Source organism: Podarcis filfolensis (genome assembly GCF_964270895.1).
Source record: "Podarcis filfolensis genome assembly, chromosome: 5".
In the NCBI taxonomy this organism is placed as follows: Eukaryota; Metazoa; Chordata; class Lepidosauria; order Squamata; family Lacertidae; genus Podarcis; species Podarcis filfolensis.
The window spans coordinates 54,633,267-54,694,214 of NC_139608.1; the positions used below are offsets into that span (position 1 = coordinate 54,633,267).

At 42.9% G+C, this 60,948-nt stretch overlaps 1 protein-coding gene across 1 annotated transcript; it reads left to right on the forward strand.

Annotated features, from left to right (window-relative positions):
• Nucleotides 1–17,433: 17,433 nt before the first annotated feature.
• Nucleotides 17,434–48,027, forward strand: GPR26 (G protein-coupled receptor 26). Its single transcript, XM_083615023.1, has 3 exons — nucleotides 17,434–18,539; nucleotides 30,311–30,424; nucleotides 42,908–48,027. The coding sequence occupies exons 1-3, from the start codon at nucleotides 17,821–17,823 to the stop codon at nucleotides 43,137–43,139; spliced, it is 1,065 nt and encodes a 354-aa protein (XP_083471149.1). The 5' UTR covers nucleotides 17,434–17,820; the 3' UTR covers nucleotides 43,140–48,027.
• Nucleotides 48,028–60,948: the final 12,921 nt, after the last annotated feature.

A 60,948-nucleotide genomic window follows, 5' to 3' on the forward strand; every position in this document is an offset into this window, starting at 1 on the left:
TACCCTTAAAGGGGAGGGCCACAGCCTCCCCTCCCATCAACCAAGCTTTTCCAATGCCTAACTGCCACACAAGCCAAATGGCTCACCACCCAATAGCCTCACAACTGCAGCCAACACCTAATGCCCTCAATAACATCGGCCAGCCAAACATCATTTCCACGATTGGAAAGATGAACACCATAATCACGGAACAAATTCTCCATACAAAATGTGATGTCAGGGTGCGCAATCACATGGCCATTTAGCATTAGCACTTTCCGTGCCACCACTCGATTCACAAGCTTCCTCGCCTTGTCGATGGCAGCTGGGCGGAGACTGCCACGCCATACACATCTCTCCAGTAGAGATGACCAAATCAAAGTAATGTTAGGGTATGAGGTCACCAACTTATCCAAGTCCTTATTTATATTCCATGTCAAGTCCAAGCCTTTCCCAAAGGCCAAGTCATTCTCCCCCAGCTGCATGACCAGAGGGTTGGTAGGGCCAAGCAAAGCTGCTCTAGCTTTCAATTATTCCCATCGCATTCCACGCCTAGAGATCCAGGAAACTATGACGTCTTCAGGCAATCCTAGCCTACATCCCAAACCGCTGATAATGGCACACACACAAGCCCAGTGGACAATGCTGTGGCCACAGATCCAAATGCAAACCCCAAAAGCGCCTAAAAGTAAATAAGTAACAACAAGTGGTTAGAAGGCAACAATGGCCAATTACATATTCTTGTGTAAAATAGAGACACTTGGAGATTCTGGAATCACAGAATTGTAGAGTTGGAAGGGACCTTGAGTTCATCTAGTCCAGCCCCCTACAATGCATGGATATGCAGCTGTCCCAAATGGGGATTGAACCTGCAACCTTGGCGTTATCAGCACCGCGGGAGGGTGCAAGGCCGGCCCTCAATCCTTCCCTCCTGTGAAGGAGACCAGCTTTGCAGAAACTTCTGGCTCCAACCTGTCTTCCACTACTGTGACCCACATTGGGGAAATTTTGTTTTTGCAACTCATATTTTGCTGGTTAAGTTCCAAACATATTTCAAGAATTCATTCATTACAGAAGGGCAAAAGTCACTGGATCCTTTACAGAAATTTCAAACCATGTTGGCTGTAGCAACTGTTTGCAGAGCAGTTCTGTTGGCCTTCAAAGCACCTCCTGTGGCAGCTGGTCTCTTTCTGTCCCTTGAGTGATTGTTTAGGATAGTAAATGCCAACAGTATTAAAAGCTGAATTTGTGATATATCACTTTTCTCCACTTCATGTTTTCATTTGCCTTCAGTATTTCTGTCAATTAATACAATACCATCCAGGGGAAAAGTTATTTTCTAGAGTTTCTGTTCCTTATCTCTGTCTTCAAAGCACAACTCTGTCAGGAGAAGAAGAAAATAACAATGAGTGAATTAAAAAAAAACAGAGAGCACTGACATTTGTCAAGATAGCTAGGGAAAGTTTTCTTAGACCATTGTAAAGTTTGGGCATACTAAAGGAACAGGCTGTCTGCTGTGAATAATGGTACTAGCAGACAATAGTTAATCATTCTTTGCAGAGAAGTAGATGTTTTAGAATATGTGCAGAAACCAATGTCTGTCTTTTTGAAACTATGAAATACAGATTCCTAGTCCCAGTCCTAAGCAAACTGACTGAAATTCAGACCTAAAACAAGCCCTTAAGGTGGGAGCTTGGTTCTTTGAATTGAAACTCGATGGACTGAAAGTGTCTTCACACTCTGAAAGTCAAGTAATGTTTCCCATGTACAGCCCATCTTCATAGCTACATTTCCATACATTCCCAACATTTGGTATCCATCTTGCTACTCCAGCATAATTTTTGTCATGCATAATTTTTGCCAACTGTCAATTTTGTCACCTAACTAGAGAAACAATATGGTGTGTGTCATAAGGCTAATCATTTTTGTGGTAAGAGTCAATGAACTAGTTCAGATGTACAGTAATAAACAATGGTTTGCTTGACCAGAAATAAGCTATTTTTCTGCATGCTTCTTCCTTCCCCATCTTTGGAATGATTTTCCCTTTCCCCCCTTTTCTAATTCATTTTCTCATATCCCTTAACACAATACTTCCAGGTTTGTTAAACCACCGTGTTCTGGCACATCCAATCAGGCAGCTGTGATTTGAACAATTCCTACAAATCAAGATATCAAACCATGGTTTGATCCTGGTTTGATATCCTAGTTAGTAGGGTGGGATTCAACTCATCAGCCCCATCAGCAAAAACTCTGCACAAGGATTTCTGCTTGTGCAATGGGACCTTCCACTCTCTTAACCCTCTTCCCACAAACTCCCAAAAATCGACTGGGAGGGGTGTCAGGATAATTCCTAGAACAGTGCACGGGGAATGGAGAGGAGAGATCTTCCATTTGGCAAGCTGAATTGAACTAGGCTGCTATTTGGTGAATTGTCCTCACAATGTTCAAGTGGCCAAATGTTATTCTTGTAAAAGAAATCCAGAGTAAGTTACAGACAAATTACCGCAGTCTAAAAAATCCTTCCAATTTATATCCAGTCTCCTTCTACCAATATCTTCAGGACCGTAGTTCAGTGGGAGAAGAATGGGTATTGAAGGGCTGTTGTGCAGTGACAGAGCATCTGTTTTGCCTGCAGAAGGCTCCAAGTTCAACATTTCCAGGTAGGGCTGGAAGAGACCCTGGAGATTTGTTGCCAGTGCCAATAATACTAGCTAGATGCACCTTTGGTATAAGGCAGCTACTCATGTTCCAGTGCAGTATACCGCTGTGATTCTCTAATCTAACCCCACTCCAGTCCAACTCCTGACTCTTCATAATTGTGCATGTGTAAGAGGAGAATCTTCTTGAAGGAGCATCTCCACCCCCATCATTCAGCCCTACACTGAGGTCCAGCTCTGAGGGCCTTCTGGCAGTTCCCTCACTGCGAGAAGCGAAGTTACAGGGAACCAGGCAGAGGGCCTTCTCGGTAGTGGCGCCCGCCCTGTGGAACACCCTCCCATCAGATGTCAAGGAAATAAACAACTATCTGACTTTTAGAAGACATCTGAAGGCAGCCCTGTTTAGGGAAGTTTTTAATGTTTGATGTTTTATTGTGTTTTTAGTATCCTCTTGGAAGCCGCCCAGAGTGGCTGGGGAGACCCAGCCAGATGGGCGGGGTATAAGTAATTATTATTATTATTATTATAAATTATAATTTCATTTTAACAACTCTCTGAGGACTCAGCTATACAGCTGCAAATAGAACATTTTAAGTGTGTTTTATGTGCCACATATAATGTGACACTAGGTGGCGATGGTGAGCCTTATGGAAAATTCAATATATTTTAAAAAACGCTTTAAAAGAAAGCAGTTTCAGAATGGTTTTTATATGGGTGTAGATTCCACCTGAGAAGAAATGACAACTGTAGTAAATGTTCTTAAGAGGGGATTAAAAGCTCAGTTTAGCTAATTTCAAGATATGCACTCTTCTGTTCATCTAAACAATATCCAATACAGCTTCCAGCAGTGAAAGTCATTGACACGACACTCAGGAAAGTCTCACAGCAAGTAATCTTTCTTATTCATTAATGGATGAAATGATAAAGGTAGGATTGCCAAGGAGTTAAAAGAGAGGGCTTTGCTGAGGACTATATAAGGAAGGGAGACATCATTATGTTCCAGAGGCAGGTACATGTTTGTATCAAAATAAAAATGTGTGTGAAACATATAGGAGCTTCTATTGTTCTGCTCATCCTTTCAGTTGATGCCTAGGCAATACCCATGTTTGTCTACAGGGAACCCACATCTGTAGATCATTGGTACATAGTCTCTGCATTTGGTGGTCTTTTGACAATCAAACAGTTCATTACAATATTTATCACAATCCAGTCTTCCTAATGATTCCTGTCACATCTGCCCATCAAGTAAGGTAAAGGTAAAGGTAAAGGGACGCCTGACTGTTAGGTCCAGTCGCGGATGACTCTGGGTTTGCGTGCTCATCTCGCTCTATAGGCCGAGGGAACTGGCGTACAGCTTCCGGGTCATGTGGCCAGCATGACTAAGCCACTTCTGGCGAACCAGAGCAGCGCACGAAAATGCCATTTACCTTCCCACCGGAGCGGTACCTATTTATCTACTTGCACTTTGACGTGCTTTCGAACTGCTAGGTTGGCAGGAGCAGGGGCCTAGCAATGGGAGCTCACCCCATCATGGGGATTTGAACCACCGACCTTCTGATTGGCAAGCCCTAGGCTCTGTGGTTTAGACCACAGCGCCACCTGCGTCCCTCAAGTAAGGTAGAAGGTCGAGGGGGGGGAGGTCTCTGAAAAGCAGTTACCCCAGTGCAATTATTTGGTTATGCCAGAACAATAGTAAGCCCAAGTGAAAGAACATCATGGTAACTGGTGGTCCAGGTGGCCTTGGTGGCTAGCAGTGTCTATTTCCAGCTTCAGCTGGTTTGCCAGCTCTAGTTCCTTTTGGACAGAGGTGACTGGACCACTGTATTCCATGCTCTAGTAACCTCCAGATTGGATTATTGCAACGCACTTGGAAACTTCCAACAGATGCAAAATGTAGCAGCCAGATTTCTGGATAGAGTTCCATTTAGAACCTACATAACTCTGATTGAAAACAGCTATCTTGGCTGCCAGTTTGTTTCAAGGTGCTCACATTAGCTTCTAAAGTCCTAAAAGACTTAGGTGCTGAATATCTGAAAGACTGTATCCCTCCCCACAGACACTCTGGGGAGTTAATATCAACAGAGGGGAGACCTCTTCTTAGTTCTTAGATCCATTACCCTCCTACATCTGGCGGGGGTGGGGAGGGGTGGAGCAGCTCTGGAGAGGGCATTTTCTGTGGCAGCCCCCAACCTTCATTATGTAGTTTTCATCCCTGGCATCCAACACCTGAGATAAATATATTTAGGACTTGCCCTATTCTCTTGATTGTAATATATTTTAATTGGTTTTAATACTGTGTTTTTAAACTGTTGTAATCTGTCCTGATGAATGGCAGATGAGAAATTTAAATTATCACCATCACTCTTGGGGGGTGATTCCCCCTCCTTTTTAATAGGCTGACATTCAAGCCATGTTACAATGTGAAGGAATTCATTAAGCACCTAGTGGGATTTAAAATATAGCATGGGACACTATATGTTCCCTCCTAGATTACAGGAGTCTGTATGTTATGCAGATCTGCTCTAAAGTAAATACCGTAATGCAGAATCCACTTTGTTTCAGTGATCTTCTCTCCTGTATTTTTCAATCAGATGGTGCTTACAGAATTATCGGGCTATAAAACTGGATGGGCACTTCTTTTTGATGATGCATGCCTTGTTTAAAAACATTATTTTTTCAGGCTGAAACGTGGGACATTGCTTTTTTCAGTCCGTGGAGCGTTTGTGCTCTGTAAAATGTCATTCAAATCAAAACACTGGTTTCAGATGCCTCATAACTCAGTGGAAAAATGTGAACGCAGCCAGGATTCTGAGTTTCTGAAAAATGTTTGCCTTGGATCTGCTTACTGCTAATGGAAGGAGGCTACTTCTAGAATTACACGCTCTATAAGTCGCTGCAGACAGATTCTAGTTTAAATACGGGCAAACTACAGACTCATTTAATCACCACATTTAATCATAATAACATCCTGACGGGCTGATCTGTCCCTCCGCTTTGGATATGGCTTCTGTAACATTTGCAAGGCTAAGTAAACAGATTTCTAAATTCTGTTCTAATGTCCCACGGTCCAACGCCTAGCTACTGCACACACATGCACACACACCAGTTCAAGAATTTAAACTTTGCTACTTGCCTAAAAAAGCAGCAAAACCACAAATATTTTTTTTCCTCCTGGAACAAAGGGTTCTTGAGCTTCCACACAGGACTTTAAAATCATGTCAGCTGTAATTCTCAAGACCGCAGATACAATATAGAATTTTTAGCATTAACTGCTTGGACAGCCATAGACTGGATAGATTGGAGGTAGTATCTTGAAGTAGCAATGCAATCCAAAGGCATGGCAAAAAAAGAGGAAAATTGATTGGCAGGAAGGAGAAAAAAATCAATTACAGATAATAGGTCTTTGTTACAAACTTCTTAAAATGACCAACTAGAATGGAAAGCAATCATGGAGAGGAGAAGCCAAAAGTTGCTGGTCTTCCTGGTGGGCCAGTAATGAGCCTCCTTTCCTTCTGTTCCTGATGTATGGCTTTTGCTAGAGGACAGCTGATCAAGACAGGTCCCTGATGCAACTGAGGGGGGTAGTGGTCTTCCTTAGCTCCTCTCCCAATGGAATGACTGATCCTTCAGGTTTAAGTTAAAAGTTGTGTACATCGCTCCCGAGGATTTTGGCAAATGCGCTAGAGTTCTGTGACGACTCTATAACAAGTGGGTCCTTTTCCATTTCCTTTAAAGTCTGTGGAACCACACACTACAAAATGTGCTCTCACAAAACCATGCAATTTACCTCTCCTGCCTAGGTCAACTCTATCCCTGTGCCACACACAAACTGATAGGCTACTGATGGGAACTGTAGTCTGAAAACATCTGGAAAGCTCCAGGTTGGCTATCTCTATATTTCATCGTACTAAAGCTCTGGAGTGAACTATAGAATCTGGAACGGATTCCTCAACTCTCTCTGGGAATGCACAGGCCTCATTTAGGACAGGTGAGCTTATTAACTAATAGCGTCTCATCTCCCATGGACATTGTTGATGGAATGATAGAACAGAGCATGGCTTTTGCCAGCACACTCTTGTGTAACACTGATAGGAAACTACTAGGGAAAGACCTCAGTGGTAGAACCCCAGCTATAGAATGTCCACTCCATTGAGGCTCACCTGACACCTTCCCTGTGGTCTGTTTGATGCTACGGAATGAACAGGGTGTTTCTCCAGACCTTGGACAGTGCTAAAGGAGAATTAAACAAATTCATGGAGGACAAGGCTACCAATGGCTACTAACCAGGATCACTATGTTCTTCCTCCGCTGTCTGAATACCAGTTGCTGGGGAATACAAGTAGGGAGCCTGGAATCTCATAATGGAAGATATGACAAATTTGTCATGCAAAAGCAAAAGGCAAAATTAGTACATGAGACTGATATGGCAGAAATGACACTTATGGGACCAAACATATAATAGTAAAGGCGTATTAATTGATCTAAAACTGCTGGTCATTTCAGAGGTGAAGCTGAGTCAATGATCTCCCTTCCTGCAATGTTCAGACTGTGGGTTCCTATGTTTATATGGAGCTAGAAGAGGGCGGTTTATCAGCATCCCAAGAATTTCAGAAGTACAACAAATACTTATAAATATATAGAAAGGGGGAGACACCCACCCCCAAAAATAGGGCAATGAGAATTTAGCATGCTCAGTGGAAACTGATTGCTAAGTGGAGGAAGAGGAGAGAAACAGGTATAATGGGTTGTAGGTGGAATGTAGTGGCTGGAACCCTGAGCAGGCAGACTCTACGCAGCAACATTTTGTTGCAGGTGCCCCTTGTAATGGTCTAGACTGAATCACTGCAAGATACATTTAATATTACACGTGTCTTATGCAATGTGTATGTGCTGTTTATTACTGCCACTGCTTTTGTCCTCCTCCCTCACTCTTTCCCTCTTAGTCACAAAGGAAGTCACCGTGTAATGCAAATGATAAATATAGCAACACATAGAAAAGGAGCACAACACAGATTAGTCATTTCCCCCCATTGTGGCTATTTTAAGAATGACTGCGTGGATTGCCTCCCCCATTTTTGTTTTGTTTTGAAATGTATTGCTCTACTCCTGCCCACATTTGTGCCTGCATCAGCTCCATTTCTTTTTGTGAGCTTTATCCATCCATAGCTTTGGGGTGGGAACTGTAGCCTTGGCATGGTCATTTGTGGAGATTTTCAGGCACAATTAAAGTGTTTAGAAGAGCAAAGTTCTCCCTTAGGAGCCCAACAGTTCCACATTTCTACTGTGAACTGTGGCTCTTTGAAGTGCTCTAAGGCTGACCTGTTTGTCCAATTGGCATTTCCTCTTGATCTTTCTATTGCTTTGAAGTAATACACACACACATCCCCACCTCAGTTGTCATTTGGTCTTAATAGAAAAGGACCTAGAGCCAAACCCATTTCTGTCTCACTGCATATTCTGTAATATATGTACAGGCACCAAGCGTTTTAACCATATTCATGCAGAGCATTCCTCTCCTCATTTCACTCGTTAATTTTTTTTAAAAAAAGAAAATAATTATTTTAAATGATCTCTATACTTTGGGAAAACAAAAAAAATACAGAAAACAACGACGACACAGAATTCCAAAATAAATGTGATGGATAGAATATCTCTTCGGTGGCTTTCTGACATCTTGGCTCATAGCCAAGCTCACATGACAGTTTTCATTTCCCATCTAGGCATGTGAAATGGAAAAGATTTAAATTGTTTTCCAGGTGGTGGCTGCAGCTAAGAGTCCAGAATAAATAAAACATGGATGTTAAAATAGGCTGTTTCCAATAGAACACTGGATTCACTATTTTACCTGAATTTAAGCAAGGTATAATGGTCGTTGAGTCACAGGTCAGAACAGCGAAAGGCTGTACATAACACTCAAATGCGGGGGTAGGGACTCTTCAGCCCACAGGCCAAATTTGGCTTGAAATGGGTCCCAATTCAGCCCATGAAGTCATTACCTCCAAACTATGGCTGCCTGTCCCACAGCTGATGTCAGGTGCAGGGCAGAGAGATATGCCTGCATGACAGAGTTTCCTGTGGGAAACCAATCCCATCTGTCCATCCCTGATGGGCATGACTTCAAGCCTGCTGGATTGGCTGTGTGACTGAGTGGGGAAACTTGATTGTGCAGCCGATGCCTGCAAAAAAGAACTTTGTCAGCCCTGTGCTTAGAGCTGGCAGGCTTTGGGCTGGCAAAGCTCTTCTGCTGCAGTTCTCAAGCACCTGGCAACCAGCTGACTTTGGGGCATTTTGGAAGTGCTGCACAAGGGACTTTGACCTGTTTAGGTCGGGTTAAGGGTGGGTGGGGACATACAGGGACCTGGTCCACAGAGCCAAAACATTTCCCCACCCTTGCTTTAATTGTACATATTCATTTCTGGAATAGTGGGAAGAGTAAAAGGAAACACTGTAGCTTCTAGGAAGGAGAGCTGATATATCCTTTGTTGTTGTTGTTTAGTCGTTTAGTCGTGTCCGACTCTTGGTGACCCCATGGACCAGAGCACGCAAAGCACTCCTGTCTTCCACTGCCTCCCGCAGTTTGGTCAAACTCATGCTGGTAGCTTCGAGAACACTGTCCAACCATCTTGTCCTCTGTCGTCCCCTTCTCCTTGTGCCCTCCATCTTTCCCAACATCAGGGTCTTTTCCAGGGAGTCTTCTCTTCTCATGAGGTGGCCAAAGTATTGGAGTCTCAGCTTCAGGATCTGTCCTTCCAGTGAGCACTCAGGGCTGATTTCCTTCAGAATGGATAGGTTTGATCTTCTTGCAGTCCATGGGACTCTCAAGAGTCTCCTCCAGCACCATAATTCAAAAGCACCAATTCTTCAGATCACTGCTTTGCTGTGGTGAAGGGGCTTGAATAACTCAGAGAAGCTATGAACTATGCCATGCAGGGCACCCAAGATGAACAGGTCATAGTGGAGAGTCTTGACCAAATGTGATCCACCTGGAGGAGGAACCGGCAAGCCACTCCAGTATCCCTGCCAAGAAAACTCCATGGACAAAGACAACAGATATATCCTAGTGTATAGTATTTTTCACTGACACCCCACAAGGCCTCACCTCAACTAAATACAGGTACAACATAATTCTCAGGCAGGTCACTGTGCAGTAGGCCTAAGGAACAGAGAGCTTATCCCAGACATTTGTTTTCAGTGCCAGAATGGACCTTGCAGCTAGCAGTGCCCCATAAGGTGTTGTGAATGGGGTACCACTGCTCACAGCTTCCCAACAACATAGGTGGCTGGCACTTACTGAGAGGTAGAAGGGAGGGTCATGGCACATAGAGCTTGGTGTGATACATGGAATGAAGCCAATCAGATGCTCCCTCTACCATGCACCACACCAAGCTCACCATTTCTGGCCCCCACTCCTTTCCCTGGAATAAATCCCATTGAACACAGTGGGACTTACTTCTGAGTCAACATACATCGGATTGCATTACACATGACTCTATGGGGATAATAATTCTGGCCTAACTCACAGAGCTGTTAGCTAAGGATTACTGTGATAATCTTTTGGAAGCTCCGTGAAGACTCAAGAAGGGCTAAATCTTATTATTGCTGTATCATCCTGTCCATTGCAAGCTCTTTTGTTGACTGTAGTGTGTTTAGAATGCTGCATCTTAAAAGTCATCCATGTCTACCTGCTCGCATATCCACAGAGTGTGTCACCTTGAAGAGTCGGTTGGATGCTGCATCCTGCAGTGGTATGTAAATGCACTTGAAGAAATGGTGCTGCTCACCCTTCCTATATCATCGCTATCATGAGCTCTTGGTTCTTGGATCATGGACCATGCATTTGCATAGTGGCTGTTAAACTCCACTCTGTTCATTTGCACAGCTGCTTTATCTGCACTGCTTCTTTGTGACCTTCTTCGCATACAACATTAACTGAAGCTTAGTGCAACCATGCAGGCATGCAGAAAGGAAACCATGACCCTTTGCTCTTCCTGTGGTTATTCTGTTGCTGTGTTATTCTGAGCCAAGCCACAATTTGGCTTAGCATGTCATCTGACCTCAGGCTGGTGGTTCAGCTCTCCCAGACATACCATGAGCTGTGAACCATAGGACTAATTTTTGCTGACGACAGATTTTAATACCTGGGCCTATGTTTTGGGTATTCCCATTTGGAGATGACCAAAATGTTGAGGAAATCCAACAACATTTGTGACTCACAAATTATTATTTTTTATTTTGACCGCAGTGTTTGAAATGTGGACTTTGAAACTGGACTTCTCCTTTAAACTGTGAATGCTATGTGTTTGTCATTGCTGAGGGTGGGTGGGTTTCCTAATAAGTCGAATGAGTAACTGAAATAAGTACATACACAAAAAGGATTTACTGAATAATGAATAAGTTGAATGAATAACTGAAATAAGTACACAAAAAGGTTTTACTGAATGTCATTGCAAGGCAGTTGGCAGGTACTCCGAAATACTGAGTTATGTTGCATGCCAACTCCGTCCACACAAATGCAAATATCTACAATCACTCATATTGTCAGAAAATTCCCATCTTCTGCCCTACCCTTTCCACCTCCATTTTCTTCCCTAAGATCAGGGAGAGCATGCCTTGTGGTTGCCTTTGTGTAGAGGGCGCATGATTTGCTCCTACACCTGAGAAGAGGGGAACTGACATCCTGCTGTCTCTGTGACACTCTTGTCTCTTAGTTCCTGTCCCTTTCCTTATAAGGAGAGTTGGGTTTTACAAGTGCTAGCTCCCTGTGGGCTCAAAATTCCTCTCTTGGGAACTGACTGTATCCAGACAATCATACTGACATTTATTTAGCACAAAAGCAAGAACTTTTTATCATAACCTTGCGCTGCAATTTAAATTCACTTATCTCTATAGTTATAAGGAATATACAGTGTCAGATAACAACTACCCCCATGATCGTCTGGAATGGGAGGGGGATGAGTAAAGGTTAGAAGAGGTAAAATTATAGCACTTTCCAGATACAATGTGTTCAAAAACTTAGATAATTTAGGTGTCAATTTTAAAGGCTCCTTGTCAAAAGCTTCTCTTGTACTTTTCTCTGATTAGAATCATGATTGGTGAATTTCCCTTGGTTCAGTCTAGAATATGAGCTTCATTTGGATCAGACCTAAACTGTTTCATTTTAAGCTCCCTCCCACTCCAATCTCCATGTCATGTAGACTTCCTGATCAACGCTATTTTTCTAGAAAAAGAGGTGCTGGAACCATGAATGCCTCCCTTGTTCTCTTATAATGGCCATGGTGCCCAACTGAGAAGTGCCGGAACTGAGTTCTGGCAGAAAAACCCCCTGCTCCTGATATTATCAGAATTAAGAGGAAAGACAGAGGCTTATCCTGCCTAATCCCTTCATTGGCCCTGGCTGAGTGGGAGCACTTAGGGTCTTTGCAAAAGTGCAGTTGATTAATTAGTAAGAGCAAGCAATCAAAGAAACCATTTCATTGACTAAACTCTCAAGGTACATTGACTAAAATCTTGTGGCATGTTACACATTTGGTCATAGACTAAAATTTCAAGTTACAAGAAAGGAGATTCCAACTAAGCATCGTGACAAACTTTCTGATGGTAAGAGGGGGGATGAACTCATTCGAAAAGTGGTGGACTCTCCTTCATTGGAGGTTTTTAAGCATCTGTCATGCATGCTTTAGTTAAGATTCCTGCATTGCAGGGGTTGGAATATATGACCCCCAGGCTCCTTTCCAACTCTACAATTCCATAAAACAATGCTCCCAATTGATCTGGTAGCCATATATTTTTTTGGGGGGGTGTAATCAATTATTTCTAATGTGTTGACATAAAGGGTTAATTCCAGTTTTGTTGGCAGGCTGCTGACAGAGATAATTACATGGTGATTGATGATAGCTAGTCTTGGTTCAAGTCACTCTGGAAAAAAGAGCAAACACAGGATTAACCTCTGGTGCTCTGAAAAGGCTGTTTTCTGTGTCAAGAGACCAAGAAGCTCTCAGCTCCTAGGAATTCTGATGGAGTTACGGGACTTGTGAATTGAGGAATTAACATCACTCCCAAATACCACATAAGAGCCCTGATGGGCATGGTATCTCCAAAAGCCCCTTTTCCTTAATTATTTCTGAGACAGTTATAATTTATAACTGGGAGAGATTTATCTGTCGGCCGGTGGAAATTTACATTCAGTGCATGAGCTGATTTCTGGCTTCAAGAAGTAGGGAATGGAAGTTGATCATTAAAGGCTTGAAGGCAGAACAAGAAGCATCCTTTAATGGTTTCAGTCAAGAAAGTTTTATATCAACATGGTAGTTCTGTGTGCTAAGAAAATTTATTTTATTTTATTTTTGTTTTGTTTGCTTGATGAAAGTGTTGCTTAGAAATCAAAAGTAACTCTGCCACTCACAATGAGAACGGAATGTGTTTAATTTTAAAAGATATAATGCTGTGACGATCTAAAGGCGGCGATGGGAGATGTAATGAGACTGAATTGTTAATAAGATCGAAAACATTCTATAGGGCAAGTATATCTTTGGACATTCCACTCTCTGTTGGCATCCTTGATGAGCAAATAAAATGGATTGAATCAAAGTTAGATCTAATGGAGAATGAAAGTAAACCAGAGACAAATGAACTGAAAAGTAGAATCAAAGATTATACAGAGGCTCTGGAGAATAATATGGATAAAGGACGGGCAGAACCAGAAAGTGAAAAGTGCAGAGTTGGAAGGAACAGATGGTGAAATGGAAAAGTCATTCACACAGATGTTTGGAAAAATGAAACAGCCAAATGGTGGGGTTGTGATTCTGGAGGAGTGGATTGAATTGGGGAGATGGCACCGATAGCACTGAGAGAGAAAGGGCGCTGTATACAACTTGGAGTGAATTCAGAGGAAAAAGCTATGAAATCTCTGGCTCTTTTCTTGGAAAAAGTATGGAAGAAGTGTAAATGGAAGAGATAATTTATTAGAGATGGAGGGAAAACCACGGCAAACACAACAGCAAATGGGAATGGAAGATACAGAACTGGGTGAGAAGTAATGGATACATAATAAGAAAAGAACTATGGAATACTATCTCAATATAAGATCACAGTGGAGAGACATGTATATGGATGCAAATGGAAGAATTGATTATTTTTTCATATGGAGGAATGGCTGCTGGAGTTATAGGAGGCAAAGTTGATATGTTTGATTAGAGGAAAAACCATTGCTGACATTTATTAATAACAATCATTAGAGAACCCCTTTCGGACTTTTCAGGTGAAGAGGAAAATGAACAAATTTGAGACTTCTGGATCTGAAGATTGGGAAAATGTTCTACATTCTGTTAAGCAATATTTGGATGTCATCCTAGAATGATTTTTTTTTTGAATAATTATTTAAATGTAACAGAGATGGAAAATCGGAAGTCCGTTTTATTTTTATTCTTTTCTTCTTCTTTCTTCTTTCTTTGGTGTCCTCTGCTCTGGGCCTATATTTGGGCCCAAGGATTACATGCAGAAGAAGGTGCTGGGTGGAAGGACCCTGAGTGAGAGGCAGGGAAGGGAAGGGAAGGGAAGATCTCCCAGGTGAGAGACTGGAAGGGTCCACCACTTTCTGTGTGTGACAGGGGTTAAGCTTTAATAAAATCTTATGGGAAAAAAACATACAGATGATTGGGATTTTGTGCATGCACACACACACACACACACACACACACACAACTAATGACAGCCTGCAGCTATGTAATTCACATTCAGAAAAAATATACTTACTTCTACGTTGTGGAAATCCCTATATTTCCATTACTAACTCTATAAATATTGGGCACTTAAGAGAAATCTTGATAGCTGCATCGTGTGGAGAGAAATTGTGTGTGTGTGTGTATATATACCATTGAAAGAATGTGCCTGAAGTGGCTGTGTATGCACATAATGCAACTGAAAATGAACACAGTTCAACACCTAATTGGTCATATGGAATAAAGCTCAGAAAGTGTTCAGAAAAAACTGTCCAGAGGAAAGAGCAGTGCCTTCCACCCCCACAGATCCACCCACAGACAATTTCCTAGTCAAAGATTTGTGTGGGCTGCTGCTGCTGCTGGATGGATTTGATTTTCGAGTCTACTCTGAAAGCTATATAAAAAAAGAAAAAACCCCCAGAAAGGGCAGAGCATCTAGAGACAGCAACTGTATATTCTGAAAAAGCTGGAGTTCCTATTCATGAAACAAAGCAAGACTTACTTATCTAAACCTGGGTATTAGTATACTTATTTGGGAGAATGAAAAATAAGGTCAATACTAGCTATTGCATTACTGTCCTTTCTGCCTTGGGGGCAGGTGGGCTGAGGGTTTTTTGGCTCTTTGTGTGGAGAAGACAAGGACAGAAGCTTCAAGAGAGTCATGCATTTTATTATTTTTGAAACAATGGTTGCACCCACCCTTCGGCTAAAGCTTCCCAAATGGCTTGCCCATGGTCATCTAGAAATGTGTGTTTCATATAGCCCACCTTCCACCAGCTCCTTTTTTCTGCTGCTCTGCTCAAACGTACAAAAACCTTCACCCAATCCACAGATTTCACTATCCAGGCTTGCTACTTCTCTTTTTTCACAAGTCTGTAATCGAATGCATGGAAGCCAGAGCAGGTTTGTGCATACTGTCGCTACCCACAACCTTGCCCCTTCGTCAGCTCTGTGTGCACAGAGGTTCTATATATGTGTATATAAATGATGCTTACAAGCAGAGCATGTTTTCACTCATTCACTGCATATGCTTTCAGAATGTGCGAAGGGGATTTCTCACACCTACATACAGCTTCCTGCTCCCTCACCACAGAAACCCCTCTCCCCACTCTCTCACACAAAATACAATATTTCACACAAGGGCTATTATACTCCCATTTACTCTGCATCCAGTGCATGCCCACCACTGGTTCGGAAAGCGGTGTGCACACAACATTAGGCAAAATCTGCATCCACCACACAGCATTGCTTCCTATTAAATACTGCATTTTGATGCATTATCCACCCCCCCAAAAAAACCAGCTTTAATCTGAATTGGAAAAAGAATGACCTTGCTTCATTTCAACCCAGTACACAGCCATATAATGACAACAAGCACTCCCATGGCACCACGGATTTCTTTGTGGTAAATTAGGATAGTTATTACCTATAGATGGTTCAGCTGATAGAGCATGAGGTGCTTAGTCTCAAGTTCATGGTTTCGAGTCCCACACTGGACAAAAAGATTCCTGTATTGCAAGGGGTTGGACTAGATGATCCTTGTGGTCCCTTACAGTTTGGTGATTCTGTGAAGATTCCATTCTCTGTCAGCTTCTGCCCTTTCCCCCATCTCACAGACATTTTTGCCTGGATGTGCTCTCATTAGCCTATCAATATATCAAAAGCAGAATGCCTTATTATTTCTCCTAAACCTTCCTGATATTGCTGGCCTATCTCTCCACCTGTCTCTGCACAACCTTGGAAAACAGGGAGGATATTTAGATTCAGGTGGATCTGGAGAATTTACTGCTCTGATTTGCTCACAAACAAAGCTCTGCCGCACAATGTGATATGAGACAAACCTGAATATGATTCAGGGGTAGTTAATTGGCAGGCATCTGTTTCAAGTAGAGAGCTCCAACTTTCAGAGTAAATGTAGGCTGATGATTTTGGGAGAAGAAACTAGACAATGTACACATAATTTACTCCTTTGAAATTCTGAATGTTTAAAACCATTATGAACTGGAGGAGGCATCCAGCATTTTCACCCCCAAACCAGTTCATTAATACGAGCTGAAGTCTTGTCCAATAGCACAGATACCTGAAGAAGCTGTGAAAGTTGCAAAATCTGGAGTCTGCGAGTTTTTAAAAATCAAGATGCTAGTTCCTTGTGTCTGCAAAAAATGTTATGGGCCAGAAAGGATTTACTAGAGTGTGAGTCAACAGGAGACTTTCAACAGGACTTCCAGAAGTGTGGATGGTGGAGGCTAGAAATCAGCCCTATATCCTCTTTCCTTCCCCAATGTTTTTGATGTTCCCCTCACCTTATGCACTTGTATCTTCCTTTTCTTTTCTTTTCTTTTCTTTTCTTTTCTTTTCTTTTTGTTTCTTCTCTTCTCTTCTCTTCTCTTCTCTTCCCTTGAACATGACGTTCTTTTATCTCCTCCATAACCACAGTCCTTCACAAAAGATGCTGATTTCTGTGAAACCATTCATACGTGCAAATAAAGCAAATACATATTAATCTGCATGTCTTTAAGAAGACTGTAAATGGATTCTCTTTATTTCAGACTTTGGGCTGGGCTGGGGAGTTACAAAGAAAGTATATTTATTCTCTGAATATTTGTGTTTTCTTTCTTTCATTCTGTAAAGGAGTCTGAGAAAACTTTCAAATTCACATAATAGAAATCCTGTAAACATAAATGAATAACATAAAATAACACCATCCTCCGGAGCCAAGCTAGTCAACATAAATAAAAGAAGAATCATTCCTGTTAAGGATGCACTGAAATATATTTTTAAAAATATAAAAAAGGCTGAAAGATGGGGCTTTAGCATCTGTTGTTTGAAAAGTAACTGCTAAAGATATCAAATGGATGGGTGGGATTTTTTTTTCAGACTTCCAAGATCCCCAGATATCAGGGGGATATCATCTGAGGGATGCAAAGGGGGAAAGGGAAAGGAAGCTGGTATGTCAATCACACCAGCAAATCACCAGCAGTGTGCATGCTTTAATCCATTAATGGGGGATTTATCTGTGATCATAAAAGCAGGTTAGTCAGCCTGGAAGCGTGTAGGTGGGAGGGGGAGAGAGAGAGCGTGGAGAGAGCAAGAGAGAGACAGAGGAAAAGAGGTAAAGAGAATAAATACACTGGTTGAATTGCTGGGAAGCTTTAGGACCAATAATCAGGGATCTCGGACGAACTGCTCCTGTGAACATCCTCCTTTCTTTAGAAGGAGACTGTGGCTTGGTGCTGCTGAGATACATATTTTTTTAAACCCTCCTCATAGTTTGATAGGCATTCCCAATGCTTTTTGTGCATGTCTCTAAAAAGCGTTGACGTGGAAAGAAGCAGCAGCAGTAGCAGCAGCAGCAGCAGAGAGGAAAAAAACTGCAGCTCTTCTAAAAATACTGAGGGCATGCAGGAGTGTGAGCAGGTTGGGGAGGAGGAGGAGGGTGTGAGAGTGCCTCACACCATGTTTTCTGGATGCCAGCTGGGTGCAGTTTTGGAAATGTTCCTCCTGTGAATGGAGGCACCATGAACATTTGGGAAGTGATCCTGGCTTTCTTGATTGTGGTACTCATCCTTGTCTCACTGCTGTCCAACGTGCTGGTGCTGATCTGCTTTCTGTACAGCGCAGATATCCGCAAGCAAGTCCCAGGATTGTTTATCCTCAACCTGACCTTCTGCAACTTGTTGATGACTGTTTTGAACATGCCCCTGACCCTGGCTGGGATCATTTACAAGAAGCCGCCTGGAGGAGACCAGCTCTGCCACATCGTGGGTTTTTTAGAGACTTTCTTGACCACCAGCTCCATGCTGAGCATGGCAGCTCTAAGCATAGACAGGTGGATAGCGGTGGTGTTTCCTCTCAACTACCATTCCAAGATGCGCTACAAAGATGCTGCTCTCATACTGAGCTATACATGGTTGCATTCAGTGTCTTTTCCTATAGTGGCAACTTCTCTTTCTTGGGTGGGTTTCCATCACCTTTATGCCTCCTGCACCCTCTACAACAAGAAACTGGAGGACAGGACACAGTTTGTGGTTTTCACAGGGGTCTTTCATTCTCTCAGCTTCCTCCTCTCCCTCGTAGTCTTGTGTTTCACATATCTAAAAGTGCTGAAGGTGGCACGCTTTCACTGTAAAAGGATTGACGTGATCACTATGCAGACCCTCGTGCTGCTGGTGGACATCCATCCCAGGTAAGGAGATACCTGTGTCCTTGACTGCCAAGGGCACACACTTCTGAGGATACCTGCGGAGAGGCAAAATTATGTTCATTATCAGACTCAATTGCCATCCATCTGTAATTCTTTTTTTTTTAATGTAGCACTTGCCTAATTCTAATCTGCATGCTTATATTCTCAGGTCTCTTTGTAGCTACAAAATTAATTGCCAATTATATCCTGCAAAGAGCAAAATATGTCATCTAGGAATCCTTGGATGAATTTGAGGGCTATAGTGGAATCAAAAGGTTTGCATGTGCATACATTTCCTTTCAGGTAGTGTGCTTGAATCTTTGCTGTTTTCACTTACCATGAACAGATTCATCATGCCTGTTCATTAAAGTTAATCAGGAATGTCCATGGGTGTTTGATGAACTGGTTCAGGCTGAAATTCCTTGTGTTCCTTAAAACTGCAGTGGGGAGATAGCACACTGAATACCATTCTGCTTTCTGTGACTTTGTGAATGTCACTTTGGAGTCAATAACTTTATTTTCCTTGAAGGAAGGATGCTCAGACAAATAATATTTCCAAAAGAAGCATGAGCAACCAACTAGGTACAAATACATCCAAAATAGCATTGAGATTCAGATTAGAACTGACAAGCAAAGGAGACTCGAGACTTGTTCGACAGACCTTAAATCAACCCATATTTTCTAGGTATGGGAGTCTCAAGACAAGGGAGGGGAGAGGAAGCAAGCAATGACTAGGATGGGGAGGGATAACTAGGGGGAGGTACAAAAGGGAATGTCACAGAGAATGAAGAATAAATATAACCAGGGGATCTTTGTAGTGGAGGTTTAGATATCAGATGTGAGAAGATTTGACAGGTGGAATATCATCTGACTGACTTTGCTAGAGTAGATTTTGCTTGTGGGAGATGAAGGTACAATGAGTTTGTTGGGATTTTCAGTTGGGGGAGAAAAAAGAAGGGAGAAGTGTAACCAAGTATGTGACAGGGAGAAAAAAGGATTCTGGTGTGAGTGGGAATGCATGGATGTCTTGGGTGGGGGGACCTCACCGGAAGAATATAGGAAAGAGAGATGGTATAATGAAGGTCCCAGCTACGCAGCTACTCATAATTTTTCTCTCTGTCTCCCCCACCCCCCTCTCTGTATCTATACATTGATGAGGCAATAGTAATGCGTTGCGGTGGCTTCCTAAAAAGGCTGAGGTAAATTTCGATAATTTAGAACCTGTGGAAGACAGGAACAAAGTAATGTAGCTGCCTATCTTTTCCCTTCACTGTGAGTAATAGCAGCTGGTCAAGGGAGAGGAGGCAGGGAGGCAAGGACTTGATGGGGATATATATAATTTTGCATGCTATTTTCTTTTCTTTTTATTTCATTAAATTTACATACCACTTGATTGTACAAAAAAAAAACCCCTCAAAGCAGTGCACAATAAGTTGAAACTATCACTAAAAAAGAATACAGCTATAATTTGAAGCATACAGAAAGTTAAAACCAGAATACAGTAGTCTATTTTTTAAAAATAAACTCATACAAACTTTTGAAACATCTGAATAAGCTTGCCTAAATAAGAATTTCTTCAGCAGGCATTGAAAAGGATACAATGAAGGTATAGAGAAAGTGAATAGAGATAAGTATTTATCCTTATTTCATAATACTAGAACCCAGGGTCATCCACTGAACAAGAATTATGGGAGATTTGGCATGGACAGATGGAAGTACTTCTTCAACTAGCACATGGTTAAACTATCACATGAAGTAGGCAAGTCCACTAACTTAGATTTGCTTTAAAGGGGGATTCAGCAAAGTGATGGAGGATAAAGCTACCAAGGGCTACTAGTCATAATGGCTATATTATCATATCTCTGGATACCAGGAGCTGGTAATCAGGAGTGCGCAGACAGCAACTGTGCTCATTTTCAACTTTGGGCTACTGAAGGGCATCTGGCTGCCATCTGTTAAAAAACAGAATGCTGAACCAGAGAGGCTTTTGATCTGATCTAGCAGGATTCTTCATGTTCATATATAAAAATAATATTAATAATGGAATCAGTGTGGTCTCAAGAAAGTAAAAAAAAAGGGGGGAAGTGCACAGTCAGATGAAAGAAATAGAAGGTAATAGTATTCATATAACACTTTAGAGCTCAAAAGTCTTCAAAACATTACTTCATAACCTTAATATCAGCCTAGTAAGGCAGACCAGCATAATCACCCCCATATCCCCTGGTTGTGTGGAAGTGGTTTACCTAAGTCTGAGTACAGTGGTACCTCTGGTTAAGAACTTAATTTGTTCTGGAGGTCTGTTCTTAACCTGAAACCATTCTTAACCTGAGGTACCACTTTAGCTAATGGGGCCTTCCACTGCTGCCGCGCCGCCGCCGCATGATTTCTGTTCTCATCCTGAGGTAAAGTTCTCAACCCGAGGTACTACTTCCGGGTTAGCAGAGTCTGTAACCTGAAGTGTCTGTAACCCGAGGTACCACTGTAGTGAGTTTGTGGCAGAGGTGAGATGCAAACTGGGAGTTGCCTTATCCATATCCCAATATCTTATGGCTCATCTATGCATGGCATTGCAGACCAGTGAATGGATTCAAATTTACTTGGAAATAGCTGTGGGGGCTTAAAAGGGCAGAGGTGAGGTACAAACTCTGTAGCACAGCAGGGGGTAGTTGTACCCATCCCTTCAGGGTCATTTCTCCAGTTTAAATCACTATTAGCCTCACTGAGGGAGAGGGAATGAAAGCTACAAATTAATATGAGCACCTGTCTTCACTGTGGCTAAAAGCAGTTGCCAATTTAAATCAGGACAATAGCATGTTTCAACTAACCATAGGACAAACTGCAATTTGCCTGGATTCAGAAATAGCACATAGGTGCAGCTAGTCTAAAGTAGAAGTGTAAGCTTCTAAATCCGCCCCCTCTGGTTGCACTAGAGGAAGAGAGGAGCTTATTTTTTAGTAAATGCATATCAGATTGTACTTTTTAAAGAGCTGATATCGAATATATATCAAATATCAGGTACCACTGATATTTGACATATATTTCATTTAGCTTGAAAATAAAACTGGGTGTTCTGTGACCAGTCAGTATCAAAACAGCAAATGGATAGAGCAAAGTGATAAATAATCAAGTCTCTGAAAAACCAAATCATTCATTATGCTAATTTCCTAGTGGATCTTATTTTTACATGGATAATGGGAGTTTATTTTTGAAGTGTAGCATTCAGCTCAAAGTGTGACTTCTGGTAACCATGGTTAATTCCAGGTGTTATAAATTTTATATTCCTTCTCTTGTTAATATGAGAGGCTAATATGCACTATATCACCGTAAATGTCCTTAATTATAGTCTTTCTGTAATACCAGACTCCCTGCATACCACCTAAGGTAAGTTGTAAATCCTTCCCAAAAGTCGTTTTTATAAAGGAAACATTGACCAAATTTGTGCAGCCAGAATGAATGATGTTATGCCAGATGTCAGGATATGTCTCCCCCTGCCCCGCCTCCAGAATTGGTTGTACATCATGGTGCAAAGTCATTTACAAGCCTTTTGTTTAGGGCTATGCAGCAACCGGCAGTTGAGCAATGTTAAGTAGGAAGATGCCTTATGGTGCCTTAAATTGGAATGGTCAAAGGAGTTCCGTTCAGTATGACTGGGAGGCATATGGAAGGACTCAGGCAGCTCTAGGTTCACTCATCACTTCTGTCTCCCACTCTTTGGTTTATGATCAGAGGGAAATGGAAGAAAACTGATCCTTCTGACTTTCCAAACTCAGATCTCTCTCACTTGTAGCTTTGCAGCTAAGCTCGACGGCATCACCTTATCAAAAACTCCTATATCAACCCTTTCCAGCCTAGTGCCCATCAGACATTAGGGACTACAACTCCCATCATCCCTGCCCAGTGGCCACGCTGGTTGGGGCTGATGGGTGTTGGAGCCCAAAACATATAGAAGGCACCAGATGAGTGAAGCCTTACTTATGGTCTTCCTCAGCCATAGCATGGGGTCTTTAGTGATCACATTAAGGATAAGCAGGTTAGTTGTCCTCTGAATGCATGACTCCATAGCCCACGCTGCATAAAAGTCAACAAAGCCACAGTGCTCATCAGTGTGTATGGGCCCACAAGTCTTAGATGATTATGCCCTTATTTTTGCTTTCCAATACTCACTTCATCAAGCTAGCAAGTTTGGACAGGTGGGGTTTAAATGGACTTGGGTTGTCTCCAGTGCTTTTTCCCCCTTTTTTAAAAAAAGTTTAGGGGTACTCTCATTTTCCTACTCATATTGAAATACTGCTCCTCAATGAGGCCAAACTTAGATTCACAAAATGTTTAGGGGTATGTGTACCCCCAGAAAAAAGCACTAGTTGTCTTCACCTTCCACCCCCCCTCCACGTAATGAAGCTTAAATCAAAGCTGATCAGTAGGACTAACCTTTTTTGTTATGTGGTGGCATAAATGCCTTTGAAATCCGTATGTTTTTCATCACCAATCATATTTCACAGCATTTCCATGCCTCTTAGGCACATTTTCGGTCCACACCTCGAAGGGAAGTGAGAACAAAGTATATAAATGAGATAACTGAGAAATAAAAAAACCCTTATGGATTTAGGTTTTGCAAAGGTTGGATTGGATCATTGACATTTCGCTGTATACTACAGACTTCCTTCTCCATATGATTTGGGAGGCGTTCAATAACACTATCTAAAGTTTGTTCAAACGGGAGCTTTGATTTCACAGGAACATGCAGACACAGAACTGTATAGACAGCTAATTATAAGGATTATACATAAGGAGCACCATGAATTCAGATAAACATGGTTTTGAACAGTAGAAGTTCTGCGGTATTTAAATAAAGCAATAGTTTGAATCTATTAGATTTGCATCTGAGCAAAATCTGACGGTGTGAGGAAGCCCACTTGTGAGGGTCCTCCATGAGTGGTGGGCATCTACTTCCCCTGGAATTTGTTTCCATCTGGTCTTTTACACACACACACACACACACACACACACACAATCTTATGGAGTAACTCAATTTGGCTAAACTGTTAGATTTTGCATTTTCTTTCTTCTTTTTTCAAAGAAATCTAAGCAGGAGAAACTGTTTGAGCTAGACTTTACCTACCTTCTTACTTACCCTTTGCCCCTGCAGATGCTTTGTACCCCAACACTAAGGGGACAACTTAGGGGTGGGTAGAAAGAATGGAAGAAAGCAGGAGATAGCTTTTCCAAGCCTTCAGAATGGTTCAAGGATAAAAGATCCTGGGCTCTTCCAATTTGTCTGGAAGAGAACTTGGGTTGAAAAGCAGCGAGCTTCAGAGAAGGGCTGTGGCTCAATAGTAGAGGACATGTTTTGCTTATGAATAGATCCTAGGTTCAATTTCGTGATGTGTCTGTATAGGGTTGGGAAAGTCTGTTACCTGAAAGCTTCTTTCCATGGATATCTTGGTTGGCCACTGTAAGAACAGAGTGCTGGACTAAATGGGTCTTTGGACTGATCCAGCAGGTTCTTGTTATGTTCCTGCGTTCTTATTTATTTATTTATTTATTTATTTTATTTCTTACCATCCTTAACCATAAGATCCCAGAGCAGGTTACAAAAATAAAATATATCATTATAAAAGAAATAATGAAGTAAAACTGTTACAAAACAAGAAAAGTATAGAAACAATTAAAAACAGTTCCATACAAAAGTAAATAAATAAATAATCTATATGTAAGAATAATAATAAATAATAAGCAAGCAAGCAAGCAAACAAAATAATCCATATGTATAAACAAGCAAAAATAGTTCCAATGCAGCTGTAAAGATTACTTTATAAAACTTCATTAGGTGGCCAGAGAATTTATGCTGGAGATGTAATGCTAGAGCTGCGTACGAAACTCAGAATTTTCTTGATAGAAGTAGTTCATGAAACAGAAGCAATTACTCGTTATCTCCTGCGAATGAACTTTCTAGCTGGCCAAATGAGAAGTTGAGGATTTAGTTTTACCAGAAGACAGAGAACTAAATTCATTCATGATATGAAACAGAGAACTAACAGTTGATCTGAACGCTGTGAAAATGCTTTTTTAAAAAAATGTTTTGAAAAATACATTGAATTTTCCATAGCTCACTTTCGCCATCTAGTGTCACATTTGTACACTGCACTTTACAACACATCTAAGATGTTGTATTTGCTGCTGTGTAGCTGAGTCCTGGGTCTGAGGCACTTGCCCAGAGGCACCAATGAAAGCCTTCATGGGTGTGGCTCCTGTGTTAAACAATCTCTCATACATAAAAGCTAGCTGAAGACACAGCAGCCACATGCAGACTTTACCATGTATATACTCACTTTTGTTCAACGAGGCACTTTCATTACACCTGATGAAATTCTTTGTGCTACGCAACTATGAAAGGCACAGGAGCCTTGTCTTGCTTTCCACCAGCAGTTTACAAGCTGTCTTAAAGGGCAGGCCCACAGAGAGCACATTACAGTAGTTCTAACTGGGTGTTGAAGCCAATTGCACAGTATTTAAACATGTTATGCCCGGCCGCTAAGAGTTATTGCGAGGAAAACACCTGCAAAGACTTGGCTATCCAATTAACACTTGTGTGGTTTTCTTTTTCTTTTTCTAGTTATGTTTACGGCACTGCCAAAATACAGGCATTTTGTGCAGCTTGAGCAGAGCAAAAGGAAAGAAATGTCACATATTAACAAGATTATGTTCTCTAGCCAGTCTAAGGAGCAAAACATGGATGCTAATTGCCATGATCTTGTAACCTCCTTCTTGAACTAACTTCATTTATCGGAGTTTTCAGTGTGCTCCGGCTAGCCAAGTGACCTCAGCTGCCACAACAGCTCTTCTGTATTTTGTACTTCCTATTTTAGACAGAAAAAAAGAAATCTGTGGCCATCTCAAAGGTTCGTTTTATTTTTGTTACACAAACCTATTGGTCCAAGAGATGATAGCATCTTAAACTATTCCAGGCCTAAAAAGGAAAGTCTATGAACCTTACCCCCCTTTGCACATTTACGCAGCATAGATTTCAAGGAGATACAGGAAAAAATGAAAATGGTTGCATCGCTCTTTAGAGAGGTGCAGAACAACCCTAACCCCTGATCTGTGCGGCTGCTTGGAGTTAGTTGAGGGCACCTTCACAGTGTTCTACTGGTGTAGGGATGGGAGCTGCTGCACTCACTAAAAGTGCATTGGAGATCATGCAATCTCTGGTCTTTCTCATAAGAAGTCATAAGCCTGCTGGATCAGGCATAGGTTGGCATGGCATTGAGGACAGGATTGGTTCATCATTCCACAAAACCCACATTGATGGGTCCGCTAGGCTTGCACCACCCCAAACCCGTTCCATTGGAGTTGGCCAGTGCTGAACCTTGCCAAAGGTAAAAGTAAAGGGACCCCCGACCATTAGGTCCAGTCGTGACCGACTCTGGGGTTGCGGTGCTCATCTTGCTTTATTGGCCGAGGGAGCCGGTGTACAGCTTTAGGGTCATGTGGCCAGCATGACTAAGCCACTTCTGGAGAACCAGAGCAGTGCACGGAAACGCCATTTACCTTCCCGCCAGAGACCAATTTATTTACTTGCACTTTGACGTGCTTTTGAACTGCTAGGTTGGCAGGAGCAGGGACCAGGCAACGGGAGCTCACCCCGTCGCGGGGATTCGAACCGCCGACCTTCTGATTGGCAAGTCCTAGGCTCTGTGGTTTAACCCACAGCGCCACCCACGTTCCATTGGAGTTGGCCAGTGCTGAACCTTGCCAAAACGTATGCCAAAAAAGCAAGGTCTCACTGGGCGACCAAGGTGCAGATTCCAACCAGGTAGATACCCCAAACCAAGCATGGAGGTACCAATCAAGTTGAGAGGGAAAACAAATCCTTTCTTGCCCTGACAACCGGCAACCCAAAATTGTTCTGGGAAGGCTCTAGCTCGAGGGGAGGTAAGCTCTCAAGGGAACATGGCCCTGAGCACCCGAGGAAGCAGCCTTATGTAGTCTTTCCCTTCCTTTTGCAAGGGCTCATGGGACAGCTATTTTTCCCATGAGTCCATTGCATGGGCAAGATACTCGCAAATAAGGCAGCTTGGCAAGATCTATGCTTAGATTCCTCAGAATATGAACCACTATATCCTATATGAACCGCCCAGTCCATATTGCAGGCACACATGTGCTTTGAACAAATATTTTTCCTATGGACAAAATAGTAAATAGCGAACCAAATCATCTATGCAGGCATGTCCCTTCCAGGAGCAATATATACATGTTTACAGGAGTCATATTCTGAAACAGGTAACGCCTGGGTCATCTGCTCTTAAACCTGGCCCAAGCATTCATAATTTACCCAAAATTAACAGGTCTGTTCCAGCTCATTCCAAGAAAAGCTACGTCAATCAGGCAAAATGTGATCTGTTAAATTATCTATTGCATGGAGACTGGCTTGGGAATAATAAGCATAGCATATATTTTTTTCTACCTCTTTCCATCAATGTGCATCATCAATGTGCATCATCAGTCATGTAGACATTTCTTGATTTAATCAGCGGAGTAAGATTTTGGCCCTACACATTGCCCAGACATATGTTGCAAGTGTCCACAGTCTTCCTGCAAACCTACTCAAAATGTACTGAGATCCAATTCTGAAAGGAGCAGCTCGGGGGCAGCAATCTATTATGACATCACACCTAAAGAAATGACTAATGTAATATGTGTGACTGATTTAAAGAGTTGCATTTAACCCTATTTAAATGTCAAAGGCAACCTGAACTAAGAGGCTTGTATCTCTTCAGCTACCTTTCTACTCTGCGTACAGAAATAGCACTGATTTCAGCCAAGTGTTTTATCAGGACATCGTGGCTATTTTAAGACCCTAATAGCTTTTCACATGGCTGAAAACAGCCCAGAATTGGCTCAACTCTGGACCACCTCAGGCCAATTGCATGCCATGTATATTCAATATTCCTGCACCAAATGTAGCAACATAGAAATCATATACACTATTCAATCTCCAAGGTGTTTTTGCCCCTCATGGCTCTTCAAATAACATCCCAAAGAAAGAAGTCAGACATGGTAGTGTTCATTTAGCAATTATTAACAGAAATATTAAATGAAAGCATTAAAAAACCCAGTTCATTTGGACAGCACAATAATATATGATCATTTATTATTTAAGTATTCAAAATTCACAGTGCTCTGCTCACAGCCAAGTCTCTTCTTTTGTCAGGCCTGTGCAATTTCTAACCTATCAACCTGGCCACGGCCTTCCAGATATGTATGACAGCCTGAGGGGAGCTGGATAAATGTTCAGATTTTGCAGACTGCAAAGCAAGCATGTAGGCAAGGACAGCACAAAATACGGCTGGTTGGGGTTATGGTCTCCACATCTTTAACCCCTAAACCTCATTCAATACTTTGCGTTAAGGTCAAAATTCATGTGACGTTAAATGTGTGTGAGTTTTTAAAGTGCATGTTTTTATTCTTTAAATAGCAGTCATGAGATGAGGGGAGGAGAACCACAGTATGTAGGCCAGGTCGATTTATCCCTTTCCCTCGATGCTAAGGTACCGTCATTGCATACCCTCCAACATTCCTCGGATGAAAACAGGGACATTTCTCCCTCATTCCTGCAACTGACCCTCCTCAACCCCCCATTTTTTCTCTCCCCCACCTTACAGAGCATTTCCACCACCACCACACCAGTGGGAAACAACACACCACCCCGAGAAAACCCCTTAATCCCGTTTTATTATTATTATTATTTTATCCTATGGTAGATTTACAAAAAGAAAAACACATACCAATAAATAATTTTTAGAAAGGGGAAAGTTTACAAAGGATTTTTAAAAAAATAAATAGATGAATAAATAAAGACTCCTTGTGCTACACTTCCCTTTCTTCCTGCCCAGGGCAAACCTGCTCTCTGCCTGTACCTCAGAGCTGGCGGAGCAAGATGATCGGGCGCCTGGGGCGGCATGCGTGCCCTGCACCCAGGGGTGGGGCCAGCCGGGGCAGGACACCCTGCAGGGCCTCCGAGGAGTCTGCCTGCCTCCTCCTGGCTACCCTACAGCTGACAAGGAGGCAGCAGGCGGACCGTTTGGGGCAGCATGGAGCCTGCAGGTGCCCAAGCCACTGCATCACTTCCAGGAGAGACGTGTGGCTTGGGTGCGCTGCAGGCCCCGTGGTGAGTGCTGCCCGGCATTTTGTCACCCCCCTCAGTGGTGACACCTGGGGTGACCCGCCCCCACCGCACCCCATTCCTATGGTCCTATGAGCTGTCCAAGAGAGAAGGTGGGCAGCTTGTAGCCGCCACTTCTGCTGCCACTGGCTCATCCTTCTCTTTGAGCTTGGAGGTGGCACTGGAAGGGGGAATAGGGACATTCCATGGTCAAATCAGAAGCCAGGATGCCTTTCATGATTCCGGGATTGTCCCTGGAAAATAAGGACACATGGAGGGTATGCCAATTCCCCCTCATACCAATTAAAGAAGTTACTAGCCCTGGGAAGGAAGCATCTCTTGTCACCAGTACCGAATTTAGATACTTTTTCTGTTGGATTAAGCCAAGTTAATTTTGAAAGTCCACTATGCAATGCCCAGTGCCAAACTTCTTGTGGCATCCTTCTATCTGGATCTCGAGCTCCCCGGCTGAAATTCTTTGAGTTACATCAGATTCAGATTTCAAAACTCTTTCACCTATGTTTTTAACTGAATTACAACTATAAGAATGTATTAATAATGTTCCAAAATATGATCTTTTCCTTAGTATGTCAAATGTTCGGTTTACTTACTAGAAGCCTGCTTATTGAAAAGGTATAGTTTGAAAGCATTGCTTTATATTAAGAGATGAATATGCTACTGCTCAAAAGGTTCTTCTATCTGAGTTAGGTGAAAATTTTCCCCAAACTACGTAATTCTACAAAAGGGCTTGTATCAATGCATTTTCTATGTCCCAGCTGAGTGTCACATTTTAAAAGAGCATTGAATTCCTCTAATCTAAAGCAAATAATCATTTCACTACAAATCCATGAGGCTACTTGCCATAGTAGTTGGCAACGTTAGGCCCCAATCCATCACAAAGGTGGATTGCCCAGGCAGGCACATTCTGTGGCCCAGTGAAAGAACTAAGGTGGGATGCAGGGTTGGGTAAAAATCAGGCCAAATCTTTATGATTATGGTAGAAACCAGAGTTGGCATGGCAGTAGGGCAAGGATCCTGTTCCTTATTCCACCAGCCATTGATAATGGAATGACACTCTGTCAGGGAGGTACCCAGGCCCTCTCCATGTGAATAACCCAGCACTGAGCCCTGGCATGGTGCAAGGCAAGCATCCAGGGTGGGGCATGCTATAGCTAATCCTCCCCTTGGGCTGCTTATGGAGGAGCCCTCTACTATGCTTACAGGCATGTCTTCTACACACACCTGCACACCCCAACCTTTCCCCCATGCAGGCCAGCAAGAGGCATTATCAGAGTTCAAGGACACATTCCAGAAAGGCAAACACATTTGGGGCACCAAGCAGGGCCAATGAATGGTGTGGCTTGGGAAGAATTCCAAGGATGAGACAGAGAAGTCTGGAGGGTTATAGTCAGCTTTCAGGCTTGGTTTTCCCCACCCCTGACTCAGCAAGGCCATGTGAGCTACTTTGCTCCCCCTCAGCCCCTTTTACTGTGTCAGCGCTCTTTGTTTTTGTGCATCTTCAGGCAAACGCCTGAGCATGGCTTCTAAGTCAAGGTGATGAAATGCTGTTTGAAATGATAATTTGCGTTCATGTTTTTATGTCAAAAAACAGTGTAAGAGAGCGATGCCTAGAAGAACAGAAGAGGCGGAGACAACGAGCAACCAAGAAGATCAGTACATTTATTGGCACTTTTATACTCTGTTTTGCGCCATATGTAATCACAAGGTAGGTTTAAGCTAGTCTTTTCTCATTTCCATCTGCAGCGCACTCCTGTTATTTGTATCAGCAGATGATTAAACTTCTGCTTGTCAAAATTATGCTAAGCATTTTTCACTGTGCTGAGAAGTGCTGCCATCTTAGGCGCCCGCATTTTATGGTCCTCACTGTGGCCAAAGATTTGTTAGTGGAAGGGATCAAATCCAGCATCCCAATGGGAAAGTCTTTGATATGGATTAAGGAGAATACAGTTAGACTCTCATCAAAGAAGATCACATAGAATTCAGAATGTTGTCCGCACATTTCCCTGGGTATGTTGTGCTGTGCGATGCAGAGCAGATGTTCTGGGACACATGGTGGCTACTTTAAATTAATGTACACAGATGTGCCAAGTTTACAGTGAGCATTTGAATGAAGGGACTGCCAGCATTTTCTGAGTCCTGGTCCTTATTAACAAAATGGCATCCTCCATGCACAAGGGGGAGATATCATCAGTTTAAAGAAACTCCAAGCTTTGCCAAAGTACAAAAACAGTCCCAAATGCCCTTAGTAGTATCAGAATCCACAGTGTATGGTGGATGGATGGACAGAAAGCTCAGTAGGAGTGGTAATGCAAGAGAATATACTTAATAGGAAAAGAGCTTACTGCATGGGTTTTCATTCAGGACCCATAGTAACTGATTACTATGAGATAGAAAAATGTATTCCCAACACATTTTTCTTAAAAAAATGCACAGAAAAGACTGTTTGGGCAATTTAATTCTGATAATATCCAAGAGCCCTTTGAATTTTGTCATTTACTATATATCTTCCATGATACACACACAGATGTTTCTTAGCCCCCTTCAGCTATAACTGGTGATACCCCTTTTTTTGCACACCACCCCAACATTTAGAAGCCATTGTGGAATAACATTTGAGGTTGCCTCTCCAGATGCATCAGTCTTATGGAAAAAGTTCACCACAAACAGGTCATATCACAGTTTTTCAGACCTGGAGCTACAAACCAGTATTGCTGTTCACAGCTTATTCCTGATTAATAAGTGCTAGAAGATGCACAGTGTCAGGGGTTCAGGAGCAGAGGGAACGGATGGCGAGGAATCGGAAGGAGAGGTTAGCGATGATAGCCGTCCGAGATCTCTAAGTCTGTCCAGCGAATCGGAGGATTCACAGAAAGGGGCTCCCGTGGGCAGAGCTGGGGGGTTACCAAGAGGGGCACCCCAGGAAGAAGGGACCAGAGGGGATTCAGAGAGCAGCAGCTGGAAATCCGGACCAGCTACTCCACCAGAGAGCAGCAGGGGGGAGGAGTTCCAGGCACCAGCGACAGGCAGCTCTCCGGCAGCAGCCACGCCTGCGTCAGAGAGCGAGGAAACGGTAGAGAGGAGGGTCGGAGACAGCGCGCGCGCGCCAAGTTCAAATGTACCAGAGGGAGGCGCAATGAGCAGCCCGGAAAGGGAGCCAGGTCCTAAAGCCCGCCGAAGGGAGGGGGAGGAATCCGAAGGGTCCGCATCCGAGGCATCCAGGAAGGAAGGAACCCCGGGGGGTGGTAGGACCCAGAGGCGAAAGGAGAGACGTAAAAGGTGGAGCAAGGCTAGGGTCTTGAACTGGTGTACAGGAGGCGGAGATTCAGATGGGACTTCGCCGATCTAGGGAATAGACGTAGAGACGCACGCTAAGATGTGGAAATGGAAACTATACTTCAATAAAGACTTTATTCCGTTCTACCGGCTAGCGTTGGTCCTTTGTGAGCCGGGACCTAGAGGCAGTCTCTGACAGTAAGTCCCATCTGACTGAAGTTTTCATCAGTTCTCTTTGACTCAAGCGGCGTGTGGGGAGCGAAGCAGGGAGGAAAGAGGACTGGTGCCTTTGGAGCTCACAAAAGTCAAGCGACATGTCTACTGAAGAGCAAATTGCTTCCCTGCGAGAAGCGGTAACGCAGCTCAGCGCAGAGATAATCGCCTCCAGGAAAAGAGAGGATGAAGCGGCTGCTGCATGCCGAGATCTCCAAGCCAGGTTGGAAGTGCTTACTAAGCAGGCACAAACGGGTTCCAGATCCGAGGGAATCGGGTTGGGAAGGACTGGAGGCAGCATTGTATCTCACTTTGATGGGAATTTGCAGCAGTACCCCAATTTCCGAGCAGACGTGCAGTTTGCGCTGAAACTGCTGGAGAAAGAGTTTAGAGATGAGCAAGAAAAAGTGGGGTTTATCTTGTCTCATTTGCATGGAGAGGCGAAAGCATGTCTGCGCAATCTGTGGAGAGATATGGACCCAGCGCTCCAGAGTTCAGCTGCATTCATTAAAGCGATGGATTCTTGCTTTCTATCGAAAATAGACATTGACATTGCCCGTAAGGACATATTTGAGCTGAGACAAGGGAAAGCCAGCGTGAGGCAGTATCACTCCCGCTTTTTTGCATTGGTCAATGCCTTGGGGTGGGACAAGGATTCCCCCCCCGTTAGAGATCTTTATTGGGAAGGATTGAACCCCCAAATCAAGGATGAGATAGCGCGGGGGGAGAGACCCAAAAGCACCCAGGAAGTGGTGGACAGATCGCTTGCAGTGGGGGTGAGGCTGGAGGACCGCCCTTGGGACAGAGGAGAAGGGCGTTGGGGACGCACACCAGCCAGAGTGCCCTCCCTCTTGCCCAGGGATGTCGCGCGTGCGCAATCAACGCCTCCGCAAGCAGGGGGGGAGGAGCCAATGGAGATCGGCGGTGCTAGAGCTCATTCAGCCACCAGAGCCTTAACACCGGGAGCAGTCAAAACAAAGCAGCCTAGAGGGAACAGGAAGTGTTACATCTGTGACAGTTCGAAGCACATGGCGAAAGAGTGTCCCCAGAGGCTCCACAAGCACACTGCAGCTTCAATGACAGTAATGGGAGCAACTCAGCAAAGTGAACCACGGCAGGGAAACGGAAGCACTGGGGGCCAGCCAGGCGAGTCAGTGAAGAAGTCCCCAGAGATTTTGAAGCCCACGGATCCCCTCCCGCCCAAACCAGTGGTGCAGCTCACCGCATCGCTCCAGCTGCCCAGTGGTCTCACTTTAGAAGTGCCGATTACGATTGACTCTGGCAGTAATGCGGACTTTATCGCACTGGAATTCCTTCAACAACACAACATAGCGCTACTGCCAGCCACACTGCCCCTGAACGTGGTCACAGTGGATGGCAGGGAACTGCTAGGGGGGCAGGTGGTGCAGCAGACACCACCTATGGTGATGCAAATTGGGAATCACCGAGAAGTCATCAGCTTCAACGTCACCCAATTGTCGGACACGCCCATAGTGTTGGGCATGAGTTGGCTGGATAGGCACAGCCCGGCATTAGCGTGGTACCAGCGGCAATTGACCTTCTGCTCTTCCTACTGCGCAGCGCACTGCATCCAGACCTGCCAGGAAGGAGAGGGGCGAGAGGATGCACCGCAGCTACACCTAGGCATGGTGCAAGCGGTGCCCAACAAGTACAAGGAGTTTTTGGAGGTCTTCTGCGAGAAGGAGGCGGACAAACTGCCCCCCCACAGACCCTATGACTGCAAGATTGATCTCCTGCCGGGGGCAACGCTGCCAACAGGGAAACTGTATTCCATGTCTGAGGACGAACTGCAGGAACTTAGGGAGTTCATAGACCACAATTTGAAGCGCGGGTTCATTCGGGAGTCGAAAGCTGTAGGGGGCAGTCCAGTATTCTTTGTGAAGAAGCGAGACACGCCCCAGAAGAGGCTTGTAGTTGACTTTCGAATTTTGAACTCGAAAACCAAGCCCTCGTCCTTCCCCATGCCCAAAATAGACGACCTGCTCGCGACGGTAAGGAAAGGACGCGTTTTCACCAAGTTGGATCTGCGAGGCGCGTACAACCTGATTCGTGTGCGGGAGGGCGACGAGTGGAAGACGGCCATGTTCACACCACTGGGCACCTACGAATACAGAGTTATGCCCTTCGGATTACAAAATGGCTCTCACTGTTTTCAAGCCTTTATGCATCACGTGTTGGCGGGACTCCTTTACAAGAAATGCGTATGCTTCCTGGACGACATCCTGATATTTTCTGAGTCGCGAGAAGCGCACGAGAGGGATGTCAGGGAAGTTCTGCGGAGACTAAAGGAGCACAGGCTGTACGCCAAGCTGGAGAAGTGCCAGTTCGACGTGACGGAGGTGGATTTCCTGGGCTATAAACTGTCGGACAAGGGGCTCGCCATGGACAGCGCCAAGGTTCGCTCAGTATTGGACTGGAAAAGCCCGCGCAATAGGAAGGAAGTCCAGCGGTTTGTCGGCTTTGCCAACTTTTATCGCAAGTTCATCAAGGGGTTCGCTATGCAAACGGCGGCCATCACTGACACGCTCAGCTCCAAGAAGAAGAAGTTTATCTGGACGGAGGAAGCGGAGCAGTCCTTTCAGAAACTCAAGCGTCTCTTCGCTTCCGAGGAGCAGCTGCTGCATGTGAATCCCAGCAGACCGATGAGGGTGGAGACGGACGCCTCAGACAGAGCCGTGGGAGCTGTACTGTTGCAACAAGACCAGCAGGGGGACTGGAGGCCGTGCGCCTTCTACTCAAGGAAGCTCAGCAAGTCGGAGCAGAATTACACCATCTGGGACAGGGAGTTGCTAGCCATCCATGCAGCGTTCAAAGCGTGGCGGCACTTCCTTATCGGAGCCAGACACACAGTGCAGGTCCGCACGGACCACAAGAATCTAGAGTACTGGCGCACGGCGAGGTTCCTGAATCAGAGGCACATTAGATGGGCAGAGTTCTTCGCGGACTTCGACTTCAAGATAGAGTACATCCCGGGTGACAACAACATCATGGCGGATGCCTTGTCCAGAAAGCCGCAATACCTCGAGGAGGAGGCACCGTCGGCAGCCAAGCACATTTTCGCACCGGAAGCGTGGGCTTGCGCCTCGGCGACCGTGGATCTGGACGCCGTACGTCGAGCGTTGCAGGAGGACCCCTTCGCGCTAGCCAAGATGGAGGAGGTGCACAAGGGCACGGTGAAGGACGACGAGTTCCAGATCAGAGACGGTTTGCTCATCCGCAAGGGAGCACTCTACGTGCCGGGGAATGACCTCCGCGCAAGGGTGCTGCAGCAGCTACACGACGCCCCCACTGCCGGGCACTTTGGCAGAGAAAAGACTGTAGAACTAGTGACCAGAGACTTTTGGTGGCCCAAGATGCGGGGGGAAGTAGCGGATTACGTCTCGAGATGCGACACCTGCCAAAGGGCCAAGTCAGTGCACAAACCGCCGGCGGGATTGCTGGAACCGTTGCAGACGCCGTCTGAGCCGTGGGAACGGGTGGCCCTGGACTTTGTCACGGATCTGCCCAGTTCGAGGGGAAAGACGGCAGTGCTTGTGGTGGTGGACATGTTTACCAAGATGGCACACTTCATTCCGTGTGCGAAGGTGGCCACGGCAGAACAGACCGCCAAACTGTTCATAGACCACGTGTTTAAGGTCCACGGTCTGCCACGATCTATTCTATCCGACCGGGGGCGGCAGTTCATCTCGAACTTCTGGCAAAAGTTGATGGGCATCCTGAACGTCAAGATCAATCTAGCGTCGGCGAGACACCCGCAGACCAACGGACAAGCGGAGAGGGTCAACGCCATCATGCAGCAGTACCTGAGATGCTACGCCAATCAGCAGCCTAACACGTGGGTGGACTACCTGCCCCTCGCAGAGTTCGCTTACAACAATACGAAGCACGTGTCGACGGGGGTGACGCCGTTCTTCGCCAACAACGGGAGGCATCCCAGAACCTTCCCAGGTTTAGAGAGAGTGGGGGAGGGGGAGCCGCAGGCAGCGGAAGAATTAGCGTCAGAGTTGCAGGAAGTCCACGAACAGCTTAGGAGGCAGTTGGAACTGGCAAAGCACGCATACAAACTGCAGGCTGACAGACACAGGAGAGTAGGGGAAGACATACAGGTGGGAGACTGGGTTTGGTTAGCAGCGCAAGCAGTGCCGACCAGATCGTTGGCCAAGAAGAAGCTAGGGCATAAGCAGCTAGGGCCTTACCAAGTCCAGGCACAGGTCAATCCAGTGGCCTTCCGGTTAGCGCTTCCGGAGGGTTCCAGAATGCATCCGGTCTTCCATAGATCGGTGCTCACGCCCTACAAAGCACCGCATAGATTTCACGAGCCAGGCACAGCACCAGATCCGCCCAGAGAAGGACCCAGGGAAAGGGGGTCGCCAAGAGGGGAGCGCATCAACGAAGCCACAGAGATTTTAGACTCGAGATGGGGGGAAGAGGGAGTAGAATACCTTCTTGCCAGAGAGGATACCCCGGCCAGCGCCAACAGTTGGGTGCCGGGCTATGCCTTGGACGAGCCTCTTCTCAAGGAAGAGTTCCATGCCATTTTCCCACACAGGCCCATGCCAGCCGAGTATTTCGATGACTGGCTCTTCACACCCACACTTTCAGGCAGCACGTTCCAGGGGTTCGACTCGGACGAGGAGACGGCACCACACATACGCTCTCCGGAAGGTTCACCCTCGGGTTCTGCCTCAGACCGCTCCTATTGGTGGGATAATCAACCAGAGGAGCAGTGGCGCAGGAAGTGGCTGGGGGGTCCCTGGCAGGCATCACCCTCAGAGGGGAACGGGGGAGAGATGGACATGGACGTGTTGGGGGAGGACGTGGGATTTGAACACGAAGGCAGGGAGATGGAAGCAGAGGAGATCGACGTCGACGAGCGCACGGAGGACGAGCCAGACCTGCCCGATGTAATGTACGACACGAGGGAAGAACTGTATCCGGCACTCACCCCTGCCACGACGGAGCACCCAGAACCCACACCGGAAGGAGGGGAGGGGGGAAGGGGGGGCTTCGAGGGGGGGATGGATGTCAGGGGTTCAGGAGCAGAGGGAACGGATGGCGAGGAATCGGAAGGAGAGGTTAGCGATGATAGCCGTCCGAGATCTCTAAGTCTGTCCAGCGAATCGGAGGATTCACAGAAAGGGGCTCCCGTGGGCAGAGCTGGGGGGTTACCAAGAGGGGCACCCCAGGAAGAAGGGACCAGAGGGGATTCAGAGAGCAGCAGCTGGAAATCCGGACCAGCTACTCCACCAGAGAGCAGCAGGGGGGAGGAGTTCCAGGCACCAGCGACAGGCAGCTCTCCGGCAGCAGCCACGCCTGCGTCAGAGAGCGAGGAAACGGTAGAGAGGAGGGTCGGAGACAGCGCGCGCGCGCCAAGTTCAAATGTACCAGAGGGAGGCGCAATGAGCAGCCCGGAAAGGGAGCCAGGTCCTAAAGCCCGCCGAAGGGAGGGGGAGGAATCCGAAGGGTCCGCATCCGAGGCATCCAGGAAGGAAGGAACCCCGGGGGGTGGTAGGACCCAGAGGCGAAAGGAGAGACGTAAAAGGTGGAGCAAGGCTAGGGTCTTGAACTGGTGTACAGGAGGCGGAGATTCAGATGGGACTTCGCCGATCTAGGGAATAGACGTAGAGACGCACGCTAAGATGTGGAAATGGAAACTATACTTCAATAAAGACTTTATTCCGTTCTACCGGCTAGCGTTGGTCCTTTGTGAGCCGGGACCTAGAGGCAGTCTCTGACACACAGCAATGTTAATTTTGAATGACAATTGTAAAATAAATAAATAATAGATATTATGACATTCCTTGTTGAATTATGAACATTTTTGCATCCAGTATCAGAGAGGTTCACAGAAACCCCTGCTTTGTTGCTATGTTGCAGGCAAGAAGCAAAAAGGAAAAGGAAAAAAAAACAACCTCTGCATTTATAAACCTCACTCAAAATTGGCCTGGTGGAAATGAATTATTGAAATGTGGATTACTGTGCTTCAGAAGCAACATAAGAGGGAATGAGCTAAAAGGCTATGTTAGCTTCTCTGAACATTTGGAATGTGTTGATTTATTTTTGACCAAGCGCTTCATGGAAAAAATGATAATATCTTGGCACCCATTAAACTTGGAGTGGGATTAACAGCAATGTTCAGCGCCCTGATAAAAGTCAAGACTGTAGGAAGCTTGTCACTCACCTTTCTTCCACTTCCATTTTTTTTTAGTAGATGGGTACTCAGAAGTGCTTATTAAATAAAAATCAAATGCTTGGGGGGTGTAGTTCAGCAATACAGCATGTGCTTATCTGGTTGAAAGCGCTTTGGGTTGCCTTGGGCAAGATAAAGCAGCTAACACTTTTAATAAACAATTTAATAAATAATAATGCTCTGTACCCAAGAGGACCTAGATTCAATCCTTGGTATCTTCAGGTTGGGCTAAGAAAGACCCCTGTCTGAGACCCTAAACAGCCACTGACAGTCAGTGTAGGCAGTATAGACAATACTGGGTTAGATCAACTCACAGTTTGACTCAATATATGCTTAATATGTCCACATTCAAGTCCATTGATTCTAGCGTGAAAGACTTCCCGCCCGCCCCCCGTGCAATCCATTGTTAAACGTCAGTGTTATAAGTGCTTATTAAATAAGTGTTTATTAAATGTCAGCTACCTTTAAGTTTACATGTAAGTTGCTACTGATTTTACAAACTAGGTGGTGTTACTGGTAGTGAAATCCAATATATATGCAGTGCCATTTTTCTAGAAAAAGAGGTGCCGGAACTCACCATCAATGCCTCCCTTGTTCTCTTATAATGGACATGGCGGTCACCCTGAGAGGTGCCAGAACTGAGGACTCAGCTATACAGCTGCAAATAAAATGTTTTAAGCGTGTTGTAAACTGCAGCATACAAATGTGACACTAGATGGCGATAGTGAGTTATGGCAATTTCAATGTATTTTTCAAAATGTTTTGTTAAAAAAGCATTTTTAAAAGCCCTACCTGGAGATGCCAGGGACTAAATTTAAAACCCTCTGCATGCTAGGCAGATTCTCTGCCATTGAGCAATGAACCTTCCCCAAAACTACTACAGTGGTACCTCAGGTTAAGTACTTAATTCATTCTGGAGGTCCGTACTTAACCTGAAACTGTTCTTAACCTGAAGCACCACTTTAGCTAATGGGGCCTCCCGCTGCCGCTGCGCCGCTGGAGCACGATTTCTGTTCTCATCCTGAAGCAAAGTTCTTAACCTGAGGTACTATTTCTGGGTTAGCAGAGTCTGTAACCTGAAGCGTATGTAACTTGAAGTGTATGTAACCCGAGGTACCACTGTATTAGCTGAAAAACTGCTTTAAAAACTGTTTGTATGGATGTATAGGGAAAATAGGGATATTTCACAATTCAGCTGGAGTCATTCAGCTGGAGTCATACAGGATCAATTGCATCGGAATATGGATGGAAATGTGCATTTTGATGTGCATCTGAACATACACCCAACTGAAAACAATGTAGGGTGATTAAAGCCTGCTTACCAGTTCCAACGAGTGTGTGTGTGTGTGTGTGTGTGTGTGTGAGTTGTGGCCCAGTGTGGCCGCAGGTATGTCAGAGCGGCATCTGCTTGCCCTCACAAGAGCTGACAGCCCACGAAACTCCTCCATTGGCCACATGGGAGGGCAGGCCCCACCGTGAAACTTTAAAATTTTAATTGCCCAACTGCAGGCAAGTTTAGGGGTGGGATGGTCAGGGCAGACCTGGGAGAAGCCTTCCCAAACCTGGCTTCATTCAGCCCCATTTCATTAACCCCCGTTTCATCGGTCAAAGTTTCAGAATACCCGGTTAAAAGAGTCCAGGGGGATGGATTCTGTCCAAATGCCCAGACAAGGGCTAATGGGCCATAGAACTCCCCAAATTTGCATTCCAGAGGGATTACCCAGAATTGATTAGCACCATAGGGATTGACCCTGAAGGAAAATCACCCAACAAGTGGGTTAGCTGCTTCAGGATATACACCCAGTGCTTATGCCAAAACCTACTGATATCTGTAATCAACAATGTTGGGGCCATTTTGATCCCATGCTTGTGATCCCTTGTCATTATTTCTCCTTATTTCTCATTCCCTCTCCCCATCCTGATGGCCTGGGCACACTGTGCCTGGTTCCGTAAATGACACCTGCATTTGGATAAGCATCTAATTTAAGTCCATGAGCATATGCTTGTGCACGTAGAGCTAATTATCTCAATTAGAGTGCAAATATATAAATTATATCCAGTGGGATATAAGACACAGACACAATTTAAAAATAAAAACATTATCAGTTGTATTTCCAAGTGTTGTATGGTATGAAAATTTGAAGGGAAAGGAGGGGCACTCAAGGAAATGTAGTAATAAGTGTCTAAACTCCCCCTCCCCTTTGAAGGCCATTTCTTCTCGATGTTCTTTTATAAAAGGTTAGTTGGAATTCATAACATTGATTGATAGCAAGTAAGATATAAACCACTTTGCATCTTAGTGTTTCAGGGTATTCACAGAGCTTTCATCAACTTCCATCAGAATATCAATAACTCTACCTTTCGAGCGGGGAAAGTATTCAGATAGCAATGAGAGTATGAATTATGCTTTTTCCTACATTGTGACTTCCTTAACCTATTCAGTGAAAGCCTTTCTAGAAAAAAACCACAGAATGGCCTGCATAAATTGAAATGCTTCTTAATGGAGATCTTACACACAAGAGTGGCACTCATAGCATGTGACAGAAAAATCCCATCTGGAATCTGACAGAAAGTAATTATAAGAAAGTGGAACTAATTGTTCACTTTAAAATCAATAGTATACCATTACCTTCAAATGTTCCCCTTGGGTAACAGTGCCTATAAATAAGCTCAGCTCCTGCGTCCATTCTGATTTACCTCTGCGCTAGCAGTAATGGTGTGCAAGGGGACTAGTGTTCACCTAGGGCATGACTCTTCCCTACACAGGTGCAACATCTATGTGGGGGAAGGATCCACAAGGGTTCAAAAGTGTCCTGTTTTCATCTCTCCTCCCCACTCTCAGTTTATATTAAGATGACAAGATAGGGGGAAAAGCATCAGGCTCCCACCCCTTAAATGCTTGTGAAGAAGAAGAAATTGAACAGGCGTACCTTGCCATACAAACTATTAAAACAGCAGAACCCTGTCCTTGTTTGTATCTGGCCACTGTAGTTTATGTAGGCAAGCGCACACTCCAGCAATTCACTAGGTCAGCTCAGGATAGAGAACATTGCCCTGTTCAGAGGGTCCTCAGAATTATTCCTTGAGTGACATTTATATGTTCACAGAGACAACATTGCTATGGGGATTTTTCAGGAAGTATTAGGAGGTGGGGGGTTTCAAATACCTGCTTCCCCACAGGTCCTGAAGCCAATCCTGAAAATTGCATATGGATTACCAGTTTCAAAATACCATTTCTGAAATTCACTGCTCTTCGTGCTAGCTTGCCTTTTCAGAGACAAGCAAACCCCCCCCCCCATCTCCAACAGGAATTGTTTTGTTTTAGTCTCATTTTTATTATATGTCTTTGGTATCTTGTATAGTGTTTTAATTAACTGAAGCTGTCTTGGTTTTACAAAGATAAGCAGCATATTTTAAATGAATAATAAATGTGCTCCTTCACATGGGAATTATTTCAAATGCAATTGAGTCAGCTATACCCATTTCTCTGGATAATCTTTTTCTTGAAATAAGGAAAGGTACATTTATAGAGATGGCTTAAAATGGCCAGTCCCTAGTATGGTTTTCCTCTGCAATTGTGTACTTGAGTAGATACAGAGACAATAAGCACAATTTGTTTGTATGTGCTAACTATATCATGTTGATGATATAGGTATTCAGATATAAAAGCATGGGTAGTTTTTTGGTTTTTTTGTATCTGTACATATACAGTCAAGTTAACTAAATGGGAACCTCTATGTCAGCTTTCCACAACCTCAGGTCTTCCAGTTGTTGAGTCCTATCAAAACCCAGACAGTAGTCAGGGATTAAGGGAATTGTAGTCCAAAGCATCCAGAGGGCACCATGTTGGGGGTGTCTCCTGTATTTTCAGAAGCAATTTAGCTAGACTGGTGACTGGGAGTGGCCACCGAGACCATATAACACCAGTCCTGAAAGACCTACATTGGCTCCCAGTACGTTTCCAAGCACAATTCAAAGTGTTGGTGCTGACCCTTAAACCCAAAAATAGCCTTGGCCCAGTATACCTGAAGGAGCATCTGCACCTCCATCATTCAGCCCGGACATTGAGGTCCAGCTCCAAGGGCCTTCTGCTGGTTCCCTCCCTGAGAGAAGTGAGGTTACAGGGAACCAGGCAAAGGGCTTTCTTTGTATCGGCGCCCTCCCTGTGGAACGCCCTGCCATCAGATGTCAAGGAAATAAACAACTATCTGACTTATAGAAGACATATAAAGGCAGCCTTGTTTAGGGAAATTGTTAAGGTTTGATCTTTTATTGTGCTTTTCATATCGTCTTGGAAGCCGCCCAGAGTGGCTGGAGAGGCCCAGCCAAACGAGCGGGGTATGCTGTGGACAAGCAATAACTGTGGACAATTGTAGTATTCTCAGAGGCTTTAATGCTGGTGGGAATAGAATGTTTGAATTTTGGTCTAATTAGGAGGTTCTAGTCCTTGATATGTTTATCTGACAATCATATTTACTCTTTTCTTGACAGACTGGTAGAATTATCATCCATAGTCCCCATCAACGCACACTGGGGAGTTATTTCCAAGTGTCTGGCTTATAGCAAAGCTGTTTCAGATCCCTTTGTGTACTCTTTGTTACGACACCAGTACAAGAAGACATGGAAGGACATAATAAACAAGATGCTGAAAAGGAGCTCAATAAATTCATCAGCCCTCACAAGTGAATCACAGAGTCGAAACATTTTGCAAGCAACTGATTGAAGGAGCTGAGGTTAAACTATTTATTCAATGTAGCCTAATGCTGGAACAGTCGAGGAACAATAGCTGGTGCCATTAGGATGATCAGCTGACAATATTTTGGAAAGCCTGCCTTTTAAGTCTTCAGCAACTTAGGTAACGAATTTCATAGCAAAGTTGGCTGCCTTTTAGTACTGATATCTTTAGTACTGATAGTATCTTGTTTGCAAAGATCCCCACCAATTTCACAAAATGTGTGGAAAAAGCAACATTCTAACCTCAAGGGGGTTTAGATATGGATAATGATAAGAGATTATGTTTACATATTTCCCCACCCACCACCACCCAAACAAACAAAAAACTGGATAATATTTGTGCCAGTTTTGATGTGTGGCAGCAAATTGATATCTGTGACCATGCCAACTATGTGATCAGGTGAAGACAATCACTCCTAGTTTTTCCTGAGATTGCCCCTACTTAGTCACACATACCTAATTACACATAAACCTGTTAAGATAAAACTCTTAGGCTGCAATCCTATACACACTTACCTGGGAGTAAGTCCCACTGAACATAATAGGATTTATTTCCGAGTAGTGATACATAGGATTGCAACGTTGGTGTTTCATCCACACCCTCTAGGTTTGCACTGGTTTTCTATGTGCAGAAGGAAACTACTCTTGAGCCATGGCTGCGTTTACATTTGTCAAACAACGCTCTTGCCTGTGGTAGGCTGCAGAACAATTGCTTTCATACATCAAAAGAGACACAGCTGGGGGACTCTTAATTTCAGCTACTGATTGCACTGCTTCCAGTCTGCAGACTTATGGGTCTTGGTGACCCACCATTCAAATGGTTGACCACCAATAGATTAGACGATATAGTCCATAGTCTGCATCTGTTTGGGGGGAAATGGGAGTACAAGTCTTTTCACAAGACACTTCTGATCCTCCTCAGTTGTGTGTTAACAAAACTATAACAAAACAGTAGGAAGCTGTGTCTCATTTTGCCCAAAATGTTTCCATGTTGTAATGGTTTTCTGACTGTGAAAATACCTAAAGTGTTGTTGCATTTAAAGTGTCAGTGTCTAATGTCCGCAGTGCTCTGGCTAGCGTAGGCTGCTGGCAGTCTAGAATGTAATGCTCTTCACAATGCAATAGCTAACTTTGTTTTCTGTCTGATTGTGACGCCCTGGTTGGTTGCTTCAAGAACGTGTACAGAAATGTTGCATAGGTTTCCTTAATCAATGCTCAGAACTAGATATAAGTATTTGCACAGATGCCATAAGGATAGGATTAGCTAAATCTATTTTTTTTAAAGGAGGAAAGACTTACGTAAGAAGTTTGTTTGTTTGTTTGTTTAAAAAATGCTTGTTATAAAAATAATAAGTATGACACTTATAGCCAAATTTATTTTTTTGAAAAATCTCTGGAAATATTTTGTTTCCAGTGAACGCAGTACTCCAAAACTAAAGAATGCTGGGAATTACTTTTCTAAAAGTTAGTTTCTAAAATAGAAACTCAGTTTCGAGAAATGCCGAAGGAAAAGGGACAATTCAGGCATCAGCCCCATCTTCTCTTTCCTCTTGTGCATAGTTTGCTTTTAGTGTGAGAATCCCCTTAATTACTGATCCCACTCCTGTACACATATTGCTGTGTGTACCCAGTGGTGTGTATAAAGAAGGGGCTGGGTCAGGCCTCAGATGAAATAAAAACACTACGCCTAAAAAAAAGCCTCTGTTTACCTTCTATGCCTTCTGTAACCATGATGGACAATTTAATTTAAAGCAAGCAAATAATCCTATAAAAATTCTATAGGATTTGTAAGAGAGTTTCCCTTCCATTTTCTAGTTCTGCTGCTTTTGTTTAGTACCCATATTTCCTATTGATTTTTTCAAGCATTAGCGTACAAGGGACTTCTCTGTCAAAGATGCATAGGCTATTTGCCTTTATGCTTTGTGCTGAGTTGGAAGGAAGAAAATCATTTTCTCTTAGAATTAGACAAACGGCAATTGTGTGGGCTATTTTTTCTTAATCCATAATTGATTTCCAGGGAGATGCTAAGTATATTCTTCAGTGGCATTGTGGGTGCGCGTGCGCACATACACACACACAAACTGTACATATGAATGTCCTGATCTGAACTGATGCACCTAAATAATTTCCATGAACGTTTATGAATTTCTTTTCTCCAAAATGCATCGTTCAGCTGCTGAAGTCTGATCTGAAAAATGTTGCCTCAGTCCACAACTCCTACAAACTGCAGGGCTCAAAGAAGTGTTTGCAAACATAGATTGCCCCGTTTATTGGCACAATGATCTTCTTCTTCCTTTGAAATGAATTGTGAGCACAATGGCAGTGCTGTGGATGGAAGTGTTTTATTGTGGTCACTTTCAAAGCTGTTCAATTAATTACCAACTGTAAGCTGAATTCATATCTCTGAGCCTGTCATGGGGATATCTCCAGCTTCCATGCAAGTAAGTAAGAGGACGGTTGTAACTGAATAATTGATTTAATTGGTGTTATAAGTTGCTTCTAAAGCTAAACTGCTAAAGATACTAGTAACAAGATTTCTTAAATGTTCTCTTGCAACCAACTTAGTATTTAATCAAAACAAGTACTGCCTACTGTTCATTTGATATTCCACCATGTAAATCCCGTTTTTCTTTCAGTATTTGTTTGGCATACTTACCACTTCATAATTAAATGGTTTTATATATTTGACCTACAAGGCCATCTTCCAGTGATTCATACAAAAGTAGATTCACTGATTATTTTGACGCTGTAGCCTATTAATAGCACTCAGTACAAACCAGAAAGTCATATAGAAGTAGGGGAAAGCCCAAGGATAGTACTTTTGAGCAAATCATTTTCGCTGTGGTTGGTTCCAGATAATAATCAAAGAATCCAGTCCTGTATTTACTTCTCTGTAGACATACATAGGATTACACTGCAAAACCTATTTGGTTCCAACAATCTGCCACACTACAATTTCTTGAGAGACATACTTCCTCCTCCTCTTCCTCCTTCTTCGTCTCCTCCTCCTCGAATTTACCCTTTGTGCCACTCACCCAAATTGTCTGCTACCAAGATCAAAGGATAATAACATTAAATAGGCCAATCATTTTCCCAGGCTTTGCCTGTTATAACATTAGGATGTGGTTTACAAATCTTCAAATCTGGCATAGTGAAAAACTTAAAAGTGAATAAAGATATGAGATTCAAGAAATAATACTGGGAATTTTTGATCCAGCTAAAGTGAAGCCCTTTCAGGGCCCATTTAATGATATCCCAGTGAAATCAAAATGACATTAGAAGTGTATCACTTAGGCTGGATCCTGGTTTGTGTACTTTCTGTATTCCAGAAAACTAACATTTTGCTTTGGTTTTAGTATTTTTGATGAATTGCATGTATACCTAAGAAAAGATAGCATGTGGCAAACAAAACACTGCTGAAACACTGCCCCTAAACTATTTTTCAAGCTCACAACACTGAAAATGTTTATTCTGGTTGGGGTCTACAGATAAATATAAAGGAAGAATAGGGTTTTGTCAGCCAGACCCTCAGCACTGAAAAAATGAGACCTACACTGGGAGGACATGTATGACTGATACTATGTTTTGTTAAGCTTATTGGAATAGAATTGTTGCTTATTAATGCCTCAGTTCAGAATCCTGTATGTATACCACTGTACATATAAAGCTGTTAAATGTGCCCCTTTAATTTCATGGGGTGGGGACTAAATTCATGGGTTCAAAGAAGGGCCTATTCAGAGCCGTTTCTTCTACTGAAACAGAAAGTCAGCCTTTGGAGTAAAACAAAAAGCATCTTAGCACATAAGAAAACACTTGATTTTAGCACATGGTTTTGGTCCATGTGTAAAGCTTGGTAGCAGCACCTAGAAGGAGTGGCTTTTATGTTTACCCTTGAACAAATCCCAATGAGTTAAAATAGCTTATGGAGGGAAAGTCCCACATACGATTGTTTTCTGAGCTGTGGCATTCACAGCTAAGTACAGGATCTCAAGCCAAGCCAAAACTAACTTTGGCTGAACTGTAAGACGTTGATTTAGAAATCAAGAGGACTAGACAGTCCTTAAACCCTAATTTTGAACTAGGTGGTATAAAAATGCTTCCTAAATTGTGCAAAGTCAAATGGTTGTATCCAACTAAGTTCTACTCTGAGTACATCCACGGAAATTAATGGGCGTAAGTTACTTATATCAATTAACTTCTATGGGTATACTCTGAGCAGAGCTTAGTTGAATACAATCCCCAAACATTCCCTTAATGTTTTAACCATGTTATTTGTTTGTGATCAGCTGAGTATTCCAAAATGTTTGCTGCTACTGCTAACACTGACCTCAGAGAAACCGGATCCAAAAATTGATCGCAGTTAATTTAATCAATGATTTTTGAATCATGTCCCGAATATATATATATTAGCTGGGTTTCATTTTTGTTAAAGTCCTGGTGGCCAAAGAAAACAAGGGGAAGAATCACAAAAACTGGGCCTTCGTGGATAATGGCATGCCGATGGAATTCCTGGTTCATGTACAGCATTATAGCCATGTCAGGGAGTGGTGAACTTCATCCTCTGCTATGTGATGACATCACCCTCTTCAATTGCATTGCCCAGGATCTGTCATTTGGACGAACCATCATGCTCTGATTCTTTACTGGAGGACCTTCTATCTGAGGTGAGATGATTTACAAATAATTGAAAGACTTATCAGAGAATGGAAAAGAACCTATGGGTGTGTTTACACTCAGACTTAATAACATGATGTCATACCCTCCATAATGATAATTTTACTATTTATACCCCACACACCTTACTGGGTTGACTCAGCCACTCTGGGCAACTTCCAACATATAAAAAAAAAAGTTAATCTTTTTTTAAAAACTTCCCTATACAGGACTGCTTGGGGTTCAGATAACTTCATACCCTCCAACATTTCTTCAATGAAAATAGGGACATCCTAATAAAAAGTGGGGCATTCCTCGATCAAACCAAAAACCGGGATGGCTTCTCTCAATCAAGGACGTTTCTGGAAAACAGGGACACTTGGAGAGCCTGTGATGTCTTCTTGCATCTGTGTGGCCACTTTGAAGTCGCACAAATGTGCTCTAGTGTCCTGCCAATGGCTCGTGCTTGTAGGAGTTCAACATGCACTTATATCTGCCTGTCCTCATAGGAGGGGACTATGTTTGTAAAACAAATCCAAGCATGCCATTGGCATGGCAAAAGCTATTCTCTGAGCCCACAATACTCATATATATATATAGGGGGGGGGAGATTTAAAAAAAATTATAAGACACATAAGCAAACTCTCAAAAATAAAACCAAAAAATTAAAGATCCCTATCTCAAGGAACTTTGAAACTAAGCATAAATTAAAATTTTACTGTAGTGGACACGCCCCAGGCATAGGATGCAGGAAGTTCCCAACAGAGTGATCCTTTAGCATGGATTCACCTTAAGAGTGATAAAAGGTAGAAGGAATAGAAACATTTTTCTATTCAATCATATGTTGGTTGAATGTGTTATTTTGAGCTGTATATCTCCCTTGTAGCTTGTAGCTGTTTTAGGGTACATGTCTCCATCAATTACCCCTGTAGGAGAGAAAAATATTTTAATTTCTTTACAAAAAGGTGTGTGTGTGAGAGAGAGAGAGAGACTATCCGACATATTGTTCTACTTCTTCAGGTTGCCTGAAACACAATACCATGGACACACCCAACTGCTGAAATTCAGGAGAAAGTAATATTTCCACATTTTGCTGATCACATTTTGGAGGGTGCTTGAAAACAAATATGGTTCTGTAGCCCTTTCCCTTTTATGCAAGCTGAAATAAATTATAAGCAGCATTTTTAAAATTATCATCTAAGTGGTTGGGGGAGATAGGGGTTCGTCTCTGGAGTATTGTTGCTAATATTCTATGGCAAGTAGTCTAGGTTTCCTATCATATGAATGGTTTAATTTCAGGGCTGATATATTGTTAACAAACGGCTGGATAACTAAACTATTTCCTGTAGAATATCAGAATCAGCATAAAGCTCAGAATGTGCCTAACCAGTGCTCTTTCAGGGGGGTGCAGGGGTACGCATACCCCTAAACATTTTGTGAATCTAAGTTTGGCCTCATTGAGGGGCAGTATTTCAATATGAGTGGGAAAATGAGAGTACCCCTAAACATTTTTTTTTTAGAAAAAAAGCACTGTGCCTAACCCTTTTGGTTCCCCCTGCACAGGATCCAACTCCTAAGGGCTGAGTTCCCTTTGATTCCCTCAATAAAATATTTGAAGGGGATGACCCCCTCCCTCCAAGTTGATGGGCATTGCCGTTCAAAGGGTGTATGGTTGTGTATCTTGTGATTGATTTAGTGAGGCGAGGCTTATCTGCTCCCCAATATTTTAGTCAAGTTGGCATTCCTGTCCCCCCATTTCTCCTCCCAAAATGAAATGCACAACCCTGGGTTCTTCTTACAGTCTGTATTTCCACATTGTGGAAGACCATTATGATTTTGAGGAGATAGTGCCCAGCAATAGCCCCTCTCCTGAGCAGCTAATGCCTTAAGATCTCATGGGATTGGGATCTTTAAGAAGCTAATTCTGTTTGTTTCCTATTATTCTATATAATCGTAGTTTCTTACAGCTGGTTATGTTGAGATGGCACCATGAGGATATTTTAGTCTTTCGGATAGGTTTCATACAGTATTGGCTAGCCTTAGAAGTTGTTTACGTTATCTGTCTCCCAAAAACAAAGTAGCTTTTATCTTGGGTGAGAACAGAGGTGTCACCCAAACCCCACATGTGAATGTTATCTGTGGCTTACGTAACCCCAATAATATATAAGTCCCAAGAGCACACCAGTTGGTTGAGTTCCTATGCGAGGCTATCTGGATAGTGATGCATACTGGCCACCAGCTCAGCCTCAGGAGTCGTGTCCATTGCTGACTGACATCCCAAACCACCAGAGGACCTTAAGATAATGGCAACTCTTTGTCGGTTTATTTGGGCTGTTTAATAAAATATTTAACCTTCACCCCATTTGTTTGTTGATTCTGTTCTGAATCCCCAAAGAGCCTCTGCCTCTTTGGCAGAATATAGTCAAACAGAGAAAACATTGGAGACAAGTATACTAAGGCTCATTAAATGAGTAAATTAGCCATTAGAGCATCAGACATACCAGCCTCTGTGTGGTTTGTCTTCATGAGGGTGGCACTGTGGTCTAAACCACTGAGCCTCTTGGACTTGCTGTTCAGAAGGTTGGCGGTTTGAATCCGCACAATGGGGTAAGCTCCTGTTGCTCTGTCCCAGCTCCTGCCTAGCAGTTCAAAAGCACGCCAGTGAAAGTAGATAAATAGGTACCACTGTGATGGGAAGGTAAACAACATTTCCGTGCTCTCTGGCTTCTGTCACGGTGTTCTGTTGCACCAGAAGCAGTTTAGTCATGCTGGCCACATGACCCGGAAAGCTGTCTGTGGACAAACGCCGGCTCCCTCGGCCTGAAAGCAAGATGAGCGCTGGAAGCCCATAGTCACCTTTGACTGGACTTAACTGTCCAGGGTTCCTTTACCTTTACCTTACCTTAGACTTCCCTGCACCATGTGAATTAAATGCCAGGACCTGTAAGTTCATGAACTGATACATAAAATGTGCACATTTTATGAAAATTTTGTACATTGTATGTAAATTGATTTATTGTTATATTAATGCCAGTTACATCCATTAGTTAGACTGAACTATTTTAATAATGCACAACACATGACACAAAGTAGATAACAGCCTGTAATATGTAATTTTGTTACCACATTGTGCAGTTAACATATTTTGGGCATCCATTGCTGCATCTTGCATGCAATGTGTAAATAGATCTGGATATTAGCCCCTAGCAACCTTGCAGCTTTAAGAAAAACACACTGGTGAGATATTTGAATATTCATGTCTTAATTCTATAGTCAAACTCAATTAGGTGTGTACTTTCCTAGTTGTGTTTTTCAAATTAAGCTGTGGGTGAGTATTGTGCATTAATATGTTAAAAAACAGAATCAGATATATCTTCTAACTCCAGTAGATTTCTAGCTGAGCTATGTAAGCAGGAGAATCACATTGTGCAGCTCATCTGCAACTATACCATTTCAGCCTGGGGTGGGTGGTTAAGTATTTGAATGCTCCCCTTTTAAAACAACAGCACCCATTTCCTGTGAATGGATAGGAATTTTCTTAAAGAGTTCGCACATGCGAGTAGGTGCTTGCAACCAAGGTTTTGACTCATAACACCTTTGTACACAATATTTCCCAAATTCATCAGCAACTCATGGGAGAATAGCCTTTCTCTATCTGCTGGTCTCATTTTTAAGAATTCACTTTCCTCCAGTACTGACTCCCCAATCAACACCCTTCATATTTCCCTTCAACCATAGAGCCCACTTTCCACCCAAAGATTTTAATCACAAATCCCACTCTTTTATTTCCTCTTCTATCCCAGCTCTCTCCCTCTCTTCCATCTTACCTTTCCACATGGTATCTCTTTGTCTTTCTGTTTGTTTCTCCCTCCTTCCCTCCATGTCCTTTCTGATGTGTACACCACTGATGGCAAAGCTTTTCAGGAGCAATGTGTTATAAGATATCTCTGTCCACATTTCTTGTAGCGTGGCTCATTGGCTTATTAACACAAGTTAAAGTTACGTAAGAAAATATATGGTTTTATTATTTGTACCTATATCCAGAGCTTGACTCATATAAGTTTGTGGTGTGTTGTCTTGGCTTTTCCATTCAAGTGGTCACTGGGTAAATTCTAGTGAGCACATCATGAGCTCTGTGAGTACATTGGAATTTCCAACCAACACAAAATCCCTGGATACAGTAATCATGCTGCTGTTCCATGCCTACAATGCTTTGTAGGGTCTAAAAATTCTTCTAGTTATACAGGATCAAGATGTTTTTGCTTTTGCTTCCTGGATGGTGCAGATCACAAATGGTGGGTGATGTGCAGTCCTTAATAATTTAAGTTTTCATTTTTTTTAAAATACTTTGGCTTTCCCTGATAGTTACTAGAAAAATAGGAGGACAATAACCTAGGCCAAATATTCAGAAACCAATGGTATTTTAGACAACTTTGCTTATGCAATATTTAGTATTGTATTAACAGTCAAACAGAAGACATAGAAGATGAAATTTAAAAAATCTCTTTTCAGTGCTGTAAGTCAGTGACACTGATTCTGTGATCAACTGTAGCTGAGCTTTAATAAGATTACCCATAATATTTAGAGTACTTGTAAGCAATGTGTTTGGAGGATCAGGAGATAATTCCTTTGGGATAACTGAATATTTAAGCCCATATGAGTGGGCTAAACAGAATAATAATTCAGCCTTAACTGTCCCTTGTTCAATATATGATTAATATAATTTGTGTTAGTCTCAATATTTTTTATGTTATATGTTCATTGATGGATGGGTGTGTGGAAGGAAAGAGCAGGGTGAAGCTTTTTTAGCAGCTTTAGACTTTTAAAAAGATATATATAAGTGTGATTTTCTGTTCACCATAATAATTGCTGAGTACATGTAAATCCTTGTTTATGGATTTTGTATGTTATAAAATTATTTTTAAAGAGAGAGAGAGAGGAATAATATTGAGCTAATGAGCTATAATATTTGTGACCATTTGTCATGAGTATGTCTATATTTATGCAGCAGGTTGTCATCCTAATGGGCTATGGTTGTATTGTATTGAAAAGCAGATACACAGGTTATATTATAACATGAGTCTGATGCCATGCATGCCAGTGCAAGTAACTCTGTGTAGTAAAACAGACATGTTATTGCACATAGCTACTGTATACCCAAAGGCTCGAATCAATATGTTGACGTACGTACTGACAAAAAAAAAAATGTGAAAAAGTTTGTTTTGTCAATGTTCTTGTTGGGGTGCTAGACAAATATTGTCTTTCTTCATAGAGTTTAAAGCTATCTGTGTTTGAAGGGAAGGGGATTCATCCCCCAAATGTGCAAACATTAAAAGCATAAAAACCTTTCTGGTTTCACTGGAACATTTCAATAATGAAAAAACTAACAAAAGAGAATGAGCAATTAAGTGGAATTACTATATTCACTTTGCTAAATGTACTAGCATCTATTATATTTTCTGCCGTTGATCGATTTATTGATTCTGGTTCACAGCTTCCTGAAATCAGCAGAAAGCCTCCTGTTAATATGTTTGCCAAGCACATCTATTTGGAGCATTTGCAGCCAAAATCTTGGCATTGTACCTTGATAAATAGAAATGCTAGGACCTAGTTTTGGAAAAAACATAGAAAGGCAAAAGCAATTTCTTAGCGCAGGCATGGGGAACCTGGGGCCCTCCAGATGTTGCTGGACTCCCTGTCCCATCATCCCTGACCATTAGACATGCTGGCTGGGGCTAATGAGAGTTGGAGTCCAACAGCACCTGTAGGGCCACAGGCTTCCTATCCTTGCACTAGAGCTTCAGTCATGCCAGGTAGGCAGTATTCCTCCATGTAGTGCCCTCTAAATGTTTTGGACTCTCTCATTGGCACCAGCTAGTAGGGCGAATGGTTAGGAATGATATGAGTTGTGGTCGAAAACATCTGGAGGACTCCAGGTTAAGGAAGAGCTGTGTGAGCCATTTCTGGGGCAGTAGTGGATCTCTCAATTCCCAGACCACACTCCCTGCTCCATAAGCTGTTGGATGCTCCAGTTTGGGAATGACAGGTAAAAATTAAAGACGCAAGCCCTCATCAGACAACTGCCTGCCTCACATGTCCAGTGAGCACACCTGCTGACACCACAGGGCTTCTACTTGCATAGAAGAGCCCTTTTCAGAGACTCTTTGCACCTAGGCTCCCCTTCCACACTCCCGTCAGACACACAGCTCCTGGGGGCATGGATAGTGCACATGAGTAGCAGGCACAAACCCAGCTAGGGAAGGGTGATAGCTCCGTGAAGAGCATCTACTTTGCATGCCGAAGGGAATGTCTCTGGTCTGAAACCCTGGAGAGCCACTGCCAGTCAGCATACCTAACACTAATCTAGTTGAACTAACAGGCTGACTGAGTATAAGGTTGTTTCCTATGTTCCATTCCCCCATCTTGTGTTAAGTGAATGCATGGAAGAGATTTTCTGGAAAGGGCTATAGTGAATTGGCTCTTGTGGTTCTGGCATATGCTACACACCATCATGATAGCATAATGCTGTGTAGATGGCATGACTGTGGACTCAAAAAATTGAATAAAACCCAAGCCTATCCCTTTTTAAGTGGACTTCATTGTGTAAGCTCTGGGGTACAGATATTGCAAGGATTGGAATTTGGATTCCAACTCACGTCAACCCCAGCGTGGCCAATGGGTACTGAAAGGGAAATTGAATCCAATAACATCTATAGGGCCTGCTCTATAAGCTTCAATGGCTAGGAAAGACTATAGGAGTGGATTCTGTTTAGGAGGTAACTGGCTTCAGAATGGCACATTTCTCTGTATCACGTCAGTGGTAGACATAAAGAGATCCTAAGTGGTCAGACCTTAATGAAATCATTGTACTGTTATGAAGTTGTCCTTCATAATAACCACAAAGTAAATTGGTGCACAACTGCTAGAGCAGAACAAAGTGAGCTTCCCTGTAGGAAAACGTTAATTGATCACAAATTGCCTTGAAAGTAAAGGGGGTGGGGATAATGGATCGGTGCCTTGATTTGCAAACTGTATTTATAAACCTAAGGCATTTTCTTCTATGGCTATTTTTGTAAAGACCATTTCAGGGTGAAATACTCATATCCTTGTGAGTTACGTATCACTCTTAGAATTCTCAAAGGAATGTAACATTTAATATTTATTCTAGTGATATTTGATATATATTGTCCCAGACAAATACAATTCTATTTCACTGAAGGCTTTCATGACTAGGATTTAAGATCCCACTTTATGTGTTACTAATACCCTGGTACTCATTCATTCATTCATTCATTCAGCCTTTATTGGCATAATTAATACTCTAGTACAGGCATGGCCAAACTTGGCCCTCCAGCTGTTTTGGGACTACAATTCCCATCATCCCTGACCACTGGTCCTTTTAGCTAGGGATGAAGGGAGTTGTAGTCCCAAAACAGCTGGAGGGCCAAGTTTGGCCATGCCTGCTCTAGTATTTTCTTCTTGTGTGAGTGTCAATGGTATAAATGGTATAAGGAATCTTGAAGCTAATTTACATGCCATTTTCATGGGGTGAGGTGTTGGCTCCTAGGCAAGTGGTGAGCAGCAGCATATCCTCCAGCAAGTTGTTGCAGAGCAAAAGGCAGGACAAGGCTCTGAAAGAAGTGTCCAAACATTAGAGATCCATCAGTGGAATGTGGCCTTTATTTGGACTTCCTCTGTCAATCACTCAACTAGACCAATAATGCCTTTTATGACAACCTAGCATTTATCACAGCTTGTCAATAATGAAATTAAGTGATCAATTTCTCAGTGGTTTGGAAATGAAAATGAGTTCAGCAGCTTTTGGGAACCAAACATGGCAAATTCCAAGGATGTACAGAAATAGAAGGTGGTTGAAGGGGAGGATGCAACTTTGAGCTCCCCCCCCCCCACAAACACACTTCACTGCTGTATCTTTCGAATCCCATGAGATTACATTTCTCAGTTCCATTCTTACATTTAAACCTATAAACCTATAAAGTTTGAGAAACCATAACTATTCGGCATAGTTCTGCATATCAAGGGAACAGCATTTATGGGAGCCTACCTCACATGATAAGAAAATTCTGGTTGCAGAGCTAAAGTTATGAATTGGAATCAGACTTCACCTTCTTCAGTCATAAAGATTCCTTCCATCAATGAAACAGTTTATGAGCCAGCAGGACCAATGGTCTGGGAAGTAGCAGTGTGGACTGTAGTAGAGTTTTTCTCACCACCCTACACCAGTTGAAGAGTCTGTCTGAGTTGAATTCTGCTCTTGGGATGCTGCTCTTGGAGGAAGAAAAGTCTAGACGCAACTCATTTTCAGGTATTGGCCAAACAGCTTATGCCAACATTATTTCTCCTATTCTTCTGTATTTCAGATATATAGAATCTTCTGCATAAACAGATTTTCATTATCATCCTTATTTTGATTTCCAGTCATGCTTGGATTCCACAACGATAAGAAGTGATTGTTTTGTACATTTACCTGATTATGTATTTTTAAAAAAATAAATCAATAAGGGGCCTGTGTTGCCTGTTCTGTTTACAATGGCTTGTGTTGTGTGAAGGCATATCAACTGTTGTATGATATTTTTCTTATGTAAAATTCACGCTGAAAAGACCATATAAATGTATGTGTGTGTATGTGTGTGTATTGGGATTTTGTTAAACTCTACTGGTATAAAAATGTGGTTCTAACTACATGAACTTCTGTGATAAATTTTTATCATAAAAGTTTACATTAAAAATCAACAACCATGCTGGCTCAGTTTATATCATTATTAATTAACCATTAGAACACAATTGCAAATATGAAATGATTGATAGATCAGACCTGTGTGGGGACTGGCAATCATCACCAATGTCATATTAAGGGCCAGACTCAATGTGAGATCAAGCACATAATTAGCCCTTGACATTTGTTTTTTAAGCAGCACTATGCTTAAACCTGGCCTCTTTTGTTTTGAATAAATAAATACAAATAAATACAGACTCAGGGGAGGGCAATGTGGCACTGTTTACTACAGACAAAACCTTCATGAGCAAAGAACAGCTCAGCGGGAGGGGGGGTTGATTCTGGGCTGGAAACTAGTGGTAGACCAAAATCCCACCTTCATTTTCATGTGATCATTTGCTCTCCTGTAATCTCACTATCTAAGGTGCCTTCAGTGGTTTTCAAAGTGGTGGAGGAATACATTTATAATAATTTTTCATGGGTGAATTTTTCTGGGGGCGGATGGGGTAAAATACTGAAAAAGGGGGAAAGTTAGTTTCTCACTCAAAACGAGAAGGATAGTGCCTGTTCATTTTAGCTCTTATCTCAGGTTCTACTAACACCACTTGTGTTGAAACTGTGAACTATGATTTATTTCTCCACCCTATAGAGAACCACATCTTCCTGAATATCTCTTGCTGTGTGAGATCTGGCACAGGAAGTGGAACTATTATTTTTTTTACTCCCCCTTTGGTATAAAAAATGCAATACTAAACTGGGGGAACCTAATTCAAATTGGGATGACAGCAGAAGGGAGGGCATGGTTAATATTTTCCTCTCCAGCTACTATTTGAGGTAGATGAAATGACTAATTGCAAAATGACTAATTGGTAGCTGGCACCTTGGGAACCATCAGCATCTATGGGAGAAGATCGTTAACAAGCATCTTTCCACACTTTGTTTATTTTCTCATTCCACTGTAGTAAGCAAACAAAACAGCTTCCAATTACTGTGGGCAGAACACTAAACAGCTGGCTTTCACCAAATATCTCCCAAATGTCACAACTCTAAAAGCAAAGTGGCTGGCATATGAAGCTCTCTGATACTGTGTAAACTGAAGAAGGTTTTTCCCCCACCAGAGTTCACTACCAGCAGCTGGGAGAGAGTGGTTGCATTCGCATCAGATTGCTCACCATGGGGACCAGTGTCAGATAAGGGATGGTGTCAGAGCTTGGCATCACTGGGCACCTCTTAAGTTCCACCTCTCTGCATGGGGCCCACAACAGATCACCCCCCCCACACACACACACCTAGGCCCCTAATGCTCCTCCTGTTTGTTATTGCTACCTGTTTATATGTCTACATCTCTTGCCAAAGCTTTCAATTTATGCATCCAATATGTCTATCAAGGAATCCATTCATCGTGATGTTTCTCCCATCCCTATCTAGGTAGCCCAGGCAGCTGCTCATTCTTGAAAGCAGCCAACTTTCCCCAAAATTTTGCTTAGCAGCATCTAAACCACTGTTCTCCAAACTTGGGTCTCCAGATGTTATTGGACTATAACTCTCGTAAACTCTAGCCATTTTAGCCAATGCTTGGGGGTGATGGGAGTTATAGTCCAACAACATCTTGAGCAAGCAAGGTTGAAGAACACTGATATAGCTGTCCAATGAATATTCCAGACTCTTTAAAAATCCAAAGCTCGCAATGTCAAGAATAGTGCAATAAGTTAAGAAAGAAACTCAGGCACGACAATCAGATTTATGCGCAACTTGAGTGGAAATCAGTCTGAAGGGAAGGAGAGATTAACCACCACCCCAAACACACACTCTCTCACACAGTTCTGCATCCCCCCACCCCAGTTCAAAACCATTTGTATTTCTTTCCATTTATTCATATTTTCTTGGCAGCCAAGCTGTAACGACAGAGAACATTAGAGGAAGGAAATCAAAATTAATTATGTGGCAGTAAACAAAAGCTTATTCATGTTTAGCACTTTGTCAGCAGACAGAAATGATGCTTGAGAGGAAAACAGGATTAAAATATATTAACTATTTTGCTTGTCACAAAATATAAGTGCCTTTGACAAGTGAGAGACATTCAGGAGGTGTTTGCTAACGAAATATGATAAAAGAATGGCTGCACTGGAAGACAGAGGAGGCCTTTGAAGACGCAAATAAATCCTCACATGGCCCACAACCATGCTGATTCAGTGTTAATAGGTGAAGGGAGCTATCCTATGCTCCTTGGAAAGGTGGTTGCCAAAATATACATTTATTGTTTGTTTCATACAAAAATTATATACCCGTTGATTGTGAGACAACCTCAAAGCAGTTTACAAAAGGTAAAACAATAAAAATTTCAATAAGAAGAATTAACACCAATAAGACTTCAAAAAGTTAAAATAATGATAAATTCAATATAGATTGAAACTTTCCTACACTTTCTAAATATCTGGATAGGCTTGTCTGAACAAAGGCAGCCCTGTTCAGGGAAGTTTTTAATGTATGACATATTAGTGTATTTTTGGTCTTTGTGGAAGCCGCCCAGAGTGGCTGGGGAAACCCAGCCAGATGGGTGGGGTACAAATACATTATTATTATTATTATTATTATTATTATTATTATTATTATTTCTAGCAGGTGCCCAAAAGAGTACAGTGAATGTGCCAGCCCAATATCAATGGGCAAGGATGTCCATTGTTTCTGTTCTTGCACTACCACTCTCATCATCCCTGATGGGAGATGTGGTCCAACAACATCTGGGGACCCAGCATTGAAAAACTGTGTTCTAGAGTGGCTGCTACTGGAGTGCTGGTTCTGGATGTGGGGAGGAAAGGTCCAAATTCCAGCTTTGTTATGAAGTCTGACATCCGATTTGACCCATCTTGAGCAATTTAATTGGAAGACTTCCAAACTGTTCATTTTCAATATATTTCACCTAATTGAATCTTCTTTAATTCTCAGTCTGTCACTTGATAGAGATAACATCTCCCCTTTTCATTTCATTTTGCCTTTTGTATCTTCCTGGTAAAACATTACTGTCACCGAACCTGCCATCGCTTATGTAAATTTCAATACTGACAAAGGATTTCCTGGTGAATATTCATATAGATGCCATCATTAAAGCGTACTTAAGCTTTTGCAAATTAATTCTGCAGAGGGTTTTGGTTTTCCCCCCATTTGCATTTGCATGTAATGCGTTTAGTTATGATGGATCCCATTCCTTCCTAATTAAAGCTGCTATTCCAAAGTATTCCTCAGTTTCTGCCTTGGGGTGATATTTTTCTTTTCTGTATTATATCTAATTTCTATTCAGTGCTAAAGATTACATCTTCTGGCTTTCATAGCAGATCACACTATCATCTGGCTGTAATCCAATCTCTAATGAAAGCAATGGCAAATCTGCAGGGACTTTAGCTAAGCTTTGATTTTACTCTACAGAGAGCCATGTTTAATAAGGCTCTTTAAATTTTTCTCTTTGCCAGTGAGAGCTAGATCTTTTAAACTTTTCACTTTTCCCAAACTGGAAAGGAAAGGAGATGTAGCCAATCAAGTTAGGTAAACAGGCTCGCAGCCATGAACATCTGCAATCATTAACAGTGCGAACATTTTCATTGCCATACTTGGGGATGTGTATTAACCACATCCATGGCTTTGAATAAAACCAACTTTGAATGGAAGCAGAATCAAATGACAGACTGAGAATTAAAGAAGATTCAATTAGGTAAAATATATTGAAAATGAACAGTTTGGAAGTCTTCCAATTAAATTGTTCAAGATTGGTCAAGCCACTTCATGTATGGCCATGATCATGATCAAACGGCAAAGCCTTGAGATTTCAGATGGTGTGACTTTCAAGGGACCTAAAGAATGTACTCTCAAAACTGCAGGCCTTTTATTTAAACATTATGTTGAACCCTAGTATGGTGGGGCACAAGATCTTATCCACATGTGACCACCTTCATCCTCTTTGCGCAGTCATCAGGATGCTTGGAATACTATGCACATGTAAAGACAGTGCCTAGACTCCTGAAGCTCTGCTTGGCATATGACTGTGCTGAGCAAGGGCTTATGTGAGCATGCCAGAGGAAGTGAACAGCATCATAACTTGAACAACAACATAGATGACATCAAAAAGATAAGAAAGATGGTGTGAGGACAATAATATCTGAAGCATCATAGATTTTATGGTAACTATATTCGTAATGTATTTTTGTCGGTGTTTTGTCCTTTGATGCTATGGCCTGTCGGCTATGCAAATAAAGTCTATTCATTCATTCAAGCATCATGGCAGAGCAAGCCCTGTCTCTAGGTACCACCCATCTCTCACATAGGCAGTTGGAGGGTGAAGGCTTTCACCCTATCTTAATTTTCAATATTCATTAATAACATCTGTAGGTTGTCCTGGACTTCCATTAAAAGAGCA

Bases quoted from the DNA above. Each gene is read 5' to 3' on its own strand.
- GPR26 (XM_083615023.1), top strand. From the start codon at position 17,821: ATGCCAGCTGGGTGCAGTTTTGGAAATGTTCCTCCTGTGAATGGAGGC. The intron at 18,540-30,310 runs GTAAGGAGATAC...GTCAAAAAACAG, and splicing joins CTGGTGGACATCCATCCCAG to TGTAAGAGAGCGATGCCTAG. The intron at 30,425-42,907 runs GTAGGTTTAAGC...TTTTCTTGACAG, and splicing joins GCGCCATATGTAATCACAAG to ACTGGTAGAATTATCATCCA.